Below are 71,416 nucleotides of genomic sequence, written 5' to 3'. Positions count from 1 at the left end.
ATGCTGTCTCCCTCCCATTAGGAGTCACGTACAGCTCACTCTTCCCCAGTGACAAAAATGAAACAACATACACATAATGTATCTGCCTAGGGAAGACCATCAGAGACTCATTACACAAGTTTTTTTTTTTTTCTGGGGTCTGATCATGTAGGTCCTTCTGTCTAGCATGAACTAAAATTCCAAGAGAGTAGGTGCTTAGCATAAACCACATTGTTTGTAAAAACCGGTTTAGGTACAGTGAGCCAACCTTATTTAGGGAAAGTTTTATATCCATGCGGGGAACTGCTTAGCAGCTGAGTTCTCAGATGCCAGTAAGCAGGCCTTTCTAAGTATTGCAGTCTTCAGGCCTGCTTGAACTCTTTTCTAGACAGCCCCCTTTTAAATTTATTTTTCTTAGAATGCTATGGGCCACTTTGATTTGCATACTGAGAGCTGTTTTCTGTAATGATGTCTTTGATTATTGCTTTCGTCCCACTTGTTCAGAAGTTCTGTAATTCTTGGATACAGCAGGACAGAGAAGGAGGACCCAATCATCCTGTCCTTCCTCATCACTTTCATCATTTTGCTCTTCTCCTTCGATCTCATTCTTGCCTTCCACGTTACTGGTTCACTTTTCTATGGTGTCAGCTATGCTCCTTGTTGACTTAATGTTTTTTTTTTTTTCAGATATTGCATTAAAAACATTTTTAATTGCAAACCTGAGTACTTTTTCAGAAGTTTCATGATTATCTCCTCCCAGTCCCCACCTCTCCACACGTCCTCAAATAGTGAAAGGTCTATCTAGACCCACTGATTTATAGGAGAGGTTGTAGGGGTTTGTACTTGTCATTGCCCTTGACATCTTGGGTGTCTATCAAAAGCCTTGTTAAATAAACAGCTGAGTAGCAGATTGTGGTGTGCAGCTTCTAGTACTGCTCTTAGTGACCACACGTTTTCGTCTACTGAACGTCTGTTAAACTGAAATCCATCTTCTTCTACCCCACCATGTAACTCGCTGGCATGATACAGAAATGGAATGTGTAGAAAGGGCAGTGCCCTGGCATGCCTCCCTCCAACGTTGCCATCGTGGGCTGTGACTATAGTGCCGTGCCCGTGGGACTCTCCTCCTGGCTACTGTGGAACCCATAGTTCCTCCCTGTGCATCTCCAAGGCCATGAGGAGGGGATCCCGTTGCAGCCAGGGCCCCACTGGGAAAGCATCCCAGAGTTTTGCATGGCACAGCCCTGTGTTCTTGGTTATAGGGGCAGGTTCTCTGTAACACAATGTGGGTGGTCCTGAAATGAGATTTTCAATCCAGCTTCTTGCTTGGCCTTAGGTTGAATCTTGATCTTAATTCACAGAATAACATTTTTACTTTTTTCAACATCATCTTAGATATTTTTAGAAGTTTGGAGCAGCTTGGTAGGAGGTTATTAACCAAGAATCATTTTAAAACTAAAGTCTTGAGAAAATTCTAACTAAGGGGACATGGGGGATCACAAAGAATAAAATGCTATAAGCAACCAAGGGAGTAGAGTCACATTAGGGAGCTAAGACAGACAGACACGGAAAATAACTAACAATACCAGACGGTGTATCACGAGGGTGCCCTGGGAGCGTGGTGGGCCGGGAATTGGGAACTTTGGCTTCCTATTCCTGACTCCAGCATGGACTTGCTGTGTGACCTCAGATGAGGCAGAGCTCCCTTCTGGAACTCTCTTGCCTTGTTTACAAATGAGGGGATTGGTCTAGTTTCCAATGTGCCTCCAACTCCAACATTCATCATCTTTCTCAGCTGCTGTGATTCAGTGGGAACACTGCAGAAAGGAGGGACCAGCTGACCTTGGGCTGACTGGTCAGCTCTAGGGGCCAAAGGAACAGCAGATACTTCCCAGTGTCCCGTCTTTGTGCCAGGGAGAGTCTCGTGTCCCACCAGAGGGCTGCTGTCTCTTGTGCCCCATTCCAACTTCTCCAGCTTGTCTCTGTTCGATTTCCTTAGAGGAGCTGGCCCATACATTGTGTAACTTTTCACTTTACAAACATTTGATCTACTCAAATCATCTTGCCTCTGTGTATGTGTGCACCTAATGTAGCAGAAAATGGATTTCAGGCTTCCTTTTAAAAGAAGTCAATTCTCCCTCTTATGACTGATTCATCATTTAGCCATAAGGAGCTGGACATTACTTCATTCTGACACTGAGCCATGATCCCTTTGTTAGGCCAAGTTTAGACAAGGAATCTCAGGCACAAGTGAGTAACTCCTGATGCATCAGGGTGTGCAGAGACTCCTTGAGTTCCAGAGAACTTGGGGCCTAGCCTGGAGCCTCCTGTGCTCTCCAAGAGGATTTTTTTTCTTCTGTTCAGAATTTTGCATTCTCTACTGTCTGACAGGTAGAGGTGAGTCAGCCTCATGGTAAACAGCAGAGTGGCACCCTGCTGTTTGGCAGGGCTGGTCTTAGGTGTGAACCCCCTTGGGGCAATAAGAGGAAGACCTGGGACCTCAGGGACTCCTGTGTTCTGTCCCCCCACACATGGGCATGGCTGGCTGGCTGCCTGTCCTCCCGAGTTCTCTAAAGGCAGGAGGCCCCTGATACCCTCTACTCTGTCTCAAGATGTCTCCTTGCTCCAACCCAGGCTAGGAGGGGCAGTTAGCTAACTTAGCAGATTATAAAATAGCGCCAAAACCAGATATTCTACTTGATGCAAAATGCACTTGAGAGGAGTAAATAATTTAATTGGCTGTTGTCACGCAAACAGGATAATCACAAGTTCTCCCAAGTACTGGTTGTTCCAGCTCCCTCTCCTTTCAGGACAAATTGCTCACACTTATCCCACTCACATATACCAATACTTTAGGGAGAGAGAAGGGCAGGGAGAACTGCTTTCGTCATTCCCACCTGTGAGGTGTTGCAAGTGGGGAACATGTACAGGTCCCAAAGGATCTTTCTCTGTGGCTTTCCTTGACTTCACTGCCTGAACTCTTGTACCCAACAGAAAGAGCACACTCTTCTTTGTTTCCCCAGCACCGGTGCTAGTGCACAGCCTGACCATAGCATTTTCCACATTGTCTGGCATTTGCCTAGTTTCTGTCTTTCCCTGGGTCTGAACTTCCAAAGGTTAGGAACCAGGTCTCGTTATCATCTTGAACAAAACCTAAGCAGAGAGGATGCTCAGCAATGATTTGTTGAACCAAATAAATAAGTCAGCCAAGGCTTTGCTAAAGAGCTGAGAGGATGATATTCTTGAGAAGACAAGTTAACGAACACAGGGTATGTACATTCAGTTTACATAATTGATACATATTTATTGAGCATCTACTGTGTCAGGCATTCGTCTAGATACTGGGGATATAGCAGTGAACAAGACCAATAAGATTCCTACCCACAACGAGTTTAAATGTAGAGGGAGACAGATGATAAATACGCAACAAAACAAATCCAATAGTAGCAGTCATAAAGAGACTTAAGATAATAAAGAGTGATCGGGGTCAAAGAAGTCTTTTCTATCTACTTGAAAGTGAGATCTGAATAATGAAAAGGGGAGAGAGTATTGCAGATGGAGGAGATAGCTAGTGCAAAGGCCCTGAGGTAGAACTAAACTTTCTTGTTAAAGAAACAGGAATCCAGAGTAGCTGAAGAGCACAGAGTGGGTGTGGGAGTAGGGACTGGGGAGTGGAGGGCTAAAGTGTAGGCTAGGGCCAGATCACACAGGTTACTCTGACTGCATCGGGGAGCTACTAAGGTACTTTGAGCTGGGCAGAGGAGGGTGGGACAAATCTGTTCATGGAGGCACTTTGAAAAGACCTTTTGGTAAAACCAGGGTCCCATCCTTCATGTACAGGGATGACCTTATACATCCACTCTTGTCGTTTTCCAGGAGGCAGAGGAACCTTGCCTGCTTCACCATCTGGTGCAGGTTTGGACATACGGGGAGAGGAACGTCTTTGGCTGTGGGGCAAGGAGGAACAGAGTGGCTCCCATGAGGATAGAAGACACAAATTTGGTCTTGAAAGCATTGAATGGTTCTTCATTGACCAGGGCTCTTTTAGTTGCAAGTGACAGAGGCATAATACAAACTAGTTAAAGTCAGAAAAAGAATTTGTTGGCTATCAAAACTGATCGTTCCCAGGGCACAGCTGGCATGGAGGGCTCAGTGTTTGCAGGACTCTCTGTCACTTGGTCTTTCCCACTCTGCTTCTCTGTTTCTGTAGATGTTACTCTCTCTTAGGAGGGCTTCCTCCCAAATGTCCTTAGACCCACAAAGTGGCATCTCTGTCCTGGGCTTCATGCCTCTGGGGACCCTGTGCTTTGGGGTAAATTCCTTGAAATTTTCTAAGCCCCTTGGATGCCTGGAACCAGCTGGAGCCATCATAGACAGTCAGGCAGGGTGCCCCAAACCCAGACCAGGACTCATATGGGCCCTGGTCCTCATGTCTCCCCAGTGGGACATCTGACTCTCTTTCACCTATGCAGGGTCAATCAGATATTCTGAGGAATTTTAGGAATCACATCCATGGAATTATCCAGGGACCCTGGGGCCAGGCCCCAGTTCCAGAAAGATGGTTTGGTGAATAGATCACTCTCACGAGGCAGTGTATTTCTTTCAGAGGATCCCATGAGATTGGGCCTCAAGAATGGTGCTGACAAGCTGATTTGGAATCCTCTTACTTCCATCTGATCTGAGTTCAGAGCTCTAGGCTATACTGGCCCTTGGACTTCCACTGTGTGTGAAGGCCCAAGTGCCAGTTAATCCTGTTCATTCATGTTCTGATTATGGGGCACCAGAGGGTGGTGGAGGTGGCCGGAGTCCTTTATCCTGTGTGCTTCCTGCTGCAGCCAGGTAGCCACCCACACTGCTCCACAGGTCAGGATCTGTACCATGGGCTGTGCCTGTCTCCTCCAAGAGTTTCCAGATCATTGTTTCCAAGCACCAATGGGCCCGTCAAACTGATGTCCTCTCTTGCATATGATTGATGTGCTGTCTTCTTGGGCTAGTTGTCATTCATGCCAAATCAAGGACAGAGGTTCCTTGTGTAGATCCAGATAATAATAGAGCTCAGGCCTCTGCCCACCAACTCCCACATGGGGAATGGCCTGCGACCATCAGCATCTTTCTACCTTACATTTTTATTTCCCTCTCCTTCACCCATGATTAGATATATAACCCTTATACAGCCAGCACCAAGTGGTCCAGTTTTAAGGAGGTGCTATTCAAAAAAACACAGTCCATCCACCCTAATTAATTTCAAAATAACTCAAGTATTTTGCTCCTTGAAAATTACATGGCTTGGTGTGGTGGCTCATGCCTGTAATCCCAGCACTTTGGGAGGCTGAGGCAGGCGGATTACTTGAGGCCAGAAGTTTGAGACCAGCCCGGCCAACATGGCGAAACGCTGTCTCTATTAAAAATACAAAAATTAGCCTGGCATGGTGACACACACCTGTAGTCCCATCTACTCGGGAGGTTGAGGCAGGAGAAACACTTGAACCCACGGGGCGGAGGTTGCAGTGAGCTGAGATCGTGCCACTGCACTTCAGCCTGGGAGACAGAGTGAGACTCCGTCTCAAAAAAAAAAAAAATTAGCTGGGCACGGCGCGTGCACTTGTAACCCCAGCTACTCAGAAGTCTGAGACACAAGAATTGCTTGAACCCGGGAGGTGGAGGTTGCAGTGAGCCAAGATAGCTCCATTGCACTCCAGACTGGGAGACACAGTGAGACTCCGTCTCAAAAAAAAAAAAAAAAGAAAAGAAAAGAAAGTTATATAAGGGATCTAAGTACATGCTCCATGGGAATCCCATACATTCACCAGACAGTCCACAGCTGCTCCAGCCGCTCTCTTCAAAGTTCTTACCCTTGCCAAAACTCTTCCTAAATCCACAGCTCTTAAGGCTTTTCTTCTTTATTTCTATGCCTCCCTCCAAGGAATGAATTATCTATATTTGTGCTGTCTAATATGGTAGCCACTAGCCATATGTAGCTATTAAGCACTTGAAATATGGCTAGTTTGGTTTGAGATGTGCTGTAAGTGTAAAATGCACACTAGAGTTTGAAGACTTGGGATGAGAAAAAAAGAAATATAGAATGTCTCACTAATATTTTTCATATTGATTACATGTTAAAATGATAATGTTTTAAATATATTGGCTTCAATAGAAATATTTTTAAGATTAATTTGTACCAGTTTCTTTTTACTTTGGTAATATGGCTACTTATACAATATGATTCTATATTTATAAAGTATAAAATTACATATGTAGCTCAGGTTGTATTTCTACTGGGCAGCCGTGGATCAGATCAACTAAGACTACCTAGAAGTCTTCATTTTTTTCTCCTTGCTCTGTGGTTCTTTCTTCTTTGCCCCGATATCTTGATTTAAAAAACACAAAAGCTCCTATTACTGATCTGGCAGAAATGAAACTCTTCTTAGACAGGACGCCAAGGAGCAAAGGCTCTAGAAACAAATGCATTCATCAGCTTTGTCCCATCACACAGATGTTAACTTGCATTTGGATTCAAACTGACATTTTAGGAAATAACTAAATTCACAGTCTGTGGAAATTGCCATCATAATACTTTACCACATAGAAACAACATCGAATGGAGGAGGAAGAGTAAATTTTTTTTTCTGAAACTCTAACAAATTCACATTTTAGTCTAGAGTTTAAATTATTTCATTCATGAGGGAGCTTCTCTCTAAATTCTATTCTTCCCAGGCCCTGCCACAATCCCATACTACTTAGTTGATGCAACTCACGTAAGACAATTAGCTCCTTTGATTTAAAACTGGCAGGAAACATTTTCCTGTTTCGTTTTCTGCACTTGGATAAATGTCCAGTTCCCAATCTATCATCACCAACAACTTAAGACTCCACCATTTAGTCCCCGCTTCAAGGAGACTGTCCTGAACCATGGAAGCAAAGCTGCCCTGACTCACACTTCACATAAAACATGTCTGAATGTTTGGGAAAACAGCCAAAAGCACTTAATATAACCTTACGATAAGAGATATAAGGTAGTTGGGAAATACAACAGGAGGATTCGTTTTAAGCTTTGAAATGCTTTTTATCTGATAATCTTTTAAGTCTTTTTTGGATTAAAAAGCAATGCACATTGACAGCTAACAGGAAAAGAATTTCAATATCTAAGTGTTCACATATGTGAAAAAAATTGAATGTGAACTGAAAGCATGCATTTGAAATAAATCTTGGCTAATGGGCAAAATTATTCTCCCTAGATTAATAAGGGAACAATTTAATCTGGGTGGTTGTAGTGAAAGATTTAAAAGCTAACTACTTATTGTTATCAGCCTGCGGTTTTGAAAATCAGAAATGAACTTGAAGAATGGTTTCCTAGAACCTCTAAGGAATAGGGGAGACGGGGAAGACTTTCTCAGGTACATATTTTCTTCCTATAATACCATATTGTTTTGCATATAAAGGACACACATATACAATTTTAGAATTTGTTAGTATTTTCTGTAGTTTTATATGTTTAATATTTCAGACAATTGCTTGTTCATGTTACTTGAGGAAGAGGAAGTAGAGTGTTGTGCAATTAAATGGAATCTCAAGAATTAACGCTGATATTTAGTAAGCCATTTCCTCTTACTGTAAGTGTCTAATTCATGCATTTCTCTATAAATGGCAAAGCTGCAGATCTCATCAAAAATTTCATACTCAAAATATGAATCTCTGAGTTCTTAGTTAACTTTAAGGTGTCATTTCTTAAACATTTTTTGAGACAAGAGGCAGATCAGAATTTAGATATTCCATAACTGTTTTATTTTATGAAGAGATGCATGTATAGACATGAGCAAACAAAAGTTTCTTGGTGTTTGGCCTAGAAGGTTCTATTTTTTTCTCCTCTGAGCTGAAGTTCCTGTGTGAGAGTGAGACCTCATAGTAGAGTGGAAGTTGGAAACATTTGTGGAGATAGAGGCACTTAAGCAAAAATCAGAGATGAGCTGCAACTTCTCCTGGCTCTGGCCTGAGGCTGGCTGCACACATCACAAAACCCCAGGGTAATGTCCTCTAGCTCCAACCATGTTGTTGCAAATGACAGGCTCTCATTCTTTTTATGGCTGAATAATATTCCTCTGCATATGTACCACATTTTCTTTATTCATTTACCCACTGAGAGACGTTTGGGTTGATTCCATATCCTGGCTATTGTGAGTAGTGCTCCAATAAACATGAGATTGCAGATATCTCTTCAACATACTGATTTCCTTTCTTTTGGGATTATTTCCAGCAGTGGGATTGCTGGATTGAATAGTAGCTCTATATTAGTTTTCTTAGGATTGTTCTCTATAGTGGTTGTACTCATTTACATTTCCACCAACAGCATATGAGGGTTCTCCTTTCTCCACATCCTGACCAGCATTTATTATTGCCTGTCTTTTGGATGAAAGCCATGTTAACTGGGGTGAGATGATATCTCATTGTAGTTTTGATTTGCATCTCTCTAATGATTAGTGAAGTTGAGCATTTTTTTCACAAACCTGTTGGCCATTCATATGTTTTCTTTGGAGAAATATCTATTCAGATCTTTTCCTCATGTTTTAATTGGATTATTTGATTTTTTCCTATTGAGTTGTTTGAGCTTCTTATATAGTCCAGTTATTAATCCCTTGTCAGGTGGGTAGTTTGCAAATATTTTCTCCCATTCTGTGGGTTGTCCTTTCACTTGTCGATTGTTTCTTTTGCTCTGCAGAGGCTTTTTAGCTTGATGTGACCCCATTTGTCCATTTTTGATTAGGTTTCTTGTGCTTTTGAGGCCTTATTTAAGAAATCTTTGCCCATACCAATGTCCTGAAAAGTTTCCCCAATGTTTTCTTTTAGTAGTTTCATAGTTTCAGGTTTAGACTTAAGTCTTGAGATAAGGGTCTAGTTTTGTTAAGTGGAATAAACCAGGCACAGAAGGACACATTTTTCACATGTTCTCACTCATATGTAGAAACTAAACATTTTTAAAAATTGATCTTGTGGAGATACAGATGATTACCAGAGGTAAGGAAGAGTAGCAGGAATGGGGGTGTAAAGTAGGAATGGTTATTGGGTACAAAAATGCAGTTAGATAGCATGAATAATATCTAGTGTTCAGTAGCATGATAGGGTGACTATAGTTAACCATGATTTATTGTGTATGTTTAAATAACTAAATGAGTGGAATTGAACTGTTCCTAACACAAAGAAATGATGAACACTTGAGGTAATGGATACCACAATTATCCTAATTTGATCATTACACATTGTACGCCCTGTATCCAAACATCAGATGTACCCCATAAATACATACAACTATTCTGTATCCATAACAAATAAAAATAAAACAAAAATGACCCCCAAAAACCCCAAGGTAGCAGTAGCCTTCAGAAATCTTTTTCCCCATCCTTCCTCTTTGCAGGGCTTGTCCTCAGACAAGTGCAATAGATGGCTGTATGTTCTTAAAGATCTCCTTGGGAAGCTGCCCAGCAGCCTCTGCAGCCTGTTCCAAGCCTAACACTCAAGAGGCCCTTTTAAATGTGTAATATAAATTTGCCCCACTCTAACCTGGGGCCCTGCGAGGTACTGGCCTTAACACCACGTGCCTAGGTGAGACACAGGGAGAGAGGCTGACTCATTTCTGTCTCTGCTAAATATCCATTCTCTTATGTGTCCTAGGGAAGCAACACTTTCTAACATTTCTCTTGAGACCTATGATTTGGGCCTAAGAAGATAATAATGAAAGAAATTATCTGGCTCTTTAATAAATCCTGCCATATGCCTGCAACCCCATCGGTACAAATTCTTATCTCAGAGAAGAAATGAGTCTTGAATGCAACCTACACTGATACTTATCAGAATCCTGTCTACAAAATGGGAAGGCCGATCCTTATTAGAAATAGGTGTCTGGCAAGGGCAAGAAATGAAAGTGAAGGTCACCAGCAACTAGAAAGAACAGCAGCTTGGGTTGTAGAACCCTGGAGAGGAAGGCATTTTGTCAGCCCTGCTCAGGCACATGAATGGCAATGATGGTGAGGTGATGTCTCCACCCTGTGTGCTGTCTGTAGACATTAAATATCTGGTTCTCTGCCTGATTTTTATGACGGCAAATTACTAAATGATTTCCATAGCATGAAGGGAAAACAGAGGAGGAGTCCAAGCCCAAATGCAAGTCTCTGCATTAAAGGAACATTTATCATGGACTTAAGCTGAGGCCAGGCTCAGGCTGCCAGATGGATCTGGAAGGAGCGATTGGAGAATATTTCCTTTGAAGTTTGGTGGTCAGCTGCTGCCGGCTGTGCTGATGAACCCATCTTGTTCTAGGAAGAGTAAGGCTATTATTTAGAAGGGAGGGAGTCCACATTTGAAGTTCTGTATTAACATTGCTACAAATGATAGAAAACTTTTTATTTCTAGGCAACGTTTAAAGCAACTTGCCTGATGTGGGTTTTGCCCATTCCCCTTAGGGTAGTAATTTTTAAAGAGCTTTAATTTAATGGAACACTTAGTATGTGAAGTAATCGCCAGCGGTGGTGGTGGGGATGGTTTTCAAGGCTCCCCGAGCCGGTCTCTGCCTGGGAAGGGAGCAGGGTGGGGGTGCAGCTCTGTGTGCCTAGGCAAGTGGCAGATCTTTCAGGGTAAATAAAGAGAAGTGGGTTCCTACTCTGCCCCTGTAGCCCACAGGCTAATAGGATGGGGTGAAGTAGGGAAAGAAGGCATACAATGTGGATCCGAAGTAGAAAGTATAAGCGGAGAAAACACTACAAGGAGGTCACAACCAGGCAGAGGGGATCCAATAGAGGAGGTATCTTAACATTCTCCCAGAAAGGAGCAGAAATTTGGGCAAGAAATGGAGCAGAAGACAGCAGACTGTGGTGGGTATGTGGGAAACTTCGAGGCATGTTAGGGAAGAGAGAATCATCAGGTTGGATTGGAATGGAGGAGAGTGTCTGGAGAAAAGTCTGGAAAGAAAGTCAAGGTCATGTTGTGAAAGGTCTTCCTTTGGGTGGGAAGAGCTGGAGGCTGCCACGGTAGCCCAGGTGAGAGAACGAGCATGCAGCGGCGAACGGGTGGGCAGAATGCACAGAAGAGCTACCGCAGATGAGGCTACTATTTAGAAGAGAGGGAGCCCACATTTGAAGTTCTGTATTAACATTGCTACAAATGAAAGCTGTTCTCCATTGTGGCTGCAAATCAGAGTCACCTGGGAAGCTTAAAAACTAGTGATGCCTGGACCACATGACCAGAGATTCTGGTTTAAGTGGTCTGGGGTGTGGCCCTGGGCATCAGGATTTTTTAAAAGCTCCCCATGATTACTTATTCTAAGTTGCAGCCATGGTTGAGAACCACTGGTTGTAGCAGATTCTGATTCAATGGGCTGAGGCCTGTTCTAGAAAACTTGAGGCAAGGTTAGTGATGCTGGCCCATAGACCATTTTTTGAGTAGCACTTGACCATGCCACATCAGCACAGCACCTGCCTGCATTTTCACTTCTCTGGGAAGGAGAAATTACAAAAACTTTGACCTTTTTTCATCAGCTATTCCCTGGGATGTTGGGCCCTGCTAAGAGAGGGCTGCCTCATTCACTGGCGGTTGCTGCCCTTCAAGGACAAATGGGGACTTCAAACGGGAACACACACATCCTTGGGGCTATAGGAAGACCTTTCAGGGAGCATGCATAATTTTTACCAGAATCAACTTCCAAATCCCCGGTTTCCACATGTGCCCTCTCCCAAAACAGATCAGCCTGAGCCTGTGCCTCCCCTCTGCCGATGTTCCTACTTCCCCTTCCTCAACCTCCCTTCTCCATGAAGGCAAGATTTCCCTCTCACCTGGCTTACCATGGGGCATAGTGCCAGGACTTCTAACAAAGGGGAATTAGAAAAGGCAGCCTCTCATTGTGCAATTAGAGTTTATAATAATAGCAAACACTTACACAGAAGTGTGGAGCAGTCCTTTTTCTAAGTACTCTACATAAAATTATCTCATCTAATCCTCCTAATAGTCCTGTAAGTAGGTATTATTCTTATTCTCAATTTGTAGAAAACATTGACATAGAAACAGTTAAGTAACTTGCCCAAGGCTGATAAGAGGGACAGAGTTGAGATATGGCAGAGATTTTCTATCAATTGCATAAACTAAATATAAAGTTCCAATTTTTTGACAAAAACGTAACGTAATGCTCATATTCAAAATACAATGCTCTGACATCTTTTACTGTTATTTAAACACATGATAAAAAATCTTTATAAGTCAACTTTAAAATGTGCAAAAAAGGTCAATTCTTAGAGTTGGGTTGTGAGCAAAATATTTGAAGATCATTGATTTTGAGCCAAATAGCCCTGGCTATGACTCTTGGCTTAGTCACTATGCCATCTTGGCCAAATCCCACTCTTTCTGAGGCTTAGTCTCTCATCTGTAAAAATAGGGACAACCATTTCAGCACGGTTGTTGAAAAGATCAAATGAGACAGCCCAAGAAGTGGCCTGGCCTGCAGCCAACTCAGGGTGAATGGCAAGTATTAACGTGGTTTGCGTCTGGCAAATCTTGGCATGTGGTAAGAGCTCCATGAATGTGAGTGCCCTTCCCCTTAGTAATGGTTCCCAGATTTGATTCCCATGGAAGCCCAGACATCTTGCGGAGAGGGAGGGGGTAGCATGAGGCCCCCAATTTTCATGCCTCCCATTGTTTTCCCTTTTCAACTTCCTCAAAGAAAATCTCAAAGTGCACCTCCCCCAAGTTGTCTTCCCTGACTAATACAGCTTCACAATGATGTTTCTCTTTCATCATTTGACTGGCTCATGCCAGGCACTCCACAGTTAATTAACCAATGAATGAATGAATACCGGGAATGGGGTAGTGAAGAAGGCAGGCATTTTCCCTGCCCTCATCAAACTTGCCGTCTGGTAGAGAAAACAGACATGTCACTGATAGATGCTATGCTGGAAGAAGAAAAGGAGCCAGTGAAAGCCCACGGAAAGGGCACCTACCCAGGCTAAAGGCATCAAGGAGGGCCTCCCAGAGAAAGTGTAGTCTAAACTAAAATCTCATGGACACATGGAAGCCAGACAGCAAGAACATAGGTCTGTGTTCACAGGTTTGGAGGTGGAAAAAAAGCACGCTAGGTTCAGAGAACTGAAAATATTTTAGTAAACTTGGCTATAAAAGTGTATGTTTTCCAGTCTTGAACTTGATTTATTGCCTTTCCTTGGCCCTCCCAGACAATGGTGTGCTTCTGGAAGACATGAAGGACCTTCTACATCTTTTGTGTTTACCCTGTATTTGCTTGACTATGCAATATCCACAGCTGACACTTTAATAAATGCTTAGTGGGTGTGGAACTTACTAGAAAAGGAGACCTCTCTGAAGCTTCCTTGGAGCTCATTTCTACATTCCCTGGGCCTGGGCAGCACTGTATAGAATCCCTTCTAGCCAGAAAGGGGCTAACAGAATCCACCTATTGGCCCTTAAGACATGTATCTCCAGGAAACCATGCTCTTAAATATCTTTTCATGCATTATTGCAAACTCAGGGTTATGTAGTAATAGGAGCATTTCACCTGCAAGGGGTATTCGTAGCCAGTGGCCCTGGGGCTGGGGCTCTGATTCTGTAGGATGGATGAATGGCAACGAATGGCTTGTCTCATTCTGCATTTCCTGTCCAAGACCAAGGAAGGGCACAGGGTTGGCAGGAGGGAGGAGAGAGCAGGATTGTCCAGTCAGCCTCTGGCTGTATCATGGACAGGTCAGATCCAGTCACCAGCAGATGGACTCGGCCTTTCTTGCTGTTCCAAAGTGGTCCTTGCTAGCCATCTGTTCTCCTCTTCTCACACCCTTCAAGACTTTCTGATCAAGTCCACAAAACTGACTCCTGCAAATGACATTGGGAAATAAGCTGTGGTCACCAACAAGTCAAAACCAACTGAGATGGCATATTTCTTTTGAGGCATGAAAACAAAGATTTTTGGTAATCTTTTAGAGCATTCCTAGCTGAACACTTTTCCCGGAAATCCATAAGTGCTCCTTGTGTTCTAGAGAGCAAGGAAATTTATTCTTACACCATCCACACCAACTGAATGCTAGTTATGAGATAAGCTCTAAGGTGGTCCATGATACCACCACATACATAGGTAAGCTTACTTCCTGTGTGTCTGCTGGAGAAAGCCGTGTTCATGGCAAATGCATTTATGTTTCCAGTTTTCAAAGTTCAGATCTGATTTTCCCTGGTTTGTGGCAAGTGGGTTGGCCAGCAAATGAAAATCAGCAGGAGGAGACTTCCCCAAAAATCAAAGGAAGATGGAAGCAGAATGTGAGAAGCCTGGGCTCAGCTAGCCTGGTCTCCAAGCCTTGGGCCACATGCAGTCTGGCTGGTACATGACCAAGGTCTGAGGTCAAAGGTGAGATTCCACACAGATGGAGACAGGCCAGTTGAACCATGCCAGAAACTACCACTTCCTAAGTGCACCTCTTTTCTCTACTGAAAGCAGACCCAACTGTCTTTAGTGAGTCCTTTACTATGTCTGTTTTGTGTCACGCGCATTGACCCCTCATATGCACTCTGAAGTCAGGAACAATCTTCTCTCACCTCTCCCCTCCAGAACTCTAGAGGAAGCAACCATTTCATCCATGATAAGAACAGGATCCTGAGCTGACACTTTCCTGCATACCATTTCCTTGGTTATGAGATGTTTTTACCCCAAATCCAGCCCATGTCTTTCCCTGTTATTTAGGATTATTAGATGTATGCACTTTTCTACCACCTTCTTTTTCAAGAGACATCTTGTCCTGAGGTTCTTGTGTCGTTTGCTATCCATAGCATATGCCAGGTAAACATTCAGCAAGAAGCAAATGCTTCCAGCCACGTGAGTCATCTGAAATGAAAACACAAGCAGGCCTTCTGCTGGGACCAGTAGCCGCCTGCTGTTAGCTGGGGAGAAAAGACTTTCATTCGTTTTTGTCACCGAGCTGATACTGTGCCAACGCCCACATCTGGAAACAGTTATCAAGAAAGAAGAGGCATGCAAGGCTGGGTCTCATGACCCTGCAGCCTTCCTTTCTGCTGCTCTATTTATTAACATAGTGGTTTAGAGTGATCGACCTACGTCCCCAGAGTAAGTTATAGAAACTAAATTTTAAAAAGACCACTGCCGTCATACCAATCTACAAAAACAGGCCAAGGTCTAACTTATGGGGTCTTGGATGGAGTTTGTATCTAAATAAACACATTTTAAAGTTGCTTATTGTGTTGTACTTTAATCACTGAGCCAAGCCTTTTTAAGCTTTGCTTTAAGCTCTGTGCCCCTCCCCAGCTTGGCAGAACTCTGTCCTGTCTGTCTCAAGGGCTTGATAGAATTTGTACTTATTGGATCTGGACACACAGATAGAGGAGTCTGTTATTTTCACATCACACAGACCAACACACACAGATACACACTTGTTGCCCTTCCTTGCCTCCTTCACTATAAGTAACTAGAAAGTTAAGAAGGAACCTGAACTGTGTTTGTGTAGCACCAGCGCTATGTGATGGTACTTGCTGATCAGGCCCCAAAGGTGTAAGTAGAATCCACAAGGGCTTATTGGTTTTGAAGTTTGAAAAGTGCCCACAGAGAAGGCTTGAACCTATTTTTGAGAAGGACCAAATCAAGTCATAAGATATTTAGTAGATCTCTCTACAGCAGAGGGAGGAATAAAAGTGGCCATTAAGAGTGAATACAGAGGAAAGCATTTCCTTCAGGCTTATATATGTCTCAGGAATTGTAAAGCGCTAACAAGAACCAGAAATTCAGACCGGCAATCCTGTCTCTAGTACTAACCCCGTCTCTGGTTTCTGTTTTGATGAGTTGCAGTCTACCTTGCTGACTTGGCTTCACTGTCCACCAGATGATGAATCACCTCTTCTGGGAAGAATCTGGTTCCCCTCTGGCTACCCCAAACTCCCCCCGCCAATCCTTGCTACCCTCCCACCCCCGTTGTGTGGTGTGTGGTTGGGTACTTCCCTTTGGAGTCCTTTTGCGTATAGCCATGCATTTGGCACTTATTTCATTGTATATGTGCCTGGCTTCCCACCAGAGAATGACTCACTTGCGTCTAGAACCGTAATAAGCAGCCGACTGCTGGGCTCCTAACATAAGCTCAGTAAATACTGGTAGAATCTATCAAGAACCACTTTCTGGAGCAAGCTGGTTGTTCACACGTTGTCAGTAGTATTTTTAAAAAATAATGTAGAATAACAGGACTAACTGAACTTCTAGTTAGACTGTTACTTCAGGAATGTGCTAACTAACATGGCAAATCTTTTCTAGGCACCCTGGAGGTCATTTTAATTTTTTTGTTGTCCTGCAATTTTGGTGTATAAAACGTTCATTGAAATGACCATGCCACGAGTTTGAAGATTTCTCAAATCTTGATATTTAATTGATATTTCATCAGTGATTAATGAGGGATTAAAGGTTGTTGAGGACTACTAAGCAATTCTAGTTGATACACTGAAAGGAATACTGATTCATGGTCATCTAGAGAGTGGCTCCAGCAGCTCATGTGCCCTACCTGTCTGGAGAAGGAGATGAGTGGCTGTATGCTGGCTGCTTTCTTCCCCAAGCCTGCCTCACTACCAGAGCAGCTGCTAGAGTCTTGCTCAGTGAACATGTGTGCGAAGGAGAAGGTTTGAGGATTGTATTAGTCCATTTTCATGCTGCTGTTAAAGATAGACCTGAGACTGGGTAATTTATACAGAAAAAGAGATTTAATGGACTCAGTTCCACGTGGCTGGAGAGGCCTCACAATCATGGTGGAAAGCGAAATGCATGTCTTACATGGTGGCAGACAAGAGAGAAGGTGAGCCAAACAAAAGAGGTTTCTCCTCATAAAATCATCAGCTCTCGTGAGAGTTATTCACTACCATGAGAACAGTATGGGGGAAACTACCGCCATGATTCAATTATCTCTCACCCAGTCCCTTCCACAACACATGGGAATTATGGGAGCTACAGTTCAAAATGGGATTTGGGTGGGGACACAGCCAAACCATATCAAGGATTTTCCAAAAATATGCAACTACATTACCTGGGGAGGGGACGCATAGTGGTTTAGGTAGGACAACTACTGTCCTACCTAAACCACTGGGGGCTGGGCTGCCTCTGTTCAAATGCTGGCTCTCCTACCCACTAGCTTTGTCACCACTCCAACAAACTTCTTCACCTCTCCAGCCTTGCCTTCTTCATCTGGAAACAGAAAAGAGGACAGTACCCAACCCACAAGATTATTTTAAGGATAGAATCGCCTAATACATAAAGGTATTGAGAATAGGACCTGACACTGGTAAGCTCTTATTTTTCTTTAATAAGCCAGTATTCTATGTGGGCACATGCATGCACATATCTGGTTTTTTTCCTTCTGCTTGCTTCCCTGCCTCATTCTCAAACGTATAGCCTTTCCTAAACATAGCCTCATCTGGAGGAAGCTTAGAGGCTAATTCTTGCTTTTGTTATCTTTAGAAGCAGAAATCATTCTAAACGTTTGTAGCTTAACTGCAGAGCACTATGTGGTTTGTGTAGAGCACAGTATTCACCCCATTCCTGTCCCAGTGAAATATGAGGAGTCCCATGGATGGAAGACTGAGGAAGCAAATGCTGGGAAAGACTGGGGAAGGGGGCATTATGGCTGGCCTGCCACTGGGCTCAGTACCCAACCACTCAATGAGGGACAGAGAAGTCTGGGGTGGGTATCATGGGGCACTCTACGTGGGGTTTAATTTTTGTCCTTTCCTGCCAGGGCAAAGGTGCTGATCTGGACAATAAGCAAGTTCTAAAATGTTAAAACCAGCAGGCAAAATATGGTGGCTCTCATCTCACCAGCTCTCCAGCCTGCACAGATTAATTTCTATACCATGGATTTGAATGTCCAGGGTGTTTTGGAGTAGGGTGGATGGGGTCAGGATAGCAGCAAATTCTTAGCAATTTTGAAAACGGCTCTCAGAATGGCTGCCGTGGAGCCATCAGTCATGGCTGCATCAACCCTGCTTCCCCTTTCTACCTTCTGATGCTGGCACAACGTTGCAGCTGGGGAAGCAGAGACTTTCTTTCACCTAGCATGAGGGAGCATCCAAAGGATCAGGATGTGATGTTGGGAGCACCAGTCCCAGAGAAGTTCACTCCTTCTCCTTCATGCTGGGACTTAAGGCCTGTGCTAGGGAAGATGGGGAGGGACCCAGGTCCAGTGTTCTTTAAAGCCCTTCAGAATCCCTGCCTGACCCAGAGGGACATGCAAATGAGTCTAGTCCACAGCATATAGTGGAGCAGTCACCTACAGCAGAGCCAACAAATGTCTTTGTCTACTCCGACCACTCTATTAGAATAGGTGTGAATTATGTTAGAAAGAATTTGGGAAGCCAGTCAACTGATGGATCCGCAGATGCTAACTGGACTCCATGCTGACTTATTAGGAGGCTGTAAAAGAATCAGGGAACAAACACATGGGCTCACTGTGATGATGGATGTTAGACTTCAAAAAGGAGAGGCTCCATCCAGTAGAAGAGCCACAGAAGGGAGACCAGCTGAAAAAACAGCAGCCCAGAGAGGTGGAGGAATTTGCCTAAGCAATGCTTCTTAGCAAAGCTGGTTTTGGAGGAAGAGAATCACATACGTGTGTAGAGGCAAAAAAGGAGCATAGTGCTCACTACACGGGGAGCAGAGCAGGGCTGGGGCTGGGGGCCTGAGTGGGTGGAAGAGGCACAGGCCAGCCCTGCAAGAGCCCAGGCTGAAACTGGGACACAGGGAAAGCAAGTTACAAGAAGCAAAGGGGGAATTTTGCAGAGGACTTTAGAAGCCAGGTACAGTAGAAAGAGGGCAATACATGGGGATTATGGATGTATGTGTTCTTTCAGTATAGGGATTATGGATGTATGTGTTCCTCTCATCTAGCCTTTTTGTATTTTTTAAGGTTTTTTTTTTGTTTTTTTTGTTTTGTTTTGTTTTTTTGTTTTGTGATGTGCCTGTATTTCTTTTTAACATGGTAGGGTGCTGAAGAGGATGAGATGTTCATCAAAAAAATAAATAAATAAACAGAGAAGTCTGGATTTTCTTTTACAAACAATAGAAGCCATTGGGAGTGTCCTAGAAGAGCAATGTTTTGGTAGAAGTGGTGTTTTAAGAAGATAAGACCAGCTACGTTGGGAGATGGATGACTGGGGTGGGAGCTGATGTCAGACTGGCTGGAGGCTGTGGGTGGTGAGAGGCAAGGCAGTGGGGACCTGGAGTATTTGAGTAGTAGAAGGGGGAACAGAAACATCTAGGAGAGCCTTATAAAGAACACCTGCAGGATCTTGGTGACTGATTGCATGTGGGTGACCAGAGAACAGGGACCAACAAAACTGAATGCAAGATTTCCAACCTTGAGCTGCACCATGGGCAAGAATGAAGAAATGAAGAAGGGGAGCTGGACCAAGGAGCCAAGGGATTTCTGCACTTTGGAATGAATCGCTGCTGGGTGGTGTCCATTTCCCTAAAGGCCTTTGTTCTACGTGCAAGAAAACTCAAGGGAAGCAGAGGAAAGACATGTGTAAGCCAACAATCATCTGTGGGCATCCCTCCACTAAAGTATTTGAGGTCAGGCAATTAAAGCAACCTCAAAAATGCCTCTGGATTCTTCTTAGATATTTTAGCAGAGCCAAATCAATGAAACTCTCATGAAAAATCAATTTCCCTGGAAAATGAAATTGGGTTCTAACCAACAAGTAGCATTTGGCAGGCCCTGATTAAGAAAGCCAGTGTTTGGAGAAGTTCTAAAAACAGCCAAGTCATTTAAGAAACTAAACACTGGGGCCTAATGCCATTCTAGGGCTGCGACGGCTGTTCTGTTCCCATCAATTGCAGAGCCTGAAGCCTCAAGTTTGTTTTAAGTTCCTGCCATTACAAACCTGTTGACCATCCCAGCCTCCCTTGCAGGCTTTGAAAAGAGAGAAGAATGGAAGTTGACTGAGCCCAATTTCCCCTCCCCATCCAGTGTGTAGAAGACACTGAATATGCAACAACTGACCTTGCACCTGGGCATCTTGAAGGTCATCCACAAAGTGAGCTGGGTCTCAGCAGAAAATGAGAGTTCCTCTGTGGTCATTTCACTGGTATGCATTTTCAGGTGCATTCCGTTTTCTTCCATGCCTACATAAGTCGAATCCTGTTTTAACTGCCTCTGAGCTCCTAAGCTATTTAACTGTAGTTAAATAGCTGTAGGCCTATGCATACAAATCACCTAGGGATCTGGTAAAAATGTGGATTCAGTGGGTCTTGGGAGGTTATAAGATTTTGCATTTCTTCACCAGAGCTAGAAAATAAAATAAATAAATAAAAATGTTTTTAAAATTTCCACATTTCTAACAAACTCTGGGGTTGTGCCGATGATGCTGTTTTGCAGATCACATTTTGAGTGGCAAGATTGTGGAAAATCCTTGAGAAATCAGTCCAAAATCCCGTAAATGGTACTACAATCATGCCTTAATGTTAGCAAACTGGGATGTTTCTTACTTTTATTTGTAACATGGAAAAAATAATTACTGTATATGAAGTACCATTCTAAGTTCTGTGTGTTATACAAGGGATGGCAATTTTCTCCCAAATTTGATTCATGTCTTTTCATTTGGATATCTCTTGCCAAAACTTACCTTTTTTTTTTTTTCCTCCCTAGCAAGTCTTGGGGAGCTGAATTTTAAGACCTCTTTATTTAGCTACATGTGGCCTCTGAAAATGATTTTGACTGTGTCTTCTGTCTCCACGGATGCCCAAGCATCACCAGGAACTTTAGGGAGTATGGAAAAGGCAGGCCTGGGGTCAGCTGGGCTGCAGATGCCAGCTCTCCCACCAACAGGCCCAGACCAGTTTCTTTCCTAGGTTTCTTTGTGAAGAACTTGTTGGAACTACTAATTTATCATGATGCGTAAAGCTTGTTGTCACGCCCTACAGGGTTATTTTCAAAAACTGAACTGTTTTTGGTGACCTTTCATGTGCCACAGAATGTAAAAGCAGTCATTTTTTAAAGCGCTTGAAAAAGTCGAGTAAAGATTCTTCCAAGCAAGCCTCACTTTCTCCTGTTTAGATTGTTTAATCTGGAAGGAAAAAATTCGTTCTCAAATGACAGGGCTTCTGGTGCTCTGTGTTTGCCTGGTTGGCTCTGGGTCATCTGGGGATGGAGGGTCCCTGCTCCCACCTCCAGCAGCATCACTCTTGTCTCCAAAGAAGCAACAACCTCAAGTGGGAGAATGTTTATACTCACAGGATTCTGCTTTTCATGTTTGAAAGAGGGAATGGGTGGTGGGTCATGGAGGTGGGATTTTTAAAAAAATATCTAAACCGTAAATAAAGTATTACTGCAATCTCTTTACTGAGCTCATGGAAAAACTCAAGTCATCGAATGTTAGTTTTGCAGACTAGAGAAGTGAGGTCCAGTGAACTTGCTTGACTTGCCCTAAATCTTGCTAGAGAGAGCTGGAACCAGATGGCAGGGCTCCTGGCCTCTTACATACAAGGAGCATTTTTCCTAGAAACTGCAATGCGGCCAAATTCTGCTGGTCTCAGGGGAAACTTGTTCTGGGAGTCAGCCTGAGCTTGAATCCCTTTGGGTTCTTCCCATTATCCTATGCCAAGCTGTCATGCTGAAACCGAGAAATGTTTTGCTTTCAACAAGTGAAATGAGCATTTTCAGATAATTATTTCTGTAGTTTCTCAAAACTATCATATCATTTAATTGAACCCTACTATATAGAACAATTACTGGGAGAGATAATAATAATAATAGCAATGCATATTTATTGGCCATTTTAGTCGAATTGTATCATGTAATCTAGCTTAGAGTCCTGTGAGGTGGGTTTTATTATCCTGTCTCTGAGGTTGAATAAGTTGTCCAAGGCCACACAGCTAGGAAGTAGTAGGACTGGTATTTGAACCCATCTTCTCCTTTTCTTCCCCTTCCTCCTCCTTCTAATCCTCTCTTCCAATACCTGCTCCTGAGGAAGCTCATCCAGTGCATGATGTTAGCTACCGCCTGCTCGTGATGGTGACTCAAATCTGCATCTCCAATCCTGACACCTGTCCTGAGCTCTAGACCTTTGAATATAGCTCCCTCCTGTCCATCCTTCCTGGAAATGAAGGTGGCTGGCTTGTCATGCATAATGTGAACACAAATGGAGCACTCTCCTCACACACCCAAATGTGCACCTTCACCAGGGTGCCCAACACAGGCATCCCTTCCTGCCAGCTACTTCCTAACCTGAGCCTCGAGGTTAGCTCTACTCCCCTTCCCTAACCCTGCATGCCCAAGGGGTTTCCAAGTCTAATCAATGCTGCCACTGAAATATCCTATACACCTGTTCCCTCCTCTCCACTAGCTTGGTCACTCCCCATGCAGGCCCTCAGTTGCTTCATACTCTTAGTAGGCAATTCCTCATCCAGTGCCCACACCACTCTGCTTCCTGCTTCCCCTTGCTCCTGTCCCCTCACTCTCATTATCCCTCTCCTTCCCCCTTCCCACCTTCTTCTATTAGAGTTCTAACCTCTCCAAGCCCCTCTTGTCTTTCCCTGGCTTCCATCCTAAATCACCCCTTCCCTTCTCAGGCAAGCTTCTACATGCTACTCATCTCTCCATCAAACCACCATATTGAAGCTTCGGATATCTGCTCTCCACAGCCAAGTCCCCAGTGATCTCTCTGCTTCTGACACAGTGGACGCCATTCAGATCTGTCTTGCTGGCAGCAATCCTCACTTTGAGCAGCGCTCTCCTACTAGGACACCTGTCCTTGACTACAACCCCACATTCCCCACTTCCTGGACTATTCTGTCACTGGAGGATGACTCCCAGGTGTGAATCTTCATCCCACGTCCCTTGCTCAAGCCCCCGATCCTCATATCCAGCTTTATCCTCACGGGATGCTTCACCAGGATGAATCGCAAGCACCTCAGACTCAGGGTGTCCCAAACCACTCACCTACCTGGCAAGCCTGCACCCTGCATGTGCCTCATCCTGAACGTGGCACCATCACCTGCCACAATATCCAGACCACAAACACCCTTCAATATCCTTGACTCTCCTTTCTCCCCCTGTGTACAGTCTGTATACAGACTCCAAGTTCTACTGAGAATATTACCTCCTACCCACCTCACATTTGCCCAGCCTTCCCCATCTCTGCCTCTATCACCATAGTTCAAGCTCTCGCATGGTCTCTTCCTGGTTACCTGTTCTTCCTGCCTCCTTAAGGCTGCTCATGACACTGGCCATGTCACTTGCCTCCACCCATCACCTGCTAGGCTCTTAGCTGGAGTCTGGGCCCTGCTACCTTCCTTCCCTTCTTCCCCACCCTTGACTCCACCTCCCTGTGCTTCAGTCAACCAGATAACTTGAGTTTCCTGAATGCATGCCTCAGTTTACCTGGTTAACTCCTTTTCAACTTTGAGGCCTCAGAGCCAGCATCACCCTGTCAGGGCCAGGTGCCTCTCTCAGCTCCCAAAGCCTCAGCTACTCTTCATGGAACATCATTGGCTTGGGTTGTGGATTTCCCCAACTTGGAGCTTTTTCACAAAGGGCTTAGGTCTCACTCATTCTATTCATCCATCTGTGTCTCCCCAGGGCTAGCAGTGTCACGTAATTGATGGGTCATTAATAGGTGCTTGGGTGAGTATTACCTCTTTACCATGTGACAATTTGTTTACCTGCCCTGAGCTCCTCCAGGGCAAGACTCTTGCCTTTGCAGCATGTATCTGGCAGGTACTGTTGCAGAGATGTTTACTGAAGGAGGGAATGAGTTAGTACCAAAGTGAGGATCCCACCCTTCCCCTCGGGCTCCAAAAGCAGCTTAGAGCCCAACAAAACCTGCCCCACATTTTTGGCGTTTCTGTGGATCACACGATTTACTCATCAGTCTTTCAATGAGCTTGACAGGTGGGGTGGGGGTGGAGGGATTAGAGATTGAGGAGCTGGGGAGGGGGGCCGGCTCCTGGGTTGCAGAAACGAGTCTGATGGGCCACAGTGTTTTGGGAATCAGCACTGCCTCCCCTCACCCCTCCCTGCAGTGTTCCGTAGCCTCAAGATCAGTGAGGGCCCCCAGCATGCAGGACTCAAGCCCCAGAGACAGCTGTCCCTCAGTCCCAAGGTCCCCATTTGGAAGTAACCACAGGAGGCCTAAGGGGCCCATACCCTTGGTTCGAGGGAGCCTGTGGCGAGAGAGGGAGGGAGGGAGGGAGGGCTGGCAGTGTGGGCGAGGGCTGGGAAAACTGTGAGCACGGGCACAGTGCAGAACAGGGTGGGTGCCCAGCGCAGCCGGGGGCGCGCGGGTTGGGAGGCGCCAGGCGGCCCGCCCTTCATGCACGGGCCGGCCCAGCTTCCCCGCCCCTGGCGTCCGCTCCCTCCCGCTCGCCGCTTACTTAACCTGGTCCGGGCTGCGGAGGCGCTCTCACTTCCCTGGAGCTGCCCGCTCGCCCGTCTGTCGTTAGCTCGCTCGGTGCGCGTCGTCCTGCTCCATGGCGCTCTTCGTGCAGCTGCTGGCCCTCGCGCTGGCTCTGGCCCTGGACCCCGCCGCGACCCTGGCGGGTCCCGCCAAGTCGCCCTACCAGCTGGTGCTGCAGCACAGCCGGCTCCGGGGCCGCCAGCACGGGTAAGCTGAGCCGCCCGGCCAGGGGCCGCGGAGGGTCAGGTCGTCGGGGCTCGGAGCGCACGCCGCTGGGGGCATTGAAGTGGGCTGGGGGCGCAGGGAACAAAGCCCGAACTAAAAGCCGGCAGCGTGGAGCGCTTGGACACCAGCCCCGCACGCGGTGGAAGGAGAGAGGGAGGGAGGTGCGGGACCATGGAGGGAAAGCGGTCGGCCGCCGCTTTGTAGAGGAAGTGAGTAGGGAAGCGGACCAGAGATCCTCAACTCAGGCCAAGAGCCTGAGACGGATAGCGCTTTCAGCTTCTGCTCCCAGCCACTGGAGAAAGGGGGAAATGGCAACTCTTTGGCCATAATCACCGTGGGAAGGTGCCGAGGGCAAAGCTCACCCAGCAGTGCACCTATTCCAACCCAGCCAGGCCCCCGGCCAGCGACTCCAGACAAGAACCTAGGCCACACAAGGTGGCGGCATCCAAGGTGCTCCAGGCTCCTGTGCACCTGGCCAGGCCCTGCACTCAGATTCTGCTGGCACCCGACACTACTCTCTGGGCAGAGCAAGGGCAGTGTGGCACTTCTTGCCCTGCCTGATGAAGAGCAGGAGAATGCACTGGGCCCTCACACACACTGTTCAAATGGGGAAGCTGAGTCCCGAGTGGTTCCACTTTCCCACAGTCCTGAAGTGTGCGCTGGAACCAGGATTGGAGTCTGTCTTAAAGTATTAGCTGGGTTTGTAGATGTAGGACACTATCGTTGCAGGAATTCCTTTGAGACACTGAAGATGTGTTGACTTTAGGAGACAAACTCAAGCAGGTCTGATCTGATAGTGGCCCTAACACAGACCCAGGCAGAGGCAGGCAACATTTCTACATCAAAAACCAGGCCATACCTGCGTCGCACATACCCAGGTTTTGCTGCAGCTTCCAGCCTACCTGGTTGCACCAACTTCTTTTTCACAACTAGGTACAACTATATATGAGTAGAATCTCATAGTGACTCCTCAGAGGAGTCCCCAAATACCATCAGGGTCTGGCATTCACACCCACAAGCAATGCCCAGACCTCCAAGAGACTGGGCAGATCTGTACTCAAATCAAAATTTATTGGTGGGAGTGATAGAGTTGACTTCATAGGCCCTGACTGTCTTGGCTCCTTGCACTAGGAGTGCTCTTGGTACCGGTACAGGCTGCCCCTTGTAGGGCATAGTTGCCCTTGTTTCCTCTGCTTGTGGCTTTATAGTCTAGGCCTTTCAGGAGTTTGGGACTTTGGGGGAGAGGACCTGCTGGGAACACATCTGGCCACCCTGCAGAGTGAAATCAAACCAGGCCTGGCTGCAGCGTCAACACCCTCCTGGAAACAGGAGAACACTGGGGATATCCTGGGGTCTTTCTGGAAGTGGGAGAATCACCTTTGACTTGGGCAGTGTGCAGAATAGAGTGAGTGGGGATGTCAGAAAGATGAAAGGAATATGAGGCTCAACATCAAAATGCGAGCAACTGGCATTTTTATTGTCTCTGCCCACCTCTCCGTTGGTCTCTCTGCCTTTCCTGCCAATGAATTGTGTTATGTTAGGGTGCCTCAATCTGCTTTGGAGGTTTCTGTTTCTTCTGTATCTTCACCCTAAGTCAGGAGAAGATCCTTATAGCATGCCTTGCAACAGTGTCACTTGTAAGGGCATCTCTCTGCACAGCCGCAGTGAAGGATCCTCAAAGGTGTGGAGGGCTTTCCATCAAGAGCCATCTTTACAGCAAACGTCTTTCCCTTCAGAGCCCAGAATAGTGGTGACCAGCTGGAAAATAAAGTTTTTTTCTTAAATGCAGATGCTCCTGATTATGAGTTCCAGATATTAGATCAACTTCCCCACCATACCCCTGCAGGCAAATCCTCTTGATTAGCTTCCTGCAGCATAGCTGGAAAGGCCTATTGTAATCTGTGATGGGCAGAGTAATCTAAGAAGTCACAGGAGCACCTCTCTCCCAGTAGAATCTGGATGCGCATGCATATGAACCATAGCACAATGGTTGCAGGCACAGTTGTATTTACTATGATCTAACTGTCCCTGTTAATGCCACAGTGCTGCCTGGCCTGGCACACATGGGTGTGGCACCTCGTGCAAATGGATAACGTTGTTCAAGTTCCAGCCTTTCATTCAAAGTGGAAACTGGTATAAAGGGAAGGAAAACTTTGCTATTTTAAGGAATTGTAGCGTGCTGCCTGATACGAAGGAAGAAGTAACAGCTGTGCCTTGCTTGTGCGCAGCACTTGATGGCCACTTTTGCTTTCGTCCTTACCACAACACAGCGAGATCTACTGTTCATGTTCCCATTTTACAGGTGGTGAAACTGCAGCTTAGTGAGATAGGGTGTGACTTAGTTCAGAAACAGAATGCTGTAGGGAGAGTAATAACTATGATGTGGTCTCTTGACTCCCAGCTATATCTGTGTTGCTATAGGGAAGGGGAAAAATAATACTGAAAGAGAAGTAAAAATACAATCACACTTCCAAACATCAACAACCAAAAACTGAACTGAATTTCCTGAAGCACTTGGTTTTCAAATCTAAGCTGAACATCAGTGCTGTTATTCTTGAGGCAGAAGGCCCAGAAGTGACTTGCTCATTTCAATTAAGCTTCAGCATAAATTTCCTATGTACACAGCCCACCCACACTCCTCGATGTGAGAAGGAGAGGGTCACAGCCGCCCCCAGCCTCTGCTGCTGCCACAAGGACAGCAGCAGTGGAAACACTCAGCAAAGGAATGTTGGAGCCACATCCACAAGAGACTTACTGAAGATTCGCCAAACGCCTACGGAAAGTTGCAGGGAATTCATCGACAGTAATTGTTTCCTGCTTGGTCAGATTGAAGAGCTTCTGGGATTCTATAACAATAAATAGGACCGGAGGCTGGATTATGGCCAGCAAGGACTCTTCAGGGGTTGTTCCAGGACTGTCTAACCTGTGAATCCTAGGCAGCAAACAGAAACCAGGTATTCGGAAATCGGGAGGATTTGGTCAGTCCCAGCTAGGACTAGGGAGGCACAGGCCTCTTCTGGCTGTGGTCTCTTCTCCAGCCTTCACTTCTCTTGCCCCCAGATCCTTACATGCATTCACTAATGCTCATTGTCCCTCCTGGGCCCACTCACTTTCACCTGTTGAACAAAAAACTGGCCAAGAGGTGACAGTTATATCACCATAGAAGAGACAGGGCAGAGAAATGAAGGGGCTGAATGGACTCCCACTCAGAAGCCTGACTCTGAATATTTGAGAATTGTTTAAGTTCCTGCAGAGGAATCATGATGGGGACAGTAGGTGTAGTTCTTACTGCAATATTGGTGTCTTCTTAAAAAATACGCCGCACATCAAGTGATGTCTGTGGATGGCATTTTTAAAGTAACAGGGAAATTGATGTTAAAGAAATACTTGACCCTTTGGGTGATATCTGAAGTTCTCTGAGCTAGGAGGTCTTGTAAAAGCCCTCAGTATTGTTTGTTTTCTTTGCTTTCGCTGACCTGTGATTCAGTCAGATGCATGCCTGCCTCAGGCTCAGGAACATCAACCCTCTCCTAACTGTGACCACCTATGTAGTCCTAGGGGCTCCTAATGAAGCTTTCACAGTCACCTGGCCTGAGCATGGTTTGGGTCAGGACTTGGTATATGTGAATAAGATACACAAAATCAAAATCCTATGGTTCTGGAAAGGCTTCTTAGCAGAACCCCCAGGCATTTACACTCTGCTTTTTCACAGGGTCCCTGAGGATTCTTTGGATCTGGGTAGTTTGGGGAGCAGTATTATCAACAAGTTCATTTCACGCTCCTTCTACACCCTGCTTGGATGCTAGGCCCCATCTAGAATGTGAACAACAGAACAAGGTAGAACACTTGCCCTCAAGGTTCTGTTGAGTGTTAGATGCAGAGAAGAGACACCCCCCACCTCCCTGCATCACTTATAGGAATTCTGTTTGGACCCCAGCATCAAATAAGGACTGCATCCACTGCCAGAGGATGGAAAGCAGCATGTCATCTGGGACATTGGAGAAAGGCTGTCTGGGTGAAGTGAGACCTGAGCTGGTATCTAAGTAATGAGCAACTGAGAGTTAAATGGGAGAGCATCCCCTATCCTATCAGGGTCCTGACAGCAACCAGCCATGCTTTAAGCCAGCTATAAAGCCTCTGGTTTATTGGATGGACAGTAACAACGGCTCGTCTTTGGGAGCCAAGCAGCTGGTTCAGGGATGCAGAGCGTGTCTGTGTGGAGAGCTGCCTGAGAGATGCTTTCGTTTACATTTATCAATTGCCCATGTCGAAGAAGGATACTTACATGAAGTTACATCAATGTATAAGACAGTTTTTAACAATTTTTGCAGGGGAAGCTTTCATGAGGGGGCTGATGGGAATCTAGGTAAACAGAACCAAAGTCTAAACCCAAGATATCCGCAGTACCAAGACTGAAATGACTGTCTCTCCTCTATCTCTAGAAAGTTCCAGTGACCCAAGGAGGCCAACATTGTGGGAGTCATTGAAGTGGGGTGGACGTGCTGATCATCTTCCTAACTCTGCTGCTTCTGTTTTCAGCCCCAATGTGTGCGCTGTGCAGAAGGTTATTGGCACCAATAAGAAGTACTTCACCAACTGCAAGCAGTGGTACCAAAGGAAAATCTGTGGCAAATCAACGTGAGTATTGGTAACCATCCAGGAGACCAAGTTGTGTATATGCTGGCTGCGGTTCCCCGGGGCCTGGGCCAGCCTTCTAAAAGGTCAGGCTGCCTAAAAAGCCATGAAGATGCATGTGCGAACGTGTCTGGGACCTGCGTGCTGGGGAGTGGCATTTTTAGGAAGCTGGCCAATTTTGTTTTGCATTTTTAAGGCTGCTGACAAGACTTGGAGACATTTTTCAGGGCTGGTTTGGGTTTGCAAGAAACATGAAACACTGTGTGTGTGTGTGTGTGTGTGTGTGTGTGTCTGTGCGTCTGTGTGTTTTTCAGTCCTCACAAAATAATACAGATATGCAGTGGACAAGCCACCAGCATGTGACTCTGGAAAAGAAAGCCCGTTGGTGAATTTGTACTAAAGAACACTACCTCTATCTTACAGTCCTAAGGTAACCACCCCAAAAAAACTTAGGGCCCTACATACGCACATTATGAAACAGCATAGCATATAGTATTTGCACAGACTTCCTGATTCAAACCCTGGCTCTACCTGGGCCAGTTGATTCATCTTTAGAACTCTCCATTGCTTTACCTGAAAAGTTGGTATAACAAAGGACCCGCCTTATGAAGTTGTTACAAGGATTGAATGAAATAATGTACATAAGAGACTGAATATGGTGCCTAGCACATGTCAGTGCTCAATAAATGCTAGCTACTATTATTATTATTACCCTAGAATTTGCAGATCTAGACCACACAAACAGAAGTAAGAGTGCCAACGGGGTGTGGACCAGCGTGGTTACAACAGGGCTTGTTGACGTCTGTATCAGCAAGGAGGGAGGCAGCTTTTACCCCACTGCCCAGCTCCCTGGTGGAATCAGGTACATTTTCTAACAATTCTGGGGAAACCTAATCTGTTTTGGCACTAACTGTCAACAGATCTCAAAGCTGGCTCTGTCCTACAGTTAGGAAGATGTGTGTGACAAATCTCCTGAGCAACTTGTGAGGGCCTGACCTTCCTCCTATCTCCATACATAATGGGACAATTAAGAAACTCTAAGCCACTATCTTGAGCACTTTCCAATGTTAGGGAGTTCTAAGTTTATTGTTGTGACATTGCTTTTGAGCAGACATCTCCTCCAATTTAGTAGCCAACTGAAAGAAGAGATAATGCTCTTTCCTTAAACTGTACGTGGAAATAAATATCCCATTGTGTGACCCTGATCATATTAGGCAGCTAGCAATCCTAATATGAATTGAGGGAAGTTGGGATTCATGGCAGAGCTGGGGAGATACCGGCAGACCCCAGGACTGTCCAGGGCAGGTCCGTGGCAGCTTGCTCCATGCCTGATCAAGAGCCCAGCCTGCAGGCTAACAGTTGAGTGAGCTAGGAGGACACATTGCCAAGATTCAGTGAACAGACACCCAGCAATATTCTTGCTGCTAAGAACGAAAGGAGACTATACAAATTATAGACCACCCCTTCTTCCACGATGCCTGACTTAAAAAATAAGAAAGAAGAAAACCTTTAGTGCTGATTGATTTTCTCCCATATGTGTATATTATCTACTCAGATTAACAATTAATTACTTAATTAAATGCAAAGCCAGGCCTCACCTAATTGCTTCTTGGAAGGTGACCAGAGCACTAGTGCCAAGCAAACAACTCTTCTATATCTCAAGAGCCCTGGGCTTCAGAGGACCATCTTTTTTGTTAGTTCAAGTTTCTCTGAAAATGGAGACCCATTTATGATGACAAGCTGGCTACAGGGTAGCATCTGCCACACTGTTTCGGGGGTGCCCCTGGGCTGGCATTTGCCCATCTAGTTAACAATAGCTTGATAACATTCTCCGGCAGTGTCCAGCCTGACAATACTGTCAGTGATGAGTCGCCTTGGCTCTTGTACCTGTATCTTTGTGTGATACGCACAAGGAGCAGAGCTGTGTGTTGCCACAATGTTCCTGATGAGCAGGTCATCCCCTCGGGGGCAGGTTTGGATATGATAATGTGATGATGTGGTGGTACAGCTCCCTCACCCAGTGAGCACAAGGGGAGTCCTCTGGGAAAAGGAAGACATGTCTGGATGAGGTGGGGAGATGGGGTTCAGAGTGGACTCAATCCCAGCTATTGGCCTAGTCTCACAAAGCCGGAAGGATATGACATTCACATTCAACTCTTGAATGTGGCCATTGTTTTGAGCAACTTCAAAAAGAGAAAATGAAGATAGAAGAATATTATTTGATATAAAACTTCTAGGACAAGAGAGACCCTTCCTGGAACATCACATGCAGTACTAGGAAGGTGGAGCTGACCTGGAAAAGATCCAGAGAACTCAGAGAGAGGAAGAGGTGGAACCCATCTCTGTTCTTGTAGAGAGCTGAGTAAGGAGAGTGGCTTGGCAGGGCTCCTGTGTACCTGAGACCAAGACCAGTGAGAAGGCTACTGTCTGACCACCATTCGGTCAGAATTCAGTGCTGTGGGTAGTCAGGTGGGAAGGGGAGAGGGCTGTGCTGACTGGAGTTGATGGCATCCTGGGGAAAGCAGGTCCCTAGATGCCTTTAGTTGGGTGAGGACCAGACTGGAAAATGGGAGCACAGTAGTGGTTGGAGCAAAAAGGACTGTCTCAGCATGGGGTCCATAGGCAGTTGGAATTTTCTCAGCAAGACTCCAGAGAAGGAGACTGGAGCAGAGGTGTACGTTGGGACGAAAAGGACAGAAGTATCATGGGGGAGGAGGTAGCTCAGGTCATCAAGCGTCCCAAAACCAGAAGGAGAATTTCACCTTGGAAGCAGACAAGGGGTACCAGGCATACAGGGGAAGACTTTGTGGTAAGAGGTCACACAGAGACACAGGAGCCAACCTGGTGAGACAGGAGCCTGGAGCCACCTGCCTGCTTTAGTGAGGCCCTGAACTCCACTGCTATCATCAGGTGAAGCTCTGTTGCCTGCACACAAAAGCTTTTCTGCATTTACAGAGAGAGAAGGGCCTGAGTCTCTGGTGCAATGCGTCAAGCTGACATATGGACTTTATTACAGGAAGTGGTTACCAATGGGTCCCTATTTAGTGGCTTTTATTGTGAATTTTATTGTTTGGAAATTCACTTTAGCATTTATTTCAGATCCTAAAGAGCACTGGAGTGATACAATGGCTAATCAAACAAACAGGACTGTGGAGGGCAGACAGTCAGCATCCCCCTCTGTGATTTCAGGCCTTGGTTTGATTAGTAGCCATAAAATTTTTTACATGTGGCACTTTGAGCAAAGGTGCAGGAAATTGTGGTCAGGAAGCCTGGCTGCCTCTCGACAGGCCTCCTTTGTGCTAGCCCCAGGGAGAGGAGGCCTATTTAACAACCAAGTCCAAGTTGACATCATGGGGCTGGAATAGTCATAGCAGGAGCTCAGACATCATAAACGTGGCATAGGGAGGGCTGGTGGAGGAGCTAGTGGGTATGGGTGGCAGCTATTCATTCCAAAAGTCTTGAAATTGTTTCACGAGCAACACATTTCACAAGTGCAAAGGCTTTCTCTGGAGCCAAGACGAGCTGGCAGAGCACTCCTGTTTCTCTAGTAGCAAGTGTTGCTTTGCCCATGGGCAAAAATATTAGTACTTCTTCAGCACTGCATTAATGCTCAGATATTTAACTTTTAAAGAGATCAGCTTTTCCATCAGCTGACAGGGCTTTTTCAGTAGGTGTCTTTCTGGGCAGGGCAGCAGGGACAGCTGATGTGAAGCTAAAGAAGAGCTGTCCTTTTCCTCCCTTATTTCCCACAACCTTGGTCCCAAGAGGAAAAAAGAAAAAGATGGTGGGAAGCCATCCAAGCAGACCTCAGAGCCATACTAGCGCCTCCTTTCCTGTTTCACATTTCTGGGCAGCCAACTGGGATCTCTTGAATAGTCTGCTCTGGGAGCACTGAGATTGGACATACACCACACAGCAGAGATCGACCAAACGCCTCTGTTGGGCAGTGTTTCCTAAAGGTTCTGTCCCATTCTGCAAACTAGGAGGCTGACTAGCTGACAAGGAATTTTATTATGTTGGGTTTTTACATGAACCTATGTGCTACCTGGGGTAAGGCCCTGTGGTAGGTAGAAACATGACCTCCCAAAAGTGTCTACATCCTAATCTCCAATCCTGTAAATATATTCCCCTACTGGAAAAAGAGACTTTGCAGGTGTGATTAAGTTAAGGATCATAAGAGGGGGAGATAATCCAGGATTATTTGGTGAGTCTAATATAATCATCAGGGTACTTAAAAGAGGGAGGCAGGCTGGGCGTGGTGGCTCACGCCTGTAATCCCAGCACTTTGGGAGACTCAGGGGAGTGGGTCACGAGGTCAGGGGTTTGAGACCAGCCTGACCAACATGGTGAAACCCCCCCCCCAATAAAAAAAAAAAAAAAAAAATTAGCCAGGTGTGGTGGTGCACACCTGTAATCCCAGCTACTCAGGAGGCTGAGGCAGGAGAATTGCTTGAACCTAGGAGACGGAGGTTCTAGTGAGCTGAGATCGCACCACTGCACTTCAGCCTGGGCAACAGAGCAAGACTCTGCCTCAAAAAAAAAAAGAGGGAGACTGTGGGATCAGAGTCAGAGAAGACAATGTGATGATGAAAGCTGACGTTTGAGTGATGCAACCACTAGCCAAGGAATTCAGGCAGCTTCTAGAAGCTGGAAAAGATAAGCAATGGATTCTTCCCTACAGCCTCTGTAAGGAATGCAGCCTTTGATTTTAACCCCATGAGGCCTATTTCTGACTCTAGCCTCTGGAATTGTAAGACAATTTGTATGATCTTAAGCCACTAAGTTTGTGGTAATTTGTCACAGAAAGCAGTGGTAAGCCAACACAGGCCTTATTTGTTGAGTTATAGCTGCATTTTTCTTTATTTCAATGTATTTTTATTCATGGTCTCATGTAGGACATTGCTTTCAATGAAGTTATTAACATAGCTTCAACTTTAAAGTTTATACCTGGAGTTTCTTTAGAAGCTTCACAACTGACCACTTAGTAAACAGTAAGCATCTGTTAAGTGCTTCTCATATGTTAGTTCATTCAATTCTCACAATCACGCTGTAAGATAAATATGATTATTAGCCTATTTACAGATGAGGAGACAGCTCAAAAGGCTTATGCAACCTGGTCAAAGTCATTCACTGGTAAGCTGAGGAGGTCTGTCTACTTCCCGTTTGCTGCCCCCAGGGGGTATCAAGCCTGGCAGTTAGTGTCAGTGACTTGGGAAGTGAACAAGAGAGCAGGCCTGTAGGACCTGGCTAAACTGCCCCAGGTCTCTCTCTACAGCCTCAAACCTATGGCTGTGGGTCCCAGAGACAAGGCCTCCTCAGGGTCAGAGAAGGATGCCTTTGGCTCAGAGTCATCAACCTCCAGGTTGCTCACCCCCTGCTGTAAAGGGAATCCCCAAGACTGCTTATCAGACAAGGAACTTGGGAACTGAGGAGACACAGTCAGCCTCCAGGAGCCCTGAAAATGCCCTCACATGCTGCACATAGATTACCACAAATAAAGTACATCCACGTTCTGAAGACTCTGTCCTCATCACTAACCAGGCTGGCCCCGGCAAAAGCTGTAGTGGTTGAGGCCTTTGGTGGTAGACAGCAGGTTAAAGCAAGCCCTGATTTTCTATTGGGAGGCTTCAGAATCAGCTCGGCCATGCTTCCAAGACCAGGAGGGCAGAAAGCAAACCATCCCAGGCAAGCAGTCTATGGGCCATGTCAGATGTCTAGACGTCATGGGTCTGTGTTTGCTCTGTCATTCCTCTTGGAAACTATGATGCCCTGCATGGTTTACCTTCAGTCACAGGTGACTGGCCTACAGGGCCATTCCTTGCTCCAGTGACTTCTCGAGTCTAGTTAATCCCCAGGCATTTACAGCCAGAGCAGCGGGCCAAATCCGTGAAGTGCAGTGGTTGTTTTAAATTATATTAACTTATTGGAAACCTATTTTAGGGAGAGAAATCTCAGTACTTCTCTCTATCCAATCATGAATAAAAATGTTAGAGGGACTGGTGGAGAGCCTCCCAGACATCCCTACACATAGACTTTGGGTTGACATTCTCTTTGCACCCTCCTTTACACTTTCTTCTAAATTAGGCACCTTCCCTAATTTAGGCACCTTCCCAGTACTGGTCTGTGACCTGTTAGGAACCAGGTCACACAGCAGGAGGCGAGTGGTGGAAGCAGCTTTACTGCCTGAGCTCTGCCTCCTGTCAGATCAGCAGTGGCATTAGACTCTCATAGGAGTCTGAACACTATTGTGAACTGTGCATGTGAGGGATCTAGCTTGTGCGTTCCTTATGAGAATCTAACGCCTGATGGTCTGAGATGGTCTGAGATGGAACCACTCCTTCCACCTGCCACCATCTGGGGAAATATTGTCTTCCACGAAACTGATCCCTGGTGCCAGAAAGGTTGGGGACCACTGTCCTAGGGGATCTGCTTTTTCTGACCTGAGTTTTTTCTTTATTAGACTATGTCTGGCTGAGGAGAAGCCTGAAGCCTTTAATCAGAACAGCTTTGGCTGATGAGATTAGATTCAGAAACCAACAGATTGGGCTTTTCTATGCAGGGAAGCCTAGGAACTGGGGGGCTCCAACTGGGAAGCCCCCTATTGTTTCCATCCTTTCCTATGTTCATCCTGGAGGGATGGCATCGGACCCATGCCCCTGTGATTGCCCCCAGCCCATCCAACCACAGCATCTGTGTTCTCCCTGGGACCAGGGCCAGGTGGTGTGGCACACTGACCTCAGTATAGGGAGAGTGGAAGAGGCCACTGTCAGCCCAGAAGATTTTGGTCAAAGTTTTCTGAAATCTTCTCAGCCTTCGATTCACAGCTGCTTTCTGCTGCTCTGGGGCCATGCAGACCAGTTCAGAAAAGAGCTCGTTTATTGGGGCAGTTGGAGGCAGGTGGACTGCCAGCTTTGACACCTTCTCAACCCACAGGCTGCTGCACCGGGGCTGAAGGCGTTGCTAACCCCTGTACACCTAGAGAGTGGCAGAGATGCCAGACTGGGCAGCAGGAAGGCAAGAGGATTGAGAGAGAGCTTCCTGGCAGAAAGCCACACTCGGTTAACCAGGAAAAAGCCCTTGGCGCAGGAAGACTCAGTGGCCTGAGAGACTGAGCCTTGGTTGTGGGGCGTGTGCTGCATAAGTCATCCATGTGTGACAGTAGAGTGTAGTCCAGCCACTGTGGGACACGGGTGCTGAAAGCCCACATGGAGAGGAACAGTAAGTGCTGAAAAGGGCTAGCCTTGATCACTTTGGAGATACCCCCTGTGTCTTCTAGATGTCAGACTTTCCAAATCTGTCTGCTGTCCCCCAAACACGTGCATTTTCAAGAGCCGTGGAAAAAGGATTGGACTTGATGGAATGCAGCAAGAGTCCTAGGTCTATTACCAACTACCTATGACCTGAAGAAACTCCTTCACCCCTTAGAGCCCTTACAGCTTTCTTTCTGATTCTATCCTGAGTTATTCTACTCCAAGCTGAGACTTTTCTGCTTAGATCTATCCCTTCCTCCTAAACCCCCAACCTCCATTTCTCCTGGTGTCATTCTTTACACACCCTTGAACATACACACACACCTAGCCACAGGAACCAAAGAGTTAATATTTGAGGAGTTGGTTTTCTTTTGTCCTCAATGAAATCCTGGTGAGGCCACTTGAGCTGTTCAGCTCCCTTGTGGTTTTTTGGGGATGGAACTCAGAAGCCAACAGTATGGAAAAAGAGTCTTTGGCCAGCTTGCCCAGGGGCTCCATGCCATACAGAGTACTGCACCCGTGTGCTCAGGGCGCCCTGACATGAGGACTTTGAGGATAACACTATTCCTCAACTCTGCTTCAGCAACTCCATGGATTTTCACACAGACGCTTTTGGAAAGAAACTAAGTTTTGGGGAACTTGACCTAATCCCACATCCCAGCCCCAGTAAGACAGCCCTGGAATTTATCACAGAAAGCCTAGAATCCCATGCATATGCATCCCTAGTCCTATGGGTTCAAGGCTTGGAGCTCTCCCTGGATTTAGCTGGGACAAGTTGGCAGACAGTGTCCTTTGGAAGAGTTCTTCTCTGTCTTCCAGAAATATTGACTAGAATTGTGAGTGTGAGATTGCAAGTAACTTTTGAAATCATCTAGTTTAACTTCACCCCATTTCATAGACCAAGAAACTGAGACCAGAGAGAGAAATGGACTTTTGAGTTCACCCTGCTAGTTACTGATGGATCACAAGCCAAATCTCCTGATTCTGGCACTGTTTCTGTTACGCCACACTGCCTTTGAAAGTGTGTCAATCAAATCTTACTTTAGTTGCAGAGGACGACTTTAGTTTCTGAAGAGAAAATTGTGAGTCAGTCAAGATCAGTCCCAAGACAATAGCCTGTTTAGCCCTTATAAGTTCAGGGATGAAATCTTAGAAAGAAACAGGATGGAAGGAGGACTGGAGAAAAAAGCAAAAGAGGAAGGAAGGAGGAGGAAGCAAACAGGAAAAAAAAAAAAAAAAGAATGTGCGTAGCTTGTCACTCCTCGGTCATTTCCTGGGGGCCCATTTCTAGCAAAGTGACAGCTGCAACTCCCTGGCCACCTGAGCATCTTAGCTGATCTGTCTCTGAAACACCCCCTGGATAACAGATGAATCAGCCTTCATCTTCGCTTAACTAAGTCTTCCCTGAGACGACTCCATTTAAAAATGAACAAGAGCAGGATGTCCTGGGCACACTGAGAGCACCTTCCAGAGGCCCCCCCAGAGCCCTAAAGCCTGTATTTCTTCCCAGTCGGCCTGTTTCTTTTCTGGTGATGTCATTAAACGTCCTGTGAGAGTCCCACAGTGAGCATTTCTGTGGTAAAACCCGCTGCAATTAAAGTCTGAGTCCTTTCCTGTCTCAAAGGGCATATCCATGTAGAAGAAAGGAAAGGGAAGGACTGGCTGTTTGCATTTGGTTCCAAGCCTGTTGAGTAGAGGTCGTGCTCACTCTGCCGGTACAGGGTAGCCTTCAGCAGAACCTGGGGATTTGGTTTTAAGCAAGTCTTTCTTAGGTGTGGGCTTTCAGAATGCTTCCTTCCTTGCAATATTATTTGAAATTCTCAGTGTTTTAGGCATCCCCAGAATATTGGTTCGTTAAAGCTGTGTATTTCAGATCTCCAGACAGTGGTCAATGTTTGTATATTTTCAATTTCAAACCAGGAAAAAAGTTCTTATTGATTAATTTTTTTATTTAAAAATAAAAAGTAAGTATCTTCATAAGAGGAGCTTTGCTTTAATTTTGAAGTTTAAAATTTGATTGTGAAGACAGAGAAAAACTTGATGATTGTATATATGCTCCCCTCTTTGGTTATTTGATCAGAGAACTAGAAAACCATGAGAGATTTAATGACCACTGCCTGATATACATATGTGTTTTACAGATGAGGAAACTGAGAGCCAGAGAGATGATGAAATTGGCTGGGGATGTCCCAGCTGGTCGGTGACAGTCTCAGAGCCAGAGCTGGTGCAGGCCCCTTTCTGTTCCTTCCTGTTCCCTTTCAGGAACACTCACCATCGGATTTTTCCTGTGAATAATGTTGAGATAAAATCCTTGGTGCGTTATGTTTTCTAGTCACAACATTGACTAGGCTGCCAGAGTCCTGTGTTCTCCCAGTTGGTTGGCTGTAGGTATTGGCAGCCGCCAGGAACATTCTACAGAGCAGAGGAGGCGTGAGACTCTCCTTGCTCAGGAAAGGCAGACCTATGACTAAGCAAATGACTCCTAAGAGGAATGTGTTTCACCCACCATTCCTCTTCCTTAGCTGTGGAGGTGACTTTGTGGAGAGGGGCCCGATGACCTGTGAGGAACAGTGAAGCCCTGCCTAACACAATGTATGATTGTCTTGTTACAGAGTCATCAGCTATGAGTGCTGTCCTGGATATGAAAAGGTCCCTGGGGAGAAGGGCTGTCCAGCAGGTGAATGAATCCGCCGGGCCTCGCCTGTTGGTGTGGGTGGAGGGGAACGGTGGGAGAGAGGAGTCCCCACATAAAAGGCAGCAGAGTGTGAATGGGGGCGGTGGCACAAGGACGTGGCATTCTCCCCACGTGCCCATTGGCCCCAGGCTCTATGCACGGGGCTAAGGATGGAAGCTGGAAACAGTGCATTTCCTGAGCTGCTCCTTCTGGCCTCCTTACCACACTGGTGGAGCAGACTCCAACTGTGGCCTGTCCATGCCCTTCCCGGTAGGCACAGGCTCAGGCTCAGGCTCTTGGCCTCTGCCTCTGGCTAGGAGTGATTCTAAACACATCCAGCAGGGTGGGCCTGATAGGCCATCAGTTTCTCATCAGCCCTGCTAGAGAGCAGATGGGATGTGGAAGGAGGGGATCTCTGGCGGGCTGGCAACTCCAAGCCATCCCCATCTCCCTGTGTCTAAACTTGGCCCTTTGGAGTTCAGCAGGGAAAACAGCTACAGGACAGGTGGGCTCATCCAGAGTCAGCAGAGAGTCCCACAAATGGTTGCATTGGGCGAAAGACAGCATGGCACCTGTGAATTTTATTAGAGCCTTTCTTTTAGTACCACACACAAGTGATTGTACACGGGAGTTAGTATTTTGTTTTAATTTTGAAATAGAGTCATCTCTTGGTATCTGCGGGGGATTGATTATAGGACCCATTCTAGGATGCCATATCCTCAGATGTTCAAGTCCCTGATATAAAGTGGTATAGTATTTGCATGTAATCTATGCATATTCTTCTATATACTTTAAATCATCTCAAGATTACTTATAATACCAAATATAATGTAAATCCTACGTAAGTAGTTGTTATATCCTCTTTTAAATTCTTGTGTTATTTTTATTGTATTTTATAAAATATTTTTGGTCCATGTTTAGTTGAATCTGTGGGTGAAGAACCCACAGGTATGAAGGGCCAACTATATTGGCTATTTTTTTTAGTTAAGAATGTGAGACTGAGGCCTGGCGCAGTGGCTCATGCCTTTGATTCCAGCGGTTTGGGAGGCCGAGGGAAGAGGATCACCTGAGCCAAGGATTTGAGACCAGCAGCCTGGGCAACATAGTGAGACCTTGTCTCTTAAAGATCATGAGACTGGGCTGGGCGCAGTGGCTCATGCCTGTAATCCCAGCACTTTGGGAGGCCAAGGCAGGCAGATCAACTGAGGTCAGGAGTTTGAGACCAGCCTGGCTAACATAGTGAAACCCCGTCTCTACTAAAAACACAAAAAAATTAGCTGGGTATGGTGGTGGGTGCCTATAATCCCAGCTACTTGAGAGGCTGAGGCAGAAGAATCGCTTGTACCCAGGAGGCAGAGGTTGCAGTGAGCCGAGATAGGATCATTGCACTCCAGCCTGGGCAAGAAGAGTGAAACTCCATCTCAAAAATCAATCAATCAATCAATCAATCAATCAATCATGGGACTGAGACATAATAGGAAGGAGGGCAATTTGGTTGGTGCCAAGGTCCCTGGAGTATGTGATGGGAGAGGTTGGTGTGGATGGGGCCGTGGAGGTACTGAGTCAAGTTGAGGGACAGGTGGGGAAATGGGATAGGAAAAGAAGATTGACCTTAGAAGGGGAGCTCAACTCTGAACCCTAATTTCAGACCCTTCAGAATGAATATTAAGATTTTGGTCTAAGAAACAAAAAAACAAATGAACATGAAACTCATTTTGGTCTTATAAGATCTGAGAAACCCCTTCAAGCTACTTTAAGAAATAACATTTCATTACCTGCAAATACACACAGTACTTTGGAGATTTATGATAGTCTCTTATTCTAACAGAAGCCATTAGGGAACCAGTTTCAATAAGCAGGTAAATCTGTAAGACTAGTTTGTAGTTAGGATATCTGTTTTCAATGTACATTCCTGCCTCTGTTATCTAAATGTCTGGGAACAAGAGCTTTGCTCTGCTGTGTTTATATTTAAAATCACCAATTAGTTGAGTTCATGTAGCAAGGCATTTGACTTACTGAGTTGTTTCAAGAAGACTGTAACAAGCCTTCAGCCCCCCAGAAACAGCCTGTCTCTGGGCTTTCCCACAGGCCTCCTCGTCCTCTCCACCTGCAGATGTACTGTGCTCTCTAGCAGAGAAGGGAGGGTCTGGTTGGGTTGGACCCCCGGAGGCCATCCCTCATTCTGTCTTCTGCTCCTGCAGCCCTACCACTCTCAAACCTTTACGAGACCCTGGGAGTCGTTGGATCCACCACCACTCAGCTGTACACGGACCGCACGGAGAAGCTGAGGCCTGAGATGGAGGGGCCCGGCAGCTTCACCATCTTCGCCCCTAGCAACGAGGCCTGGGCCTCCTTGCCAGCTGTGAGATGACCTCCATCTGCCCGGGGGACTCTTATGGGGAACTGCCTTACTTCCCCGAGGGGTGGGCATGATAAATGGGAGTCTGCAGTCATTTCCTACTGTTTCGGGAAGCTATTTCCTTAACCCCTTAGAAAAGGCTATGGAACTTGAGCTAAAATATGTCTTACCAGGTTGCGTCTAATGTCCCCCTGTGCCCACTGGGCAGAAAGACTTGGGTGCTTCCTGAGGAGGGATCCTTGGCAGAAGAGAGGCCTGGGCTCACGGGGGCTGAGAACATGTTTCCCAGAGTTGCAGGGACCCATCTCTTGAACATAGAGTCTGCAGCCCCTAACTGACACCCTGTCCTTCCTTCTAGGAAGTGCTGGACTCCCTGGTCAGCAATGTCAACATTGAGCTGCTCAATGCCCTCCGCTACCATATGGTGGGCAGGCGAGTCCTGACTGATGAGCTGAAACACGGCATGACCCTCACCTCCATGTACCAGAATTCCGACATCCAGATCCATCACTATCCTAATGGGGTAGGGGATCCCCAGCCATACTGCATGGCCCTTGGTCCACAAGGAACCCACTTCGGTTCCATGGGTGGGCTGGTTTCTGGGGTTTAAGCTGTAGACAACCCTCCCCTTTGTGCCTGCTTCTCCTTGGGCCCTCTATTCCACAGCTTGTAAAACCCACATTCTGCTACTGTGTTTGAAAACACTGTTTTCTGCTTCTGGGGCTTTGGGACTATGCCTGTGTTGTGTTGACTGCTCATCCTTGCTGCCTCTCTGGGCAGATTGTAACTGTGAACTGCGCCCGGCTGCTGAAAGCCGACCACCATGCAACCAACGGGGTGGTGCACCTCATCGATAAGGTCATCTCCACCGTCACCAACAACATCCAGCAGATCATTGAGATCGAGGACACCTTTGAGACACTTCGGGTAAGGGACTGCTCTGCATGGAGGCCTAGGCTTGGGACACATTGCCTCCCAAGAGGGGCCTAGCAGGAACTCTTCTGCAGGAGGGGTAGAGGATGGCTCCTATAGGGGAACATAGAGCAGGTTCCCCTGAATGCCCTTGAACATGGAGAATCCATTGACCAGACATTCAGCTTGACCTAACCTGTGAAATTCCCCATCTGTCTTCTTTATAAAGTGTTCCTTTCCTTGCCTCCCCTGGAAATGTCAGTGGTGTGTGGCTGCAGCAGCACAGGGTCCTCTGAGCCCTGGACCTGCACTGTAGCTTCCAGAGGTGGCAGTTCCCACATGGGGGACTAGAATAAATGGCCTATCAGGCTGTGTGTGCTGTGGGATCACATGTCCCCACCCTAGGACTCTGGTTCCAATCATACCCATGTTCTCTTGGAGCCCGGAACAGCAGAGAGGCCACCAATGTGGACACAGAAGTCAAGGGTCTGATTTCCAGCCTGGCTTCTGACTGCTCTGGGGCCACGAGAATACGGTTCCTTCCCCCATGCCCAGCAGGCATTTGTCTTACAACTGGAGGGGAAGGCATGTTCCTCTTGGCAAGGGCTGCTCAGGAGGAAGTGGAGTCAGGCTGCCCTGTCAGAGTTTTTGCCTTGATTCAAGGAGAACTTCCTAACCACAAAGGATACAAGTGGGAGTGGGGTGGTCCCTCCCTAGAGATCTCCAACACAGAGAGACAAACACACTGGGGCCGGCTGGCACTAATGGGCCTCGCAGGCGCGGGTGGCTGTTAGCTGGGAGCCTGCCTCTCTAAGCTCCTCTCCCATGCTTTTCTTCTGGGTTGCTTGAAGGGCAGGGATCTGCAAGAAAATGATGTTCCCACATAGTTGGCAGCACATGAACAGCAATTGATCCCTTTGTGTCCCCTCCTCTTACTATTTAGATTTGGTAAATATTTCTTCCTTCCCTCTTCTGACCCTCCATTGTGCCCATCTTCCCTTCTTATAACACATACTTATTAGGTACCTGATACTTCCCAGGTGGGTCTATGTTCCAGGAGTATAGAGGTGAACAAGGCAGGCAAAGTTCTATTCTCAGTGGAGCTAGTATTCTATCTGGAGAGAGACAACAAACAAATCAACAAGGTAGCCATGGGCTGTGATAATTTTTGTCAAGTGGGCAGGTAAATAGGGAGTGACAGTAGTGCAGGGAGGATTGGAAAGTCAGGGAGGTCTCTCTGGAAGAGGTGACTTTTGATCTGCAGTCTAAAGGATGAGAATGGGTCCATTATACAAAATGCTGGGGCAAGAGCACACCCAGTGAAGGCTCAGGGCAGGAAGGGCAAGGGGGAGGCCAGTGGGTCAGGTCACATGTGAAGGGCATACAACGGGCAAAGGCAAGGCCAGCGTGGCCAGGCCTGATCCTCCAGGACTTGCAGACCTGGGAAAGAGTCCGTCTCCATCCTGGGAGCAGCAGGAAAGCACTCAGGCCTTTAGAAGATCCTTCTGGCAGCTGTGTAGAGAATGGGTGGTGTGATCCTTCCATGCATGGGCTCATGTATGTGATTACCAATAACTGTTGAGTGACAGTGTGAGGAGGGCTGCAAGCCACGAGTGTAGGCACAGCAGACAGACACACCTTTGTCTGGCTGTGGGATGAGGTGGGAAGTGTGCCAAGTTGACCTCCCAAAGAAATGATATTTTAGTGGAAGAAGGAATACAATCAGAGAAGCAAAGAAAGAGGGAAGAGCAGAGGGGACAGCAGGGACAAAGACTTGGGGGCAGGAAGAGGAAAGACAGGTTAAGGACATGAAAGATGACCAGGCTGGCTGGAGCTCAGGCCCAGCAAGATCCCCGGGGGTCATTGGTGAGCTTGGGTTTGGCTTCTGTTTTCATCTTGGGCTTCTGCAAAAGCCTTGAGCTCTTGCGAGGAACCAGCGAAGTTGTGTGTGCATCTTCTGTGGGGAATGCCAGAGTCTTCACGGAGTACTCCATCTTCTGTCCTCCCGGTAGGCTGCTGTGGCTGCATCAGGGCTCAACACGATGCTTGAAGGTAATGGCCAGTACACGCTCTTGGCCCCAACCAATGAGGCCTTCGAGAAGATCCCTAGTGAGACTTTGAACCGTATCCTGGGTGACCCAGAAGCCCTGAGAGGTGAGCATCCTTTGGCTCCTGCTGCTGCCTCATTTGTGCAGCTAGACTGAGCCCAGCACCTGCTCTAGTCCAAGATGGACATGCCACCTGCCATGAGGTGACCCTCAGGATGTCCACTGCAGCCATGGGCTGGGGTCATCCTATCCTGTTGCTTCAGCTAACTGTGTCTCTGCAGCAGCCACGCTGCTCTGAGGGCTGAGTACAGAATCCAGCAGCTTTTGTCTGGGGACAGCTGGACTGAAGAGAGACATAGCTAGAGACCCATAGCTGGCCCTGGCCGGAAACAGGGAGAGTGAAAGGATTGAATGGCCAAGGCCAGAGCAAGGCTAACAGGTAGAGCAACAGCTTACAGGTGTGGAGGTGACAGATACTGACACCCTTGAAATGAATTCCTCACGCCGACTCTTCACCATTCCTCTCTGTGGCTAAGGGCCTTATGGATAAACCAAAATTACAGTTAAAAACCACGTTATAGGCCAGGCACAGTGACTCACGCCTTTAATCCCAGCACTTTGGGAGGACGAGGCGGGCGGATCATCTGAGGTCTTGAATTTGAGACCAGCCTGGCCAACATGGCGAAACCCTATCTATACTAAAAATACAAAACTTAGCTAGGCGTGGTGGTGGGTGCCTGTAATCCCAGCTACTCAGGAGGCTGAGGCAGAAGAATCACTTGAACCCAGGAGGTGGAGCTTGCAGTGAGCCGTGTTCACACCATTGTTCTCCAGCCTGGGTGACAGAGCAACATTCCATCTCAAAACAACAACAACAACAAGAAAAACAAAACAAAAAACAGTCATAGTCAACTTTTGACTCTCCAGTTCAGATTTCATCATGCCCTCCTCAATGAGCCGCTAAGTGAGGCAATGCCTTGATTATTGCTGCAGGAGAGGGAAGGAGCTAACGTGTTTTCACATGTTTTCCTTTTGGAGATGAGAAAGGAGGACTCTGCCTTCCCCCACCCTGCCCCTTTCTACTCCAGGACCTCTGAAAGGCCATGAGCACAAAGCTGCTGCCTGAGTCCCCTGAAACGCAGGGTATGCCCCACGTCTCTGGTGCACCCCATCACACTTTTCCTCTCAAACATATTCCAGGATCACTTCATTTCTTTTGAATCTATTTAAACCCACCTTGTCAATGTGCTGTATAAAATGTCTAATGCATTTCAGACACGCTATACATTTAAAGTGCTCTCCTTCTATCTGTGCAGGGATGGGAAAGGGTATATTTCTGAAAGCACAGATGGGAAGACAGGATTTGTTCTGTGTCCAGATGATTATGGTACCTCTATGTGCCTGGCCAGCACTGGGGACAGAGGCCATGAAAATGAATACAACACAGCCTTTGCCTCCAAGGAACTTAAGACCCAGTAGAAACGGCAGGCTTTAAAAGAGGTTGCTGGCATCTGATTTGGTGACTGCAATGACAGAGATACTCACAGCACAAAATGGGGAATGAGGGCAGGCGTTGGGACACACACAGCCTCAAGGGGCCCAAAGGCTTTTAGAACTGTATTCCCTATTAAAACATGGTTTGTACAGAGCAGACTTTTTGCTTTGGAGACCTCAGAACTCCTTACTATAGGCCGGGCATGCTTATAATCCCAGCACTTTGGGAAGCCAAGATGGGCAAATCACTTGAGGCCGAGAGTTCAAGACCAGCCTGACCAACATGGTGAAACCCCATCTCTACTAAAAATACAAAAATTAGCTGGGTGTGGTGGCAGGCGCTTGTAATCCCAGCTACTCAGGAGGCTGAGGTAGGAGAATCACTTGAACCTGGGAGGCAGAAGTTGCAATAAGCCCAGATCGTGCCACTACTCCAGCCTGGGCAGCAAAGCTAGACTCTCTCAAAAGAAAAAAAAAAAGAACTCCTTATTATAAATTATAAGAAAAAAAAGCCCCTGCTTCCTCTCTTTTGCAAATCTGCCTTTTCCTAATCAATAACTGGCTGGTTCAGAGCGAGGACACTCTGTTTGGTGCCGTGGCTGCAGACTGGAAGGAAGAGGTCCTTGCCCCACACCCAACAGTCTCCTGCTGTTACCAGCAGGTTGGCTGGCAGGCAGGCAGGCGAGAAGCAGCCAGGGCTAGTGGTATGTCCCGTTTGAAGACTGGTTTCCAGCCCTGGTCCTGCTCACCCTCCAAGTGGCCCTGGCAGGTTCCTCTACCACACCCCGGATTTCACCTTCCTTCTCTGAGAAGCTCAGTCCCCAAGGCCTCATTCCCATAGGCCCTCTCACCGTTTTTCTTTCCCTCTGGCTGAATGTGGCCAGCACCGGCTTTCAAGGCCATCAACTCGTCTGCAGCAGCCCAATGCCTTGCAGGGCCTCAGAGCTTCCTCCTGCCCATGACAGTGTGGTTTTGGTTCCCACACTCGGGATCAGATTGAAACTTGCCTCCGTGGTGAGAATGTGGGACAAAGAGCCTCGGTGGCCTTGGTGAGCAGCAGTCCAGGCCACCTGCTCAGCCTGGGGTGGGGAGGGGCTCTTCCTCCTTGACTGGTCCTTACATTCGCCTCTGTCCTGCCTGTCTGGGCTCTCCGAGGCAATGGAGGCCAGCAGAAGTCATGATGGGCCGGGAGTCCCCCTCAGGCCTCAGCCCTGCCCTGCCCCCTAACGTAGCACTTGGACAAGCAAATAAATGATCATACTTATTATTTATGGGTATGGTGAATGGGATGGCAAAGGCCGTGTCTTACTGATCACCAAACCTTAAGATATATCCTGGCAGCTAGTGGACCCTTGGGCTAAATGAACAGAAACCTGAACAAATAAAGTTGTTTTTTTTTTTTTTTTTTTTTTTTTTTACCCTTGGGCAAAGAGGGCCATTTGCTGACCTCAGAGCATGTCATGTGTACACTTGTCATTTTTTCCTACTACAGTTTACATTTTCATAAAGGTCAGTGGATTTCTAAAATCCCATGGTAGGCTCGCTTGAGTTTTTCTTGTATCCCTGAAGTTCAGCTACAAATAAGCTAATCACTAACATTTGTTGAGCATTTACTCTGTTGTCAGGCACTGTGCTGAGTGCTTTACGTTCAGAATTTCACGTCAACCCTACAGCAGCCCTAGGAGATGAATGCAATTCTTATGTCTACTTGACTGATGAGGAAGTTGAGGTTCAAAGAGGCTAAATGACTTACCCATGGTCCCACAGCTGGAAAGTGGCCATGGGATTCAAAGCAGGCAGTCTGACTACAGAGCCCCAGCTGGTTTTCTAGGACAGCAGGCAGGAGGCGAGGAGGATCTGGGCCCTGTGGTGCCCCAGCCTCATCTGAGGGTCCTCATCTGAGAGAACAGGATCCTCACAGCGTGGGCAGGCTGCAAGCAGCCCCTGAGGTCATGCTGGAGTGGATTCTGACTTGACCTGAGTCTGTTTGGCCCCCAGACCTGCTGAATAACCACATCCTGAAGTCAGCTATGTGTGCCGAAGCCATCGTTGCGGGGCTGTCCTTGGAGACCCTAGAGGGCACGACACTGGAGGTGGGCTGCAGTGGGGACATGCTCACCATCAATGGGAAGGCGATCATCTCCAATAAAGACATCCTGGCCACCAACGGGGTGATCCACTACATTGATGAGCTACTCATTCCAGACTCAGGTAGGCCAGGCCTCCAGGGTCTTGGCCCTGCCTGGCCCACCATCCCTTCTGCCATCTCTTGTGGCGGGGGTGGGGAAATTCAGGGATCTTTGGGTGACTTCCCTGCCTGGACTCAGCTCACAGCCTCTCGGCCACTGCAAATGTGTGGGTTGTGACCAGACTGATGCATCTTGAGCTTCAGGCATGCAAGTGCAGTGGAGAGGCCGTGGGGAGCATTGAAGGAGTCTGGGGACAGACACAATCGCAGAGGCCTTTCAGAAGATCTGCTTGCTGTGGATGGGCAAAGAGGGCCATTTGCTGACCTCAGAGCATGTGCTTTTTCACTAGTGCCCAAGCTGTCCCATGGTCACTGACCCAGTTAGAATGACTGAATGGACTTTGGCTTGTGTTTCATTCAGAATCCTAACCCCACTCTAGTCTTCCAGTGAGATCTGTCCATGAGTGAAGAAACCTCATAGGAAAAAATAAAATGTTTCTATGGGTGTGGTTGCTGGCCTTATCTACACCACAGAAGCCATCACACAGACTGTCTTTCTCCCCAGTGTTAGAATGTGCCCTGACCAAGCAGCCCACAGGGCCTGGTACAGCGGCTGATCTCTGCCTAACTGAACTCACCTATCCTCCCTCTCCTCCTGACTGGTTAGATTTTCTAGGCGACTGTTCCCCTGATGACATGAGCCCGCTGGGCCCCAGCAGTGTTTAGAGGGGTTGTTGACTCACGAGATGACATTCCTGCTGATGTATGTCATGCCCTGGGGTGGATGAATGATAAATGAAAACAGCATTTTTAACTTTTGAACCCACTTTCTCCTTCCTTGTAGCCAAGACACTATTTGAATTGGCTGCAGAGTCTGATGTGTCCACAGCCATTGACCTTTTCAGACAAGCCGGCCTCGGCACTCATCTCTCTGGAAGTGAGCGGTTGACCCTCCTGGCTCCCCTGAATTCTGTATTCAAAGGTAACATGGGGAAGACATCCCCGTTGGTTTGTCCCTGGAGGCAGCTTCCCCACTCCTGTCACCTCTACAACACTCTCCGATTTACAGCACCCCATGGGACATTAGAACTTCCACTCAGCTCAACTAAAAGCAGATGTGACTTCAGCAGAAACTTCAGAGGCTCTGTTGTTTCATTAGGCAGCGCAGAGAATGCCTTTGGGGAGCCATTCCTCAGAACTCAAGACTTGACATCTGGGAGAGCAGAGCATTCCCTTGCCTTTCTATTTGCAGAGTCGCTTGCCAATGTATAGTCAAGAGGTCAGAGTGAGGGTACAGCTGAGCTGCAGCCACAGGAAGGCAGAGAAGGGGGCCAAGTTGTATGTGTGCCTGTCCTTCCCTTTTAGGGCAAAACCCCAAACACCCTTGATTATCTGGATCTTCTTTATTTCTCCATAGAAGATACCAGATGTTAAGGAATATTGGCAGTTCCACTTGGTTTCTCAATCCCTGTTTCCAAACTCAAGGACAGACAGGCTTTTTCACTGTATTTATCTCTCATCACTCTCTTCATTGCAGGAGCACATCTCTCTGGACTTAACCACACCCTTTCTTGCAGATGGAACCCCTCCAATTGATGCCCATACAAGGAATTTGCTTCGGAACCACATAATTAAAGACCAGCTGGCCTCTAAGTATCTGTACCATGGACAGACCCTAGAAACTCTGGGCGGCAAAAAACTGAGAGTTTTTGTTTATCGTAATGTAAGTTCTGGGTCCTAAGTCATGCTCCTCGGAAGCTCCATATTGTGGGACTTCTATTAGTGTAAAAAAAATGTCCTCAATAAGCAGGAGTTTGCATGAGGACTGGTTGCTGAAAAGGAAGGAAATAATTTCTGGAAAAGTATTGATACCAAAATGAGATCCTGCAGAAGGACTGGAATCTCTTTTTCTGGAGGCCTTTGAGAATAAACCACACAATTATCCAACCTTTATTGTGAAGGAACAAGTCCTTCTTGAATTTAGGAATGAACATCTAGGAGGAGGGATGGAGTTCGGACTCCTTCTGAGCTTATGAGAAGAGAAGCCCCCTAAACTAAAATACAGCCCTCCTTGGTCCAAAAGATGCCTTCTTTCTTCTGCTGTATCTTCTTTGTTTTCAAACCCAACAGTTACCCTGGAAATCAAATAGGAAGTACAACTCAACACAGCTCTTGCCTGGGATCCACCAGCACCATTTGACTAAAGATGGCTATCATCTGTTAAACAAATAAAAAAACGGGTTCAATCTATTTATTTGAACATTGTCAATGGACCTCATGTGTAACTGATATTCTCATTATGGGGCCTCTGTAACTTGGTTGGGGCCTCTCTAGCCATTCTTTCCTTAAGGAAGACCATTTATTGAGAAAATACATCATTTTATCCCAGCCTTAATAACCCACCCCAATATATACTCCTTCATCTTCATGGATGATGACCCTGCTACATGCTCTGAACAAATCAGGAGGCCCCTTGTGGGAGGATAACCAGTCCTTTCTTTCTCTGTCCCTCTTCTGTGCAGAGCCTGTGCATTGAGAACAGCTGCATCGCGGCCCACGACAAGAGAGGGAGGTACGGGACCCTGTTCACAATGGACCGGGTGCTGACCCCCCCAATGGGGACTGTCATGGATGTCCTGAAGGGAGACAATCGCTTTAGGTAATTAGTTCCATCCCCGGGTGGGGCTTCTGCCCAGTGGTCATGCTGGAGTGGGATGTGGGGCCCCAGCTACTTATCAAGCTTTCTTCTACCTTAGGGATTCAATTAACACTAGTGGTGCACTGCTGTGACCTTCCAGACTTGGGATGGGGAAAAGGGAAGGGTCGCCTTGAAAGCTTACATTAGGAAGAAGGGTTACTTCTGAGAGTGTAATCCTCACATGCGTGGGAAGCAGGGAGGGGGGACTACATTTTTATGACTGAAGTGCAAGGAAAACATCACTCGCTCATTGTAAAGCTCCAAGTGAGCCGAGAGCACATAGTTTACAGGGCATGATGAGTCTCTCACTCTCTGTGCAGTATCTGTTTATTGCAACCGAAGCACCCTTGTGAGTTTGTTTTCTTGCCCTGCTATCTCCATTTCTGACTTGCTCATTCACCTCGCAGTGCTGTCACATTGAATGTTTCCCTGTCACTGACTTCAGCCACCTGCACAAGGGCCTGGAGACCACACCCCTCTGCCCTCCCAGAATCATATCCCTGGAGGCTCAGTTAGTCTCTGGGTCAGCCATACCTCTGTCCTTTCTTTTCCACCTTTCTCCCGTGGCCTCTGACCTCTGGCCATTTAACAGAGCTTAGCATTTTTGCTGGGTGGAGAGGAGATGGAGCCTAGAATCGCTCCCTCTTTGTACATAGGGAGAGTGTGAAAACCAAGGTGTGAGCATTCCAGCGGTCTGGGCTCTACTATCCCCAGTGGTGAAGTATTTAAGGAAAATACCTCTCGGCCCCCAGGACAGATGACATTTTCTGTGTGTGTATCTACAGCATGCTGGTAGCTGCCATCCAGTCTGCAGGACTGACGGAGACCCTCAACCGGGAAGGAGTCTACACAGTCTTCGCTCCCACAAATGAAGCCTTCCGAGCCCTGCCACCAAGAGAACGGAGCAGACTCTTGGGTAAAGACCAACTTAAGTACACATCTCCACTTTTCTAAAGTAATGATCCCTCAGGGCCCCAGCAGCAAACAGCTGGCACATTAGGGATTGGCTTGAAGGGGTTTAATGATAGGACTATTTGTGGAAGAGTGGGCGAGATTAAAGGAACTAGCAAAGAATGAGGCCAACCAGGGACTAGCAACCCTGGGAAGCCTTTACTACCCCTAGAACTGGGAGAATGGGAGGATTAGAGCAGGAACCAGGGAGGTCATGGGCCTTGGACAAGGGCACAGAACAGCAGCCAGAGCCATGTGCAGCCACTGTCAGAACCATGCAAGGAGGGTCACTCAGCGCCCCAGCCTCCCTCTCTCCAGTTGCCATCTGGATCTCTCGTTGGCTGATGCAAGAGCAGGAGGGAGCCCACTGATGCAGTTTATAGAGCTCAGTCTCCTGGGCAGAAGCCAGGCAGAGAGGAGTAGAAAAGAAGTGAGGGTGGCTGCGACCAGCCCAGTCACTGAGGCATGTTTCCCGCTGGAGACGTATGAGCACAGTGATAATGAAGCCAGTTACCTGCACTGACAATCCCTCCAGACAAAAGCTTTCCCAAGAAGTTAGTCATGGCTCTGAGAGATCTAGCTGAGGATGTTTGGGAGGGGATCTAGTGGTTACAAGTGGCTAAGAAAAATGAGGAAGGTAAGAGTATCTTGTAGCCTGTGTTGTGAGGATTAAATAGGATGCCACACACAGCGCCAGGCACACAGCCCTGGTCAATAATAGCCATGACGATGGGGGCGAGTGGAGCGGGATTGGGAGTTACAGTGGTTAGCTCAGCTGCATGCCTGTGAGAGATGCTTCCGCTCTCACAGAAAGGTGAGACTGAGGAAAAGGAGGAGGAAGAGGAAGGACCTTGACAAACCTTGGGGCCCACATTGTCTACACCTCCCTTCCTGCTCTCGAGCAGAATAGAAAGTTCAGGTTGCAGGCAGCTCCAAGGTGAATTTGTGTCATGTTTAATTTTCTTTATTGCTAAATGAATGCCTGTGTCTGTGATGCTGACGTATATTCCTAAGGAGAGGGGAGAAGTTCATTCTGAACATAAACTTCTCAACCTCTCTCTGTCCGGCAAGAATGGAATATTCCCCAGGTGGCCCGAGCTGGCTTGGCTTTCTTTCCATTTTCAATTATGTGGGAGTTGAGGAGGGGGATGGAGAAAGCTTCCCTAACACACCCTCCCCCTGGCCTGAGGCACCCCTGGGGGACAGAGGGTGTTAAAGGTTGGTCCAGGTGTTAGAGATATTGAAAGGACATCCCATGCACCCCAGGGGTTAGTGTGGCTCTGCACTTCCAGGCAGTATTTTGTGGAAGGGGAACCTTGTCAGCTCCGGGTTGTGGATGTTTGAAAATTGGTTGGTACCCAGTGGCTCCGTCCTCTGGCACTCATGTGCATTTGTCAATAACCAAGTGAACTCTCCAAAATACATTAAAACTTCCTCCCTTCTCAGTTTCAAGATGCTGGAAATAGCTATTCATAAGCCCTGGGGAAATTTAGCCATTTGGCTGGTAATGGGAGTATCCGAGATGAGAGGGCAGCTGGAAACTTTCGGAATGACCTCCCACACTTAATTTGGGAAATGCCTGTGCACCTTTATGGGCAATCAGTGCCTGCCCCAGTTGCTGGAGACACTGATGTGGGCTGAAAGGAATGCTGAGACGTGACGAGGAGAGATGCTGCGGAGGGAATATCCCCCTCAGCCCTGACCTCATCGGCTCCGTGGCTCCTCCACAGTACAGCTGTCTACTCTTTTAAGTTCTCCCTTCAGGAAACAGCCGTCTCAAACAGAATGAGCATTTGAGGGCAGAATGGGTAAATATTGCACTACTGTGTTATAACCGTCGGGAGCCATGCTGATGATGAAACGTCCCAGATGCCGGTGCTGGAAAGGCCCCTAGCTTTCCAAGCAAATATTTATCTCATGGAAACATGAGTCATACTCACAGAGGAGTATGGATTAACTCCTTCTCAGCAGCCAGGGAGCCCAGCATCCCAGAGAGCATATTTAACCCAGAAGCCCACTGACTGCAGGGGCAGATTTGTGGTCATGAACATGTGTTTTGTATCCTCTGACCATTAGACAGACTGTGGGTCACAACGTTGAGTAACACTGGGAGCTTAATAAGTGCTTATTCCCTGGGCAGGGAGTTCTTCTTCTCAGGGCTGACCACTTACATCTTCTCCTCTGGGCCCTCCTTGACCAGGCTAATTACCATTCTTGGGATTAACTCTATCTCCTTTTCCCGCAACCTGCAGGAGATGCCAAGGAACTTGCCAACATCCTGAAATACCACGTTGGTGATGAAATCCTGGTTAGTGGAGGCATCGGGGCCCTGGTGCGGCTAAAGTCTCTCCAAGGCGACAAGCTGGAAGTCAGCTTGGTAAGTGTCCTGCAAATCAAAGGCTGGCTGTGTCCTGCCACCAGGGCTCCAGGACATATCTCACCCCCGGGATGGCATTACACACCTTCAAGATGCAGCCCGAATTTCTGAGTGTAATTCATCCAAAGAAAAAGAGAAATGTGAAGAGGGTCTTCAGGGAAATCAAGTGAGATCGTAGTTAACATGAGTAAGAACTTCCAGATTTACATGGGAATAGAGCATCTGATCTGGCATCTGAGAGAGGCTATTAGATCTTCCTTCTGTTAAGGAGATGGTAGGCAACTAACGTGACTGAAGAGATCAGTCTCTACACTCACCCCATCCCACCCCGCTAAACCCAGGGGTTCACTGAGTTGTACCATGAACCAGACCATCCCAAGAGGGTTTTTGAGTTCTGACACTTGCTCTGTGAGCCCCTTGCTCTGCACATTGATGATATACATTCCACTTTGGAACTGCGCTAAGATTGTCCCCAGAGCAGATACCCAGCCGAGCTCCAGAAATCTCCCCGGCTGCACCTGAAGAGGCCACGGACCCCTCTGTGGAGGGACCACTCTTCAGTGTGTGGCTGGCTTCTGCTCTCTGCTCCTTTCTCCTGGTCTTCAGCCATCCTTTGCTCACCAGTTTCTCACCAGGAGCGTAGGAAGATGTGCATGTAGGGAGGTAGACATGGGCATGACTTGTTTGACTTTAGCAGGTCGCTCAACAATCTCCTCATGCCTGGTTTCAGATGCTGGGGTCCTGTCTGTCACAGGCTTCTGTGCCTCCTACCCCCTTGAGTCTGTCGCATGGACCCTTCAGGAAGGCCTGAGATAGATTTGCCCTGGGTGGGCCTCCTATGAGAAAATCTTAAGTCAGGCACCCAGGCAAAATGGAAGGAGACTTTTGCCCAGAGCAGGAAGCCTGGCTTCCATTTCCAGCTGTTCCACCTACTTAGCTTAAAAGAGGCACTTCTCCCGTCTTCAGTCTCAGTCTCTTCTTCTGTTGAATGGGACAATAATATCTACTCTCCTTATCATACACTGCTGTGAGGACTAAGTGGATCACACAAAAGAGCATTATGTAAATTGCAATGTGCTAAATCCACACAGGAGATTTGAATTAATCCACCACACTGAAGGTCTGTCAAGGGCAGGGACTGTGTCATTCACCAGAGTATCCCCAGTCTTACACAGGACCTGGCATATGAAAAGTGTTCAGTAAACACTTGCTGAGTGAATAAAATAAATGTGCTCTACTTTCAACCACTACTCTCTGTTTTTCCTTTAGAAAAACAATGTGGTGAGTGTCAACAAAGAGCCTGTTGCTGAGCCTGACATCATGGCCACAAATGGCGTGGTCCATGTCATCACCAATGTTCTGCAGCCTCCGGGTAAGTGTCGCATCCCCACTGGCTCTACAATCAGTCCTTCTCTCCACGTGGCAGTTGGTGGAGAGAAGAAAAACTGTTCCAAACAATGATCAGAATAACACGTAATTGTGATAGTTAAACTGTGCCTATGTGACTGATTGCAGAGTGAACTGGGAGCTATTGGTTTTGAATGCACCACACTAAGGAATGTGAGGATGCATTGCTCTTTGTGGAGTTGCCCAGCTGTGTTAGCTCCCCTAGGACACAGCCCAGTTTTCTGTATTCATGTGGATGCTGTTCTCGCGATTCCCAGCACTCCTCTTACAGCATCTCACATCAGTGTGTGCTCCTTGCCTCCAGTGCAGTTGAACCTCCATCCTGCCTCTCCTCATGTGTGCATTCACCTTTCTTGGTGCTCTCTCCCCATGGGCCAAGTTCTACCATGAGTTATGAAACATTACAGAGAAAACATGTCTTTGGAAATGTGAGCCAGAAAGCCCACCAGTGTCCCTCAGTCATGGTTGTTATGAATAACATGCTATTGGTTTCTCTCTGGTCAAACCTGCCTTTTCTTTCCTCTTCAGCCAACAGACCTCAGGAAAGAGGGGATGAACTTGCAGACTCTGCGCTTGAGATCTTCAAACAAGCATCAGCGTTTTCCAGGGTAAGATGCCTGCTAGATTTGCACCTCGCCTGAGCAGCCTTAGGTCCTCTGTTTGGGCCATAGAGGAGCCTCTCCAGCCCCTGTCTTCCTTGGCTGCTCCCCAGGGCTCTCTTAAAACTCCCCACTCCCACTGGGGCATCCTCAGCCCCAGCCTGTGTCAAATTCAGAGTAAAGAACCCAGGCAACTCCTGGACTTTCATGGGCCAAAGCACAGGCTTTCACACAGAGGCCTCTGAGCCTCAGATCATGGGGAGGTCACTGCTGGTGAGAACAGACACACTCTGGAAGCCATCTGCCCAAGAGGGCAGCCCATCCCAAGCTCATCTTACAGTGGCCAGGCCTGCCCTGAGCCCGGGCCTCTGGGTCACTTTTCTGCTGTCCATGGCATTGCCCATCGTGGGTGAGGCTGGGGCTCTCCTGGGCACTGTGTGGATTCTGGATACAGGGATACTGGGCTTGCTATGTGTGTGGAGCCATCCCTTCCTTGCCCCAGCCTCACCTCCCTCTCAAACCCTCTCTGGCTCTTTCTGAGCTTCCTTTCCTGCTCCCCAGCTTGCCCAGTGCTCAGTGCCCTGCTTGACTCTTTTGCTGCTTTGGGTCAGGTGGAGCTTCGTGGGAATGTGAGGTGCCTTACAGAAGGATTGCACTTCAAGAGGAGAGGCTGCAGGGAGCGGTCCTGAACCCAGAGGCCTGGAGCTTACCGTGTCACTTCACTTTTGTACACAGGGGTCTCCTTAGTGCCCTCGACAAGGATTCTTAGCCCTGAACTCCTACTCCTGAGGCCACCCCTGTGCAGCCCCAGCTCCCTCAACTCTAGGTTGTAGTCTCAGTGGGAGAGCCTGGCTTGGGGGTCTCCTAGGAATGTCCACCTGAAGCCACACTTGATAGGGGCTTGCACAACTTATGTCTGCCAAGGCCACCTGAGGAACTCCCCAGGGCCTATAAGTTCCACCTTCCCCTTTCTCTTCCTCACCCCAGCATTTTTTTCTGAGTAGGGGTGGCAATAGGCAAAGCCATCATCATAAGTAGGTGCAGGTATAACTTTCACTAGAAAACCTGACACCTTGTGTTTTCTTTCAGGCTTCCCAGAGGTCTGTGCGACTAGGTAAGTCTGATCTGGGTTTGAAGTCATTGCAGACCTGTTTAGGCCTTACCCCCAAGCAAGCCCAAGCCTGCCATCTGCTGTGTGTAGATAAGAACATCATGGTGCAGTAAAGCAAGCCTGGCCTTTGGAGTCAGAACAGCAGGGTGACTTGGGGTCAGACCCAGAACACCCCATTTCCTTCTCCGTAAGATGGGGATAATAAGAGTAACAACCTTTTAGGATTAATGTGAGTTTTCAGTTTAGGGAGTCTGGGAATATTGCAAAGGGCTTGGCAGGAGCCCATCATGAGGATCTAGTTCCAAATTGATAGGTACAGAAAACCAGAACATCAGGCCTTGAGTAAGAGTGAAGGTTCACAAACCAAAAAGCACCTGCTATGTGCAGGAGAGCATGGCAGAAGGAGGCTGCTTGGCCCCGGTCCTTGAGATTCTGACAATGTCCTAGACAGACATGGGGAGATCTGCACCTATTTGATGTTACAAACGTCTCTTTTTCAGCCCCTGTCTATCAGAGGTTATTAGAGAGGATGAAGCATTAGCATGAAGGACTACAGGAGGAATGCACCACGGCAGCTCCCCGCCAATTTCTCTGAGATTTCCACAGAGACTGTTTGAATGTTTTCAAAACCAAGTATCACACTTCAATGTACATGGGCCGCACCATAATGAGATGTGAGCCTTGTGCAGGTGGGGGAGGAGGGAGAGAGATGTACTTTTTAAATTGTGTTCCTCTAAACATGGCTGTTAACCCACTGCATGCAGAAACTTGGATGTCACTGCCTGACATTCGCTTCCAGAAAGGACCTATCCCAAATGTGGAATTTATTGCCTATGCCAAGTCCCTGGAAAAGGAGCTTCAGTATTATGGGGCTCGTAAAACATGAATCAAGCAATCCAGCCTTATGGGAAGTCCTGGCACAGTTTTTGTAAAGCCCTTGCACAGCTGGAGAAATGGCATCATTATAAGCTATGAGTTGAACTGTTCTGTCAAATGTGTCTCGCATCTACACATGGCTTGGACGCTTTTATGGGGCCCTGTCCAGGTAGAAAAGAAATGGTACGTAGAGCATGTAGAGCTCAGATTTCCCTATTGTGACAGAGCCATGGTGTGTTTGTAATAATAAAACCAAAGAAACGTACGTCTCGTGTGCATGGTACAGTGTGCTGGCCTGAGGTCATGCTCCTTCACACCTCAATTCTGCTCTGGAGAAGCTCAGCAAAGAGCCCCGAGGGATGGTTCTGGGGAGATTCCAGCAGCCAGCCCTCAGACACCCAGACAACTCATGGGGGTTTGAGCCTGTCTTTGCCCAACAGGTTTTTATTTCACCCTCCTCCAGCCCTGGGGTTTCAAGTTTTCCGTGTTCCCTTCACCCCGCACTTTATTCCTCTTATTACCTGGAAGTACCTTCCCTCCAGCATGGTGATCCCCTGCCTGTGTGCTGGACTTTTGAATCCTCAGCACCAACCTGTGAAGTGGTTGCCAGCACAATCCCATTATGCGGATGAGGAGACCAAGGCCTAGGGAAGGGAGAACCACCGGCAACACGTAAACTAGCTGAGCTGGGACTGCAGCCCACGCCTCCTGACTCTCAGGGGCCACCACTGACAACAACAGAACAACAGAACAAGTCCAGGTTTTCCAGGCCCATCCCCTCTGTGCCAACCCATGTTCGGATTCCTTCCCTGGCTCCCGTAATCACTGGCATCTAGAATATCCTTAGCACTCTGAGAGGTGGTGTCATGTGGCTGTGGTGCGGTTGCCCGCTACCTGTGTGGCCTAGGGCCAGTCATGTGACCTTCCAGAGTCTCCTGTTCTGTAATAGGGAGATGTGCGTCACATCTACTCCATGGGTCTGTCGTGAGGATGAAATGAGATGATCTATATAAAATGCTTGGTACGGCATTAGGTGGCCTTATTTTTATCCTGCTGTCTGGGACTGCTCAGGATCAATGCACCTGAGAGCTTTTATTTGTGTCTTTCCCACAGGTGGGCTGGTCCACTTTCCTGGAGAAGGAGACAGACCTCCTTCCCACCCACATCCCCTGCTGCCAAGGCTGATTCACTCCAGCAGGCGGAGCTCGTTTCACTTCATGGAACCAATGACCCAAAGATATATCCCCAGCACTACTGCTGGACGGTCCACTGCTGCTGGGAATACAGCAATGGTAGTGGCAGACAGAGGCCCTCTCTTAAGTAGCTTCCAGTCTGAGGAAAGACAGATATGACATCAATCCATTAAAATCATTCGTCCATTGGTTCCACAAATATTGGTTGAGGGCCACCTATGTGCACCCCCATGTTAGACCCTAGGGAATAGACATGTCATTCTCATGAGGCTTCTCTACTGATGGGGGGGAGAAGATAATTGTCAACCAGATAATGGCACTATAGCCTGAGTGTTCTTAGTGACTCTGAGGACAGCACTGTGGTTCTGTGACAGATAATGAAGGATTTGGAAGCAGGAATGCCCAGGAGCTCCCAGAAGTGAGAGGAGATGAGAGGAATGGAAGGAACTTACCTGGAGAGGAAGGCATCAGGCTAGGGGGCTCAGGGAGAAGGTGTCCTGAGAGGTAAAGCTTGACTTTGGGTATGCACTCGGTCCCTGTCACTCTCCCATAGCTCTGTCCTGCTGTTCCCACCTCCCCGGCAGCCATGCGGGCTTGGACGGCTAATGAGGGCCTTGCTCATGCTGGGTATCCTATGCTATGCTTCACTTTGAGCACCCAAAATACACACACTGCACTTTACCAAGACGACCTCCGAAACCAAAGAAGTGATCAGCATAAATTTTAAAGACCCTTAAATTTAAAGTAAAAATCACTACAGGATCCATTATAAATGCCAAACACTAAGATATGTGTTTCCACTTCTCCCCTTCATTTGTCCCTTCCACTCCCTGCCCTGACTTTGCCCCACCCCCTAGTAATGTGGGCTCTACTCTATTCTCCAAACTCTCCCTGGAGAGCAATACTCCTTGTGGTTGAGGACCAGGCGCAGCCTTCCTCTCCCACCAAAAAAAGGTCACATTCCCTTTTTTGGTTCCTAGCCATCCACACCCCTTCTTTTCTCATGAAGACTCAGGCTAAGCATTAATTATGGCTGCCATCTGGAGGATGGACCCTTAGAGCTGAGGGGCCAGCACTGTGTGTTTCCAGGGGTGGGTGATTTTTGGGAGGGAGGTGTGCCTCACCCCATCAGAAGGCCAGAGGGTAGCCCAAGTTAGAAGGAGGTCACCCAGGCCTTGCCTGAGCCCTGACCACTGAGCCCCAACCAAGGAAAAGGAAGGAGAGGAAGAAGGGGAATGGGCTCTTCTGTCTTTGCTGTCACTCTGGGAATACAAAGCCTTCTGGGATGTAGAGAGGACTGCAAAGACCCTCAGCACTGGGCCCTGAGGGCTCCCAGGATGGGGTATGCCTTTCCCACACAAGGGACAGGAATGGCCTAAACGTGGCCACATTGGCCAACTAAGAGGCCAGCTCAGTCATGGGGCCAGAGAGGCCTGCTGTATTGGGCTCTGCACCTAAATGCATTGTTTTTTCTATTACTTACATTGATACTCTGACACAGGTAATTACTATTAAAATTCTCATTTTACTGTTGCAGAAATAGAAGCATAGAGAGCTAAAGTAGTTTGCCAGGTCACGAAATAGGAAGAGGCTGAAACACAAATCCAGCCCATTTGGCTCCCAAGCCCACATTGTTAACCACGCTTCTCCCCTCTGCCCTACTATACCAGAGGCCAGGAGGGGTAGCCAAGGCAGCCATGGATAAGCAGACATGAATGCCAGGGTGGTCAGAGGGGCTCAAAATTCCCTACCCTTCTGAGAAGCCCCTGCAGGCCAGGTCTCTGCTTGCACAGCCTAGACCATAACTTGTTTCTATGGTGCCAGGGCATTAAGAAGAATTAGCAATAGCCATGAGTGCCCCAGAACTCACGTCAGGAAAAAAAGAGGAAAATACCTCTGTGCTTGAAAGCATAATTCAATGTTATGCTCTTAGAAGAGCTGCCTGGAATATTATGCTCAGAACTCTTTTCAAAGCCAGGAGAGAAAGCCATGGAATGAGGGATGGGCCTGAAGAGAAGTCAAATGAGGCCACCTTGGGCCATCCCTCTCTGGCAGGGAAAGAAACTCATCCATTCCAGAAAGCCAGAGAGCCTGTCCAGAGAATAAGTGGTGGGTGGAGAGGTGAGGAGTCTGGGACAACCTCTACACACACGCACATGCATTCACATACACACACACACACACGCATGCGCACACACACACCCCTGCATGGGAAACCCAAGACACAGCCTTAGGCAGAGAAAACATGCACAGCATACCCAGTTGTGGCTGGGGAGAGGACTCCGGGACCTGGGGGCGGAAGGCAGCAGCCCGGGCTTTGGCCTCAGGCCTGTTAGGGGAGGCTCCCCAGAGCTGCTGCACCCTATCACTCCTGCAGGCCCTAACAGTCCCTGCAGTGCTGGAGCTCGCCATCATTTGTGGAGGCAATGGAGGTCACGGAGACCTGAAGAATGAAGAGGCTGGGGAATTCAGTCTGAAGAATAGTGTCATAAAGCCTCTGAGACAATGTGAGAGAGTTTTGTGTGGCTAGAGAGGAGAGAGACAATTCCTCTGGTGAGAGGTTTGGGAGCCAGACTGTACTGGGCCTCGTAGGCTAAGTACTATCATAATTAGTGTTAAGAATTTTAGACATTATCCTTAAGACCATGAGAAGCCACTGGAGGGTTTTAGATGGGGGAGGGAGATAGAGAGGGATGTGCAATGATCAGATTTTTTGTATTGTAGTAAAATAAACATGGCATAGAATTTACCATTTCAACTATTTTAAGCATACAATTCAGTGGTATTCAGTACATTTCCCATTGTTGTGCAACCAATCTCTTTTCATCTTGCAAAACTGATCTGTTCCATTAAACACTAACTCCCCATTCTCTCTTCCTTTTTGCCCTTGATAACCTCTGTTCAATTTTCTGTCTCTATGAATTGGAGTTCTCTAGGTATTTCATGTAAGTGGAATCAGTATTTGTTCTTTGTGACTGGCTTATTTTACTTAGCATAATATCTTCAAGGCTTATCCATACTGTAGTGTGTGTCAGAATTTCCTCCCTTTTTGAGGCTGAATAATATTCCATTGCATATATATACCACTAACTTTGTTTATCCACTCATCTTTTAATGTACATTAGGCTTGCTTCTACCTTCTGGGTCTTGTGAATAACGGTGCAATGAATGTGGGTGTACAGATATCTGTTAGAGTACCTGCTTTAAATTAGTTTGGTTATACCCAGAAGTGGACTTGATAAATCATATGGTAATTCTATTTTTAATTTGGAGGGGAATTGCTATAGTGTTTTCCATAGTGGCTGCATTATTTTGCATTCCCCCTGACAGTGCACAAGGATTCCAGTTGTTCCACATCCTCTCCAATACTTGTTATTTTTTGGTTTTTGGTAATAACCATTCTATTGAGTGTGAAGTGATATTTCATTGTGGTTTTGATTTTTGCTTTGTTTTTTAATAATTAGTGATATTGAGCCTCTTTTCATGTGCTTATTGGTCATTTATATTTCTTCTTTGGAGAAATGTCTGTTTGATTCATTTGCCCATTTTTTTAATGGGTTTTTTCTTTTTTAGTTATTGCACCTTAGGAGTTCTTTATGTATTCTGATATTGATTCCTCATCAGATATATGATTTTCAAATATTTTCTCCCATTCTGTGGGTTGCCTGTTTACTCTGTTGACAGTGTCCTTTGATGCATAAACATCTTTAATTTAGATGAGGTTCACTATATTTATTTATTCTTTTATTGCCTGTGCTTTTGGTGTCATGTCCAAGAAATCATTGCCAAATTTAATGTCATGAAGCTTTTCTCCTGTTTTCTTCTAAGAATTTTAGTTCTTACATGTAGGCCTTTTATTCATTTTTAGTTCATTTTTGTGTATGAAGTAAGGAAAGGGCCCAACTTCATTATTTTCCATGTGGCTACCCAGTTTTCCCAGCACTGTTTGTTGAAAAGATTGTCCTTTCTCCATTGAATGATCTCAGCACCCTTGTTGAAAATTATTTGACCATACAGGCAAGGGTTTATTTCTGGGGTCTCTACTCTGTGCCATTGGTCTGTATGTCAGTCTTTATGCCAGTACCATACCGTTTTGATTATTGTAGGCTTGGAGTAAGTTTTAAAATTAGTAAGTATGAGTCCTTCAACTTTGTTCTTCTTTTTCAAAATTGTTTTGGCTATTGGGAATTCCTTGAGATTTTGTATAAATTTTAGGGTAGGTTTTTTCTATCTACAAAATATATCATTAGGATTTTGATATGGATTATATTGAATCTGCAGATCACTTTGAGTACTATTGACATTTTAATGATAGTAAGTCTTCCAATTCATGAACATGGGATGTCTTTCCATTTATTTGGGCTTTCCCTAATTTGTTTCAACAATTTTTTTTTTTTGCAGTGTTCAGTGTACAAATCTTTCATATCCTTTGCTAGATTGATTCTTAAGTATTTTATACTTTTTGATGCTATCATACATAGAACTGTCTTCTTAATTTTTAAATATGTTTTTAAATGATTGTTTTGGTTTTGTGTGGAAAGTGGGTTGAAGTGGAGGGTAGGAGTAGCAGCTGGGAAGCCAATTAGGAGGCTGTTACAGTCATCCAGGCAAGACATGATGGAGTACCAGGGCAGTGGCACTAGAGATGGAATGACACAGGGGAACTTGGGACACATTTTGGAGGTAGAACAGATAGGACTTGAATATGGGTGGGAGGAGGAACATGAGAGAAAGGGAGAATTCAAGAATGGTACCAAGGTTTTTGCCTTAAACAGCCAGCTAAAGGGTTATGCCATTTTTTTTCTAAAATGCAGAGCAAGGAAGAAGCTACTGGTAAAAGAAAACTAAGAATCTACTTTGGACAGTTTGAGTTTGGAAAGCCAATTAAAAATCCAAGTGGGATGTTAAAAAAAGCTGTTAGATATTCAAGCCTAGAGTCAAGGAAGAGGTCTAGGCTGAGGTGGAGTGTTGGGGAGTTAGTAGATACAGGTGCTATTTAAAAAGAGTGACTGGATGTGATCTCCCAGGGAGAGAGTGTAGAGAAAGAAGAGAGCCTGAGACAGAGTCTTGGGTAGTTCCAGCATTTGCAGATCTGGAAGAGGAAGAAAAACCTGCAAAAAGGGTCTGAGAATATGTATATGGAATCCTAGAAGCTGAGGAAGGACAGCCTTTTAAGGACAAGCATCAACTCAGGTGAATTATTGATGTGTCTGATGGGTTTAGCCATATGCATGTCATCAGGAACCATGGCAAGAGCATTCTTGGGGGAGATGAGAGGACTGCCTCTGGGCTGGGAGGAAAGGGGGCAGGAGAGATGGATACATTTGCTGCTGTGAGTGCTTGAATGGATGCCATTTTTCAGGGATTGAGAACCCCACAGGCATATGAAAACTTGGAAATCTACTCGTTCAGTCTTACCCTTCATATCAGAATCAGCAGCTCCTTCTAAACCCCCATGCATGTGCTGCCATAGCCCTAAGGACTTATTTGGGTTAATTCCCCCACTTCTTGTTTGGTCTTCCCTGCTAGGAGGTGAGCTGCTCAGAGGTACGTAGGGACTCCACCCAGTGCCTAGCACAGGGCCTGGCACACAGTACGTATTCAAAAAGTGCTATCTCAGAGCCTGGTTTCCAGAGAACAAATGGCTCCTTCAGTCAACAAGGTGGATTCAGGCCCCTGTTGCTCTCTAAAAAAAGGAAGAAGAGGCTTCTCCAGACCCTTGAGGTATTCTTCTGGGGTCTCTCATGCATGTGGGCTGGAGGAAGCCTGCAACTGGAGCTCTCCTCGGGTCTCCTCAGGAAAGCGGGGTGGCTTGTGGCCATCACCATCCCCAGGGAAGCCTCCTGCCCAGCTATGTGTGCCTCAGTCCTCTCTGGCTAAGATGCCCTAACTGAGAAAGGGCACCCCTGGGTCAGCAGGCCCTGGCTCAGAGAGAACATCTGGGCCCAGAGAACAGGTAAATGACTGCTGAGTCACACTGCAGAAGGGCTGCTTCATCTTTAGCAAGTGACTCGACCCTCTAGCCCTTCTGGGGAGGAAGTTTCATGCTTGGAGGGTTTCTCCTCATTCCGAGTATCCTAATTGTGTTAGAAGAAATTCTGACATTTGGTAGTAGCAGAGACAGAGGGGAAAGACTTATGATTAAATATCCTCATTTGAGCGGAAATGAGTTTTTGAATGAACAGATGGAAAACTACTCTCTTCTCCTGTCAGTGGGGCGGGTTAGTCCCTGCGGCTTCTTGGCAACAGCTTATGAATAATTCAAGTTCAAGAAAGCCATCTGCATGCAGGGACCTTTTCCTGCTGACAGCTCTCTGTTGGGCTTCCAGAATCAGAGAGTGAGGGGAAAAGCCCTGCTAGAGGGGCTGTTTTCAGCCAGCTTTGGAGTGAAGAAGGCTTGGTCCCCCCTATAGTGGAGGGAGGAGAAAAGAAGGGGTATAGGAATAAGCACTCCTGGGTCCTCAGTTGTTCAGTGATGCCTGAGAACTAAGGAAGAACATGGTCTTTGAACAGCCAAGATGTAGCCTCAAATCCCAGCCCTGCTTTGAGAGGAATCACCTACAATCAGATCCTATTCACTTCTAGACTAGAACAGGATTCCTAGTCTTCCTTAGGCCAGGGACTCCTGATAAAAGCCGTGGATCCTCTCCTCAGGAAAATGCACAGGTACAATAAACACGATTTTGATGACCACTCCTGTATTACTGCATTTTCATATTGCTGTGAAGAAAAATCCAAGACTGGCTAATTTATGAAGAAAAAGAGGTTTAACGGACTCACAGTTCCACATGGCTGAGGAGGCCTCATAATCATGGCAGAAGGTAAAGGAGGAACAAAGGTAAGTCTTACATGGCAGCAGACAAAGAGAGCGTGTGCAGTGGAACTGCCCTTTATAAAACCAACAGATTAAGTGACACCTGTTAACTATCAGGAGAACATAACAGGAAAAACCCACCCACATGATTCAATTACCTCCCACTGGCTCCCTCCCATGACACGTGGGGATAATGGGAACAACAATTAAAGATGAGATTTGGGTGGGGACACAGCCAAACCATATCAAGCCCCTACTCGAAATACATTTCATACAGACCTGAATTCCACAGCACCATGCGCTTCTTGCTTGCAGTCAACAAGTCCTCTACCCGCAAAGCATCAACGTTAGACATTGCACACAGCAGGTCATGCATAAGCATAGAAGAAGTAGGCTATCCAACTGCAGCCCAGTTTCTTTGCCTGCAGCAGGGCATAGAGGCTATCCCCCAGTGGCGCAGTGGCAGCCCAAAAGCAAGATAGAAAAGAGAAGAGCCATAGCCAGGTGGGCTGTGGAAAGGCCCTCAGAGCTCACGGCACTGCTCTGCTTAGTAAATCATGCTGCAGAGGAGAAACCCTGTGATGTCAGGAATGTAGACGACCTTTACTCCACAGGCAAAACTGTTTCAATATTGGAGAACTCACGGGCTGGGAAACCCTGAGAGCTTAAGTAACATGGAAGCACCTTCTTTATGGTTTATTATTTACATACTCGAGAGAACTCAACCAGGAAGGAAATCTTCAAACACATTTTTCAGTAACCTATCTCTTTGTTTGAAGATCATAGAATTTACACAGGTGAATGATTAAAAATAAAAGCCCTTTTGTCATCTTTCTAACCAGATTTTTAGAAAAATTGTATTTGTGAATTTAGTTTTATTTCCGAATGTGTCTATTGTGTTATTTTTAACTTTTAAATTCAATTTGAATTTCATTTCCTCTAAGATGGAAATTCAGGGTCTTAATGAATTAATTTCACCTCAAAATTTTTATTCCACCATCAGAAATGTATCAATTATTTCCTTATTCATTGTATTGTTCTGCCTTCTTGGAGATATGTTTCATTATTCGTATCAGCTTGTGTCTCTGGGCTACAATATATGTTCCTTTGATCTACATAACTGTGCTTGCACCTGGATCACACCACGTAAATTGGTGTTAATTTAGTATCTTTTAATATCTCATACAGTCAGAACTCTTTGCTTTTGAAGATAACTTTTTTCTTTTTACAAAATTGACACTTTTTCCTTGTGGAAGTTTTAGAAAGTATAAGCAAGCGGAAAGAAAAAAGTAAACCATTATCAAATCACTAGAGCATATTCTTTCAGGTACTGTGTTTGAGGAAAACACGAGCATATATAATATATTGCAGTCTTCCCCTATTGTGCTATAAGTTTCAGAATAAAAAGAAAACAGGTATTGTGGTAAGCAAAATTTTAAGATGGCTGCCATGACTTTTGCCCCACAATGTTACTCCCTTGATAGCAAAAAGGAGATTATCCAGGTGGGCCCAATCAAATAACAGCCTTTTAAGCAAAGCCTTTTCTCTCCCGCTGGTGGCTGAGGTAGAAATCAGAGAGATTTGAAGCCTGAGAAGGACTTGGTGCAAGGTTGCTTGTTTGAAGAAAGAGGAGCATGAGAAAAAAGAATGCAGGCAGCTTTAGGCCGACAGCCAGTGAGGGAATCGAGACCTTGGACCTTCAGCTGCAAGGAACTGCATTCTCCACTAACCTAAATTAGTTTGGAGAGGGAGTCTCCTCTCGCACCTCCAGAGAGGAGCCCTGCTGTCACTATGCCTGTGAGACCCTGAGTAGAGAATCTGGTTGAGTCCACCCAGAATTCTGACTTTAAAAATTAGGAAATCATTGATGGGTATTGTTTTAAGCTACTAAATTTGTGGTAACTTGTTAGGCAACAACACAAAACTAATATAGGCCTTTAAACCAGTGGATGATAGAAAGAAATGCCCTTTGTCATGTTTCTTACTATATTCCTAAGAAAAATCATATTTGGGAAAAAACCTGTGAATTTTGTTTCATTTTCCTCACTCTGCCTCTGCAGAGACCTCTGAGTATATGGAAAGTCTGAGTCCTGGGCCTAGGCATCAGGGCCAGGCCCTGGGAGGCATTACTGTGAAGAAAAAGACCCTTAGGAATCAAGGTGATTCCCCAGCCCTCAGATCCACAGGGACCTGCCGAGAGCTAGGGTACAGAACTCCCCTGGGGCTCTGGCTGCACCTTCTACCACATGTGTTCCTGGGCTTCTGCCCTGGTAAGCTAGCTGACAGCCTGAGGACATCCACACACATCAGGATGACATTGACTGACAAACCGTCATCCCCATCAGCTGGGCCTGTGAGATTCCACAGGGTCTTCTGGGAATAAGTGTCCACTTTTGCATTTTAACACACTGAAGCTTCAAATTTCTGCTCCAAAGCAGTCAAGGGTGACTCTAGGGCTGGCTGGAGAGAGAGAGACTGTGTAACAAAGGGCTCTGGAGCTCCTCACACCCTCCAATCAAAGCCATCTCTTATTGAAGGCCTGGTTTGCACAAAGTCTCATTCTCAGTAGTTTACACTCACGTTCTCATTTGTTATAATTTTTGTTTCCAGTTTACAGAGGAGAAAACTGAGGCTCAGAGAGATTGAGTAATTGCTATGGACTGAATGTCTGTGTCTTTCTAAAATTCTTATGTTGAAAATGTAATCCTCACTGCGATGGTGTTTGGAGATGGGGCATCTGAGAGGTACTTAGGTGATGAAGGTGGAGCCTTCATGTTAGGATTAGTGTCCTTTTAAGAAGAGTGGAGAGAGCTTGCTTCCTCCCTCCACCAAGTGAGACTACAGCAAGAAGGCAGCAATCCCCACATCAGGAAGAGGGCCCTTACCAGTAACCGAATTGGCCAGCACCTTGATCTCGGACTTTCTAGCCTGCAGAACTGTGAGAAATACGTTTCTGTTGTTTAAGCCACCCAGCCTATGATATTTTTGTTATAGAGGCCTGAACTAAGGCAGGAATTTACCCAAGGAAGCATTGTTATATAAGTGATGAAGTCAGGATTCTAACTCACCTCTGACTCTAGGTTCTTTTAACCACTACCTTGGGTGGCCAATGACAGGGTGTGCATTCAGCAACAACACACAGAGAAGTGGTTCTCAATCCTGACTGCATGTTAGAATACTCCAAGGAGCTCATTAAATTCTGATCCCTAGACCAGAGATTCTGATTTTAATTGACCTTAAGGAAACCCAGTCCTCAGCAGTTTTAAAACCTCCCCCAGGTGATTTCAACATGTAGAGCAAAGGCTCTCCAATATTACCATGCATCAGAACCCCCTCAGAACCTTGTTACATGTACAGATTTCTAGGCTGTACCTTGTCATTCTGTTTCAGTTATGTAGAGAGGACCCCAGGAATTAGCTTCTTTACCATACCTCCCAGCTCCGTGTTTCTCAGACTTGTTCAGATGAAGATTCTGACTCAAGAGATCTGGCATAGAGCTTCAGACTCTGCATTTCAAACCAGTTTTCAGTTCACACTGCTACTGGTCTAGGGGCCACACTCTGAGTGGCAAATACTTCAACAGGTGTGGAAGAGCTTCCCTAGGCTAAAGTTTCTAAAAGAGTAGTCCTGGGACTGGCAGCATCACCTGGGAACTTGTTAGAAATGGAAATTGGGAGACCCCCCTCAGCCCTACTGGATCAACAATTCAAGGAGTGGTGCCCAGCTGTTTGAGAAAGTCCCCACCCCAGGTGATACAGGGTACAGTTTGGGAACCACCACCAGGGGAAGGGACCACATCTGCTGAGACAGCCACTCAGGGAAAGCAGAGTGCAAGGGTCTTACAGGTCTCTTCTTTGCTCAAAGGCAAAACTCTGTTTCCCCAGGGGGCCCAGTCAGGTTGAGTAGTAAGAAGATTAGCGTCCTATCAGCCACATCTGGAACCCAGCGTGAATTCTCCAGTTTCCCGACAAGGTCAGGGGCAGCCATGTTGGTATCATTATGTAAATATGCAAAAAGCAACATTCTTGAAGGAAAGCGCTTGACTTTGATTTTAATGAGATCTGGCTCAGTCCTCTCTCCAGATGTCTATTTACTGGCTTACCAATAGCTGCCAGGGAGATGCAATGCAGGGTTGATTTTTTTGTTTTCTCTCAATTTAATGCATCAGTTTCTGGAGCCTAAATACCCATACCTGGAAAGCTGTGGGATTTCCATGGCCTGGGGACATACAGAAAGTTAATACCTTCTTGAAAGGAGGAGTAAGATTATCATTCTGAACATGTATTGATTTATTCATTCTTTCAGTAATCATGTATTGAATGCCTGTTGTATGCCAAGCACTATGCTAGGGAGAAATAATAATACCCTTTATTGTGTTAGTCATATCTTTATCATTTTCACATCTCACTTCTATGAGGTAGACAATATTATTAACCTCCCCTCGATTTTGTAGATCAAGGAGTTGGGGCTCAGAGAAATCATCACATGCACCCAGTCACAGGTTGATTGTGGGGCCATGAGGCAGGGAGGAAAGTGGGAAGTAGGGTGGCTTTATCCATTACCTGTGGGCCTGCAAAACTGTGGATTGAGGCACTTGTTAAAGATCCTAAAGCAAATGGCTACTTGTGCAGAATTAGCCAGCTTGTGTCTGCTAGGTTGGCACACAGTGACTCCCTGTGCCACTACCCCATACAGGTCTATACCATCCCCAGGAGAGCTAGAGAAAAGAAGAGCTATTGACTCTGAATGTCCTCCTGGGACAACCGCCATTTGGTAAGCTGTCTCCAATTTGTCCATTTATTCACTGTCTCTCCATTGGCCCCTACTTCATGCCAGCAGTTTCTCATCACAGGGGAGTGAGAAAAACAAGAGAGGGATGGAGAAGACAGGTTAGACTCACTGGTCCACTTCTCAGGATAGGTGGGATCCCACAGCATCCTCTTCCTTCTCTACTCTGAAGAAATCCATCCCACCAAGCCCACACCCCCTCCAGGGTTCAGGTGCCAGGATCCCCTCCCCCAAAGGTCATCAGGTACCCTTTTCAGCGGTCTTTGGCCTGGGCAAGAAATCTAAATAAGCTCCCTTAAAAAGCAGAACCACGAATGGCTGTGCCTCTCTGAGTTGGAGCCCTGGCCCTCTGAAGACAGCGTGCTCAGTTACAGTTGAATGTGGAAGGAGCAAGAGAGCTGGACCTCAGGATGGGGGTCAGAAGTGGTTC

General features: G+C 46.7%; 1 protein-coding gene across 1 annotated transcript; it reads left to right on the top strand.

The window, feature by feature from the left end:
• The first annotated feature begins 24,197 nt into the window (after positions 1 to 24,197).
• On the top strand, positions 24,198 to 58,453 carry TGFBI (transforming growth factor, beta-induced, 68kDa). The gene is made up of 17 exons (XM_011969186.1): positions 24,198 to 24,594; positions 29,152 to 29,250; positions 39,110 to 39,174; positions 41,373 to 41,533; positions 41,889 to 42,053; positions 42,311 to 42,457; positions 44,455 to 44,596; positions 47,983 to 48,195; positions 49,017 to 49,154; positions 49,750 to 49,895; positions 50,695 to 50,831; positions 51,656 to 51,786; positions 54,074 to 54,198; positions 55,468 to 55,570; positions 56,134 to 56,213; positions 57,294 to 57,318; positions 57,816 to 58,453. Exons 1-17 carry the CDS (start codon positions 24,461 to 24,463, stop codon positions 57,854 to 57,856), a joined length of 2,052 nt encoding a protein of 683 aa, XP_011824576.1. The 5' UTR covers positions 24,198 to 24,460; the 3' UTR covers positions 57,857 to 58,453.
• The last annotated feature ends 12,963 nt before the right edge of the window (positions 58,454 to 71,416 follow it).

The sequence above is a fragment of the Mandrillus leucophaeus genome, unplaced genomic scaffold (genome assembly GCF_000951045.1).
Source record: "Mandrillus leucophaeus isolate KB7577 unplaced genomic scaffold, Mleu.le_1.0 Scaffold88, whole genome shotgun sequence".
Lineage (NCBI taxonomy): Eukaryota > Metazoa > Chordata > Mammalia > Primates > Cercopithecidae > Mandrillus > Mandrillus leucophaeus.
The sequence above is the reverse complement of the archived record's forward strand: the minus strand, read 5'-3'. Positions and strand labels throughout refer to the sequence as shown.

Coding starts and splice junctions, on each gene's coding strand:
- TGFBI (XM_011969186.1), top strand. CDS start 24,461: ATGGCGCTCTTCGTGCAGCTGCTGGCCCTCGCGCTGGCTCTGGCCCTG. Junction 44,597..47,982: donor TGACCCAGAAGCCCTGAGAG/GTGAGCATCCTT, acceptor TTTGGCCCCCAG/ACCTGCTGAATAACCACATC. Junction 49,155..49,749: donor CCTGAATTCTGTATTCAAAG/GTAACATGGGGA, acceptor CCTTTCTTGCAG/ATGGAACCCCTCCAATTGAT.